Source organism: Amblyomma mixtum, chromosome 2 (genome assembly GCF_055824585.1).
Source record: "Amblyomma mixtum isolate Tamu chromosome 2, ASM5582458v1, whole genome shotgun sequence".
Classification (NCBI taxonomy): Eukaryota; Metazoa; Arthropoda; class Arachnida; order Ixodida; family Ixodidae; genus Amblyomma; species Amblyomma mixtum.
The window spans coordinates 192986597-193058685 of NC_143013.1; the positions used below are offsets into that span (position 1 = coordinate 192986597).

At 48.8% G+C, this 72089-nt stretch overlaps 1 protein-coding gene and 1 pseudogene across 1 annotated transcript; both read right to left on the reverse strand.

The window, feature by feature from the left end:
- Positions 1–6151: 6151 nt before the first annotated feature.
- Positions 6152–57106, reverse strand: LOC149361947 (fatty-acid amide hydrolase 2-B-like). The gene is made up of 4 exons (XM_089568190.1): positions 56904–57106; positions 12992–13205; positions 6875–7084; positions 6152–6189 (listed from the first exon to the last, which is right to left on the reverse strand). The coding sequence occupies exons 1-4, from the start codon at positions 57090–57092 to the stop codon at positions 6152–6154; spliced, it is 651 nt and encodes a 216-aa protein (XP_089424316.1). The 5' UTR covers positions 57093–57106.
- On the reverse strand, positions 23606–24747 carry LOC149361948 (uncharacterized; annotated as a pseudogene).
- Positions 57107–72089: the final 14983 nt, after the last annotated feature.

Genomic DNA, 72089 nt, shown 5'->3' on the forward strand with positions numbered 1-72089 from the left:
TTTAACTCTGAGGTTGCGGACCTCCGCCGTGAGCTCGAGACTCTCCGGGCTCAAAATGTTCAACTCCAGGCCAAAATTCATGCGCTAGAAACGGTTCGGTCCTCCCCGCCTATTGCCCAGGTAGCTCCGGAACCGATGCAACAAGTGCCGGTGGACCCGACACCATCTAGCTCTGACACGCGTTTCACCGTCCTCGAAAACGCCCTTGCCGCATTAGCGACTCAGATGTCAAATTTCGGCCAAATTCAGGAAAACCTGTTCAAGTCAGTCACGGCCACGGTTACGGCCACCGTCACGGCCAATATTAAGACGTGGCTGGAGTCAAACCCCAGGCTTCTACGCCGAATGGGGCCCCTCAAAGACGCAAACCGCCCATCAATATTTAACCGCCCTATCGATCTAACCGAACTCAAGGAAGAGCCGGAACCGATCCAGCCGCAGGTGACGGAACCTGTGCCGGCTCTCCAAGGCAGTCTCCCTTCAAATCAACATGGCTGCGTCCCCTCCCAACCAACACCCTAAAGGGCGCCGCCCCCCGCAAAGACAGCAAGTTTTTTCCCTTGTGCAATGGAATTGTCGGGATTTCAAAAACAGGAACAAACGCGCCAACTTAAGGGCGTGCATTGACAACCTTGAACACCCCGCCGCAGTCCTTGCGTTGCACGAGACCGGAGATGCGGTTAAGCTCACGGGCTATAACACTTTTCAACGAGACCCGTTCACCTGTATCCTAGTCCATAAGGGTTACACAGCGCAGGAGGTTGATCTCGACCTAAATCTGGAATATTCGTACGTGATGGTCTCTGTCCTCCCTCTGCGGCGAACAGATAGCCCCGCACACATACTTAATATCCACTGCCCCCCGAAACTCAAAAACATCACTTTTTCTAACATCTTTAGCGCAGCGCTAAGGATCGCGGGTCGCGACCCCCTCATGATACTGGGCGATTTTAACGCGCCCTGTCTCATGTGGGGTTATTGCAAGGAAGAGACGCGTGGTCGTAAGTTGGCGGAACTTATATCTACGCTGGGCATCACTCTTCTAACCGACCCGGTCCACCCAACACGTGTAGGGAATTCCGTCACTCGGGACACCTGCCCCGACCTTACCCTCGTGAAACACATCCAACACGCAGAGTGGATCAACACCGAGGACACCCTCGGTAGCGACCACTGCATATTGAACACTGTCATTTGCACTCGGCCCTTACGTCGCCCCCTTGCGCCAGCCAAACTTCCCGACTGGAATGCTTTCCGCCAGGCCCTCCCAGTAACTTCTCTCATGGAACAGGACTACTCCACTTGGGCACACGGACTCATGCAAACACTCCGTTCACAAGAAAAGCATATCCAGCTTACGGAGCGTGCACCTGACGTGCATAACCACCTAAGGCACCTCTGGGAAGCTCGCCGCAGCCTCACTAAGCGATGGCGGCGGCAGAAACACAACCGTAAACTCCGCGCTCGCATCTCTGACCTCACCCAGCAAGCTGCCGAGTATGCTGCCCAGCTCGTAGACACTAACTGGGTAGATCGATGCAACAGCGCAGCAAGGCAGATTCCAGCCGCAACACTTGGCGGCTCTTCAGGAGTCTCATAGACCCCACACAAACACGCTCGGAGACCCAGAAACACATCAATCGCGCGATACACAACTTTCAAAGAAGCACGAAGCAGCTAGCGAACACCTTGCGCTCACAATACCTCAATCAGGATCAAGACCCGCGCGGGCAGGATTATTCGTATGCAGGCTGCGATAATCCGGAACTGGATCAACTTTTCCAGCTTCACGACCTTCGCGCGGCTCTTGCCAAAATGCGCAGGGGGACGGCGCCCGGGAGGGATAAGGTCACATTCAAATTATTGGCGAACCTTCCTGATTGGGAGCACACGAAACCCTACTCGAATATATTAACGCCATTTGGACCGGGGACACTTCGTTGCCACCGGATTGGAAGACACCATTGGTAACCTTTATCCCAAAGGCGGGGAAACCGGTAAACACAGACAACCTCCGGCCCATCTCCCTCCCTTCATGCGTATCAAAACTGATGGAAACGATGGTCCGTGACCGCCTCTCAGAATATCTCGAGAGCAAGAGCTCGTTTGCCGACACCATGTTCGGTTTCCGACCCAGTAAGTCCGCACAAGACATGCTCTTACAGCTTCATCACGAGGTTCTCGAACTCATAGAACACCCACACAACGACAAAATAGTCCTAGCACTCGATCTCAAGGGTGCGTTTGACAATGTAAAACACGGCGTCATACTAAAGCACCTTAGCGAGACCAACTGTGGTCCTCGTACATTCAATTACAGCAAAGATTTCTTAACAGACCGCTTGGCCTATATACGTATACAAGAGACCGAGTACGGCCCGTTTGAGATGGGAACGCGGGGCACACCACAAGGTGCTGTGTTGTCCCCGCTTCTCTTTAACATTGCTATGATGTACCTCCCGGCACAGCTGGCGGCTGTCGGCGGTGTTCAGCATGCGCTGTACGCCGATGACATCACCATCTGGGCCACTACGGGAAACATAGGAGAGATGGAGGAGTGCCTGCAAGCAGCGGCGAGCATAGTTGACCATTATGCCACGTACTGCGGCCTCCAGTGCTCCCCGTCCAAGTCTGAATTTGTGCATATTCGATCTTCTCCGAAATGCAAAATCTCCGTCCAGCTTTCTCTCGCAAGCGGCCCCATCCGTGAAGCGAAGGAGCTACGAATACTCGGTCTCTTCATTAATCAACATCGTAAGGCAGACAGAACTCTTGCCAAACTCCGCAAAGTCGGCGACCAGGTGGGCCGAATGGTTCGCCGCGTTTCCAACAAGCGAGGAGGGTTGCGAAGTAAGGATGCGATGCGGCTCGCGCATGCCTTCGTAACTAGTCGAGTATTGTACTCGAGTCCTTACCTCCGCTTACGGAAACATGACGAAGATCACTTGGAGATTGTACTCAGCAAAATTTTCAAGAGAGCCCTCGACCTCCCGATATCCACTTCCAACGCGCGACTCCTCGCGTTGGGGGTGGTGAACACCTATCGAGAACTCCGCGAGGCGCATCACGTTAACCAATACACGCGTCTCGCCCAGACCGTGTCCGGTCGCCGCCTCTTGGACCGGTTACATATCAGACATGATCACCATACCATGGAACGGGTTCGAGTGCCAGAACTGTGGAGAAGCGCCCTCTACGTTCGACCCCTTCCGACTAAGATGAACAAGGAGGACCATAATGGCCGGCGCCAGGCGTGGGCGAATGCCCTGCACCGCCACTATGGCTCAAAAAAACACGTCTTCTACGTCGACATTGCAGGCCCCTACCGCTCCAGGGGGGAATGGTACACGGCTGCAGTCATACACGAAGGAAAACAGGTGGATGACCTCTCGTTCAGAGCGCCCAACTCAACGCATGCGGAGGAGGTGGCGATCGCCATCGCAGCCTTCCATCCCGACTCTAAATTCATCCTCACAGACTCTCGTGGAGCCTGTCGTAACTTTGAGCTCGGTTGGATCACTCCACTCGCTCAACAAATTTTACACCGCAGTACTCGCGACGGCGATCCAACTCATCGCTCAATCATATAGGTCCCCGGCCACCAAGGCGTGCCAGGTAACGAAGCCGCCCATGAGGCAGCCCGCGCACTCACTCACCGGGCACCAGGCGTCCCTTGGGAGGAGCTTAACCCAGATCACAGCCCTCTCCTTTCTTTTAAAGAAATTACTGAGCACTATCGTGCCGAACACCGGCGATACGCAGTTCCTATGAATGGACTGGGTAAAGCTGGCGAACGAATTCTCCTCAGGCTCTTTACAAACACCCTGCTGTGCCCGGCGGTTCTCAAGCACTTTAATCCTTCTTTTGACGGCCGCTGCTCATTCTGTGGGGAGGTGGCCGACACCTTCCACGTGGTTTGGGCATGCAGAAAAAATCCTTCTCTCCCCCCAATCACCCCTTCCCCTACCCGAGAGGACTGGGAGGCGGCCCTGCTCAGCTGCCAGGAACTATCGGCCCAACAGGCCCTGGTTTGGCGGACGTGTGTAGCGGTCTCGACCAACGGGATCCCGGAATGAGGGACTCCGCCTAGTATTGTAAGGGGTGAGACCCATTAGGGGCCTCTCCCCGAGCACCTCTCTGTAAATTACTAAATAAATGCTCTTCACCACCACCACCAGGGAGACGGTAGTAGAGAGCCAGAAGGAGAGGAACGGAGATGGACACGGGAGACGCTGACGAATTCCTGTCACCCCGCCGCCCAGAACTGGGCAGCTGCAGCAGGAAAACCATAGCCAGGTCCTGTCGACGGCATTCCAAAACACCGTAGGCTTGTGCAGCCTAACCAAGGAAGCCGTGGCAGCACGGACCCTCAATCCGTAGGCCGCCACTTCCAAGCTTGAAAGGGACGCAGTGGTCTTGCGTCGATGATCAAAGGGAAGTCACCGGCAGCGAGGACCCAATGTTCGACAGCTGCCATTTCCACGCTTGAATGACCAGACTTGTGCTGCGGTGTTTTCCTCTACAACTCGGTTTTCTGACATGTCAGCTCTCCGCTCCGCATGCCTGCCTAGCGCACACGCTCAACACGGGGCTGGCCCGCACGGCGCTCCGCTGACCGACACACCACTGCCGACACGCCGCGTTCCAAATACTCCCTCGAAAGTTTGGTGTGCACATCACACTATGGAATTTATTTTGACGGCAGAGAGGGCAGTATTTGAACTACACTCCTGTGGTATCCCATTTTCCTTAACGAAGCTACCCGAGAGAGTTGAACCAAGGCGTACTTGAAATGAACGATCAGATAAAAATTATTTCAAGCGGTTCAGCAGCCTGCCGCGGATGATTAGGCCTGCTTTGTCACATAGGATCCTGAACATCCGTGTAGTGTCTTAGGGTTTTTCCGGAAGACAAAGTTGTCGGTGTATAAATGCTTCTGTGACTATAATCACAAGGCTGACAAAATGGACAATTCTTGAACAGGCTTTTTCAAATCCAGGTTGTTGGACGTCTAGAAGTTCACGACATGCAAGAATGAAAATCAGCATAATGTGCACAACTCGTTCAAAAGATCGAGCGAGGCAGCTTGTAAGAACTGTTTCTGTAATTGCTTCGGATAAGTAGGAACCTTCGTTTCTTGATTTAGGGGACTCCTTATCAACATCCTTACTTTGTTTTTGCTCTTAAGTGAAATGTGCTAGCCGTGCGGGACGGGTGTGCTGGGGCCTACTTCCATTGCCTCGCTGGTGGAGTTAGAGGCACGCGAGGAAACTGCTCACGTATGAACTTCGGGCCTCCTCCGACGGAAAGATGTTTGATCATCCGCTGACTGAGGGGACGGCCAAAGCTTTTTGGACGATGGCAGGGCTGCATTCGCTGGCCCTGCCTCGGGCACGGATGGCCCTGCCTGAAGCTTTATACGTAGTGGCCGCATCCCGGTGTGGTGCACCACCCTCACGCATCGCAACGGCAGAGTTTATTGCGGTGAAATTGAAACCATTCTTCGCATGGAAGAGTCGTCGCGCTTCCTTAAAAGTAAGATTTTCTTTTGTCTTTATGATTATATTCTTTTTCGTTCTTTTATCATGGACATGACATTAGATAGGGGAGGGGGTAATGACCTTGCGCAGCGTAATGCTGCTGCTTCACACTTTTGAGAAGTTTCCTCTTTTTGTGCGCATTTTACGCAAGTTTCGCTGCCACGGCAGCTTCGCAGCCCATGACCGCACCTTTGACATTTGAAACACCTTCTTGAATTTGGAATGTAATGTCGAACCTTTGTTTTAGGGTACTATCCCGATGAGAAGAAAGGCGAATCAGCGCAGACTAGCGTCAGCCCGCTATTCAGACGGTCCGTGTCCAACTCCAATGGGCCTACAAGGTTATAACTATAAACGAATATGTCGTAACACAGGGTAGTTAGGCACACAAGGTTAACTCCAGCCGGAAGGAAACGAGGAAAAGACAAGAAGAGAAGAGGAGACAGGAGTGTTTTGCTAAAGAAGAAAGTGAGAGATGGAGGGGAGGACAGGAAAAAGTGAGTGCCCGCTTCCTACGGTCGGATCAGTCCTATGGTGACGTCTACAGGAAGCTTTGGTCCCTGTTCTCTGTTGTCTCCGCCGAGGGTTCTCAAAAGTCCAAACAATCGACATCAGTTCAGCCAGCATAATCTCCTTTTCGCTGAGGGATCTGAAAAGTCCAAACAATGGACATCAGTTCAGCCAGCATGATCTCCTTTTCGCTGGGCACGGAGCAGACACGTACGGTTAAGCATGGGTGCAGGGGTCCGTGGTGGTGCACTGCTCACCGACCGTTACCTGCGGGGATATCCCTGGCGATACTCGGGAAACCATGGTGGCGCAACTCATCACTACCTGCATGTTGCCGATGCCCCTGCTAGGGCTGGGGACAATGTTTCCGGGACAGCGAGCGTCAGGTGAAATTTCAACTGCATGTAATCTGGCGGCCCGGAGCCATGATGTAAATTATATAGGTCAGGACCGAACACGGAAATGCATTGTAAACCAGCGGCCGGATAAATTACTAGTGACTGGGCTTCAAGTGGGCCTGCCATCAGAGCGTCATGTATCAACCAAGCGGTGTAACTTCAGCGACAAAAACAAAAACATACATGAACTATCGCGTTATCCTAGAAACCGGATGTTCTCGCTCAGTGTTTCTTTTTTTGCCCGCCGGCCACCGTTCAACGCATGCTACCCACAAGAGCGTGGTAAGCATTTTTTTTAATGCGAGAAAAACAACGAATGCGCATTGACGGACGGGAAGGGGCGGCGACGTATTCCGATATTCAGCCCGACACGCAAGGAGCGTTATTTTGCGCGCGAAAACGCGCTGCGTGCAATACGCTCCATACCAGAGCTGCCTCCGGCCGTCCGCCGTGTGTCGAATGGGTTGTTGGTGCGTCCGTGCAGCTGGTTGAACGACTCGGTCCAGAGACACAGCTCGGGCGTGTTGGTCGTCGCCACCGGGATGGCTCCTGCTTCACGCACCAATCGCACGGTGTCGGCGTCGCAGTCAGCGCGCTCACCACGCCACGCAGGCAGTCCTGCGTCCGTCACCAGCCCTGCACAGAACACGGTCGATGGGAAGATCAGCTGGTCCTGTTCACAGTTTCTCTTTTTTTAACTTAGCGGCAACCAGATATTTTTAGATAATAAGGCACTCAAGCATGGGAAACACTGCATTTTCCCTTGTGGCGATTGCTGTGTGGAATTATAAGAGCGCAATAACTTGGCAAAGCCTGAAATCAAGCGATTTCTGGAGGCCTTACGAAAACAGACTTGCGGCGTCGACGCCCGGGGAAAAAGCGCTAACAATCATTCTTTAATAAAGAAAAGATCATTATTTTTGGTTGGCAAGAAATGCGCAAAACACTGTCAATGTTCCCGATGTGATTGCGGACAAAGAGGTAGTTACTGATTATTTGACATCGATACAAAATGAGCACAAAAACTGAAAACGGCCTCAACAAAAACGTTAAGCGATCCAATACCAATCGAGTATAATTTTGCGCCAGGAACTTGGCCCAGAAATTGTGCTGCTTCACCAGGCATGAGCAGAGCCCGGAGTTGAAGTTACCGGTTCAGAAAGGGCTCCGCCTTGTGCTTAAAGAAGCTGTGTAGGGCTTTTGATTAATTATGCAAGGGTGAAGTACACTTGTGGCACTCTAGCAGCAACACGCATAAAATAGAGCCATGGTGTTGGCAGCGAAAAAAAATGACAAGCGCGTAATTGCTTATTTCTGGCATCGATTGCAGTTGCATTTTGCTCAAGCGAAAGAAATCACAAATAATGCAGAATTTTTCTACTTTTGCTACTATGTCGGCGCTTGAATCATTCTGGTGGTTCAATAATTGACCACTACTACTGCTCTTTTCTAGACACGGAATGAAGGAAAGCTTATGCGCGGGCAGAATTTAATTTGCGCCACTTACACTGGGTAACCACAATTAAAGTAACATCGGACGTACATGCCTGGCCGTGCTGAACGACATAACAGAAGTTTAAAAAAAGGTGCTATGCCCACCAGTGGGTACCCGTACAGCAGCGATTGTAGTAGAACATTCTACCGCCTGACACAATGCCCATTTTTGTTCGTTCAGAGCGTTCACCTGGTGAAGTAAACAGCGCTGTTGGCGTTGGCTGTTTCAGCTATTGGCAAACACACTCCGCGGTATCTACCTTAACAAGCTCGGGAGGAGCTCGCTTTGGTGCTACCGCTCACGACTGGGCATTCGAAGTCGAATAGGAACCACTGGACAAGGATATTTATGTGGGATTTCTCGACGGGCAGCCGTCTCTACCAAAATAGTCTGATTGCCTGCCTTCGCCTCCAAAAAATACTTCTCTACGATGCGATAAACTACATATCAGAAGAGTATATTAGTTTAGACCTCATCGGACCGAAAACCACATCATCATTGCCCTAACTATGACCACTGCAGGGCAAAGGCCTCTCCCATGTCTCTCCAATTACACTGTCCTTTGCCAGTTGCGACCAACGTAACCCCGCAAACTTCTTATTTTCATCCGCCCACCTAACTTTCTGCCGCCCACTGCTATGCTTGCCTTCTCTTGGAATCCAATTAAGGACCAGCGGTTATCTTGACTTCCCATTACGTGCCCTGCCCAAGCACATATCTTCCTCTTGATTTTGACTAGGATCTCATTAAATCTTGTTTCTTCCCTCATCCACTCCAACCCCTTCCGCCAAACACATACTACGGAATAAAACGGTGCATTTCATTTTTCTCCTTTCAAAAGGGCCACTGTTCCTAGATTTCAGCCTCAAAATCGCGCTGGTTTAAAACGAAAACTCAATGCTGCGGCTCGAATGGCATTGTAATACTTCGGCACCACGGGCCGTAAAAATATTACGCGCGGCATTAAAACCACTTACGTGCTTTGAAGGCGATAGCAGAAATTTAATTCACACTTTTCTTTTTTTCTAATGACACACCGCTTCATTAGCATACAGTCATGAGGCAACGCACATAGTAGATTCACGGTATGTGTCAGAAAGAGAGAGACTTTAATGAATAATGGAGAGGTCTGCCTGGTTATGGGCCTGGCATGCTACACCAGAACGGTATGTGAGGTAGCGCAAAACGAGACAAGGCACAGAGAAAGAAGCACACAACAGAGCGTCTGTGTTGTGTGCGTCTTTCTCTCTCCCTTGTCCCGTTTTGTGCTGCCTCACGTAGCATGAATCACAGTTACCGACTCACCCAAGTCTCTACCCTTGTGAAGTAGATTCACGTTTATTCGCCAAAAGCAACGCGTTTTTGTTGCTATGGGTTGCGTGCACGCCTCCCAATCTGAAGTCCCTTGGTTGAATTCCCGCACTTTCGAAAGAAAATTTTTCTTCGGTGATGTCGTCATTGGGTGTTTTCTGGACCACTTTGCCTGGACGCCGACAACGACGCCGTGTTTAGTTGCGCGTGTGTGCAACCCTTCCATTACCCAAGACCATTGTTCAAAAATGCGATCGGACGAATCCGTCTTATCTTCATTTTATTGTTTTTGTGGAGGAAACACATTTTAATGCGAAAGCATTGCTAGTTCCATTATGAGAAGAGCCGGCGATCAGCGTGTGCTTGGCAATGGTATACAAAATCAGGGCGATGGCAAGAAAAATAGATTGACATCATCAAGCGGACGTATGACGCACACAGAAAGCCGCGCAGCGCCACTTGAAACAATCCTATACCAGCTCATATCGCGTCTATATATTGTGACTGCGCTACGCGCCTCTGGAGGGCCGCTACCTCCTCCTGGATCTTCCCTTTCTGGGACCCCGCAGGCGGCTTAGCAAGAGATTGCATGGCACCATGAATCGTCGAGGGTAGGTCGTCAATGCTCGTTAAGGATCCGAATGCCCATAGTCTGTCCGTCATCTTTATTCGCATGCCGACAAGCATTGTACTGGTAAAGAGGCCTAGCGTTTATCTGTTTGAATTAAAGATACCCACTTGGAGAGACACCCGGAGCTAACAGCATGTCCTTTCGTTCACACCTCCCTTCGTTCTAAGCGGCCCACTTTAGATCACGCTGTGGACAAGGTGGTGGTGGTGAAAACATTTATTAAAAAGGGACAGGAGGTATGTTTGGATCAGCCCTTAAGGGACTGATCCTTACAAACACTAGGTGGAGGTCCCTAGTATGGGACCCCAGTGGCGGTGGCCGCCGCCCGGGCGCGCCTGACTAAGGCTTGTTGAGCCTGTAAGTCGTGGCAGCCGAGCAGGGTCGCCTCTGAGTCTTCCCCAGTTGGGTTGGGGATGCGGGGAATAGCGGGATTGGAGGGGCAGGCCCACACCTTGTGATAGGTGTCCAATGACACCGCACTACAGTGCGGGCAGTTACCGCTAAATGAGGGGTCGAAATGTTTTAGTGCTGCCGGGCACAGCAATGCATTGGTGAAGAGGCGGAGAAGGAGCCGCTCAACCGCCTTCTTGAGGCCTTTACATGGGCTAGGGTAAAGGCGATGGCTGTCTTGATAGTAGGTTGTGATATCTCTGAACATGTAGACTGGATTAGAATCGGGTTGCTGATCAGGTAGGGAGGAAAAAACAGCCCGGTGAGAGAGCGCGCGGGCGGCTGCGTCTGCTGCCTCGTTTCCTGCCAACCCCTGATCAGCAGGGGCCCATATCAGGTAACGGTGTGCGGGGGATCTTATCCCGTATGCAATTTTGGTATATCGGATAGACTAGGAAGGGAGTGCAGCCTTGTTCGACGTTCCGACAGGCCCCTCACGAGTCGGTGATTATGTATTTTGAACAGGAATGTGAGGCCGCGAGAGCAATCGCGACCTCTTCTGCTTGTGTTGCACTGCGGGCTCTGAAAGTGAGGCCGTTAACTGTGTTGCTGTTGTGAACTACCGCGGCAGTGTACCATCGCCCGTGGAGAGGGCCGAATGCGTCCACGTAGTATACACCTGTTTTGTTGCCATAATGTCGGGCTAGAACTTCCGCTCGTGCCAGGCGCCGACCATTACGGTCTTCATGTGACATGTTTGCTGGAAGAGGCCGCACGTTTAGGGCACGTCTCCACAGTTCTGGGATGTGAAACCTGTCTTCCATTGGAGGGGTGTACTGGATATGGAGTCGAGCAAGAAGGCGGCTACCCGACTCCGTTAGCGACAAGCGCGTGTACTCGTTTGTAAGGTGCGCCTCCCGGCGCATCGGGAGGTCAACGGTACGTTTAACTATTTTCCGAAGGACAACCTCAAGGGCGTCCTCCGCTTGTTTCCGTAGGTGGAGATAAGGCGTCGAATAGAGAATTCGACTAGTTACGAAGGCGTTTGCCAGCCGCAAGGCATCCTTACTTCGTAACCCTCCGCGTTTGCTGGAAACCCGGCGGACCATGCGGCCCACCTGTTCCCCCACCTTACGGAGTTTCGCCAATGTAGTGTCTGGCCGCCTGTGTTTGTGGATGTAGAGTCCGAGCGCCTGCGCCTCATTGGAGAGGCCAGCTCTTTCAGGCTACCAGAACACAGCAGCAAGTGCGCACCCCGCATGATTGACAGGGGCGCCGGAAGAATCAGAATCAGAATCAGAATCATGTTTATTCAACATCATATCGATGTTGAAGGTGAAAAGACCCAAGCCGATGGGAGAACGGCAGACTGGGCGAGTTGGGAGGTCCGGCGGGAGGTTCGGGAATACCGCGTGGAATATCTGGCGTCGAAAACCGGGAATTAGCCATGGCGTTTTCTTTGCAAACAGTGTAGAGCAGCAGGTCAAAAAAACGGCAATTCCTTCATCACTGTTCGGTAGCCGATTCGAGGTGCCGTACTCTGCAGCTGCAACATACCAGGAAAGAGTTGAGTTACGCATCGCCATTCCCTGGCGTGTTTTATTACGTAGATTGAGTCGAAAATCGCTTAGCACAAAGGGTGTTCGCTCAGCATGGCACAGTGCATTCCAAGGGAAGACCTAGTATGGAGTGAAAAAGAATCAGCTGGATGGGAGAGATGAGCAAGTTTGCAATGAGAGGATGGCGAGAGCTGGTGCAGCACACGGTAAATTAGAGATCCGTGCAATGCGCTGTTGTCCTGCTGTGGACGCGTCGACGTAGGTAGGCTGATGACGAAGAGATTGCATGGAAAGGCTATGTAAATTTTTTGATTTCACAGGAATCGAAATCTTGCAGCAAGCACTTACCGTTTATCTTTGCCGTTCAGCTTTGGTGCCTAAAATACACGCCCTCTTTTGTAAGCGATTTCACTAAACCATGATAACTGGGGACGTTTTTCTAGCGTTTCATTTAGTTTTCGTTTAATGCGACCGTCTGCATTTGACCACTGCTTCTGGTGCCGCATGACGCGGAATGACGTGGCAAAAACACGTCCGTGATGCCACATACTTTCATAAAACCACAAGACGTCCATGCTGCACCGGCGAACCGCCGATGACAAAAATGAATGCGAGAGCACGTAAATGCGTATTACTTGCCTGGCGAGTTTTGTCGGGGTCACTTTTGTCTCGAGACAGAAATTGTGCGATGGCTTCGCGGTGAATCGGCGAAGCGTGATCACTCTGACATGGTCGGTCTTCGATGCGGCTGCAGAAAATGGTCAGCGGAAGCGTCGCGTCCAGGCCGGTAACATCTGTTACTTGATGTTTGATTTAACACCTTTCGCTGCTTCCCTCAGGATTGACGTCACGACGAAATAAAAGGAAAACTATATGAAAGGTTACAATACTTGGCCCCTGCTTTATTATTTGCGGGACGAGAAACTGAAAGGGCTTCGGCTAGTTTCAAAATAAACTGTTGGGAAGGCCAACCTCTCAATACTGATGGCGCGTTAGTGGTGCTCGGTTAGACGGACAAAAACACTACGGCATTTCTCACAGTGACTGCCGTAGTTTCTGTGGCGTGTTGTAGAGAAATGACGCATTTTCTTTTGTTTCATTTGCGTAGAGTATTTTCTTAGCTTCACCTCGTACGAGTGCGATGCACCAGGGCTCACCTTGCACCATGACCGAACACTTGGTGATGAACGGAACGCCCAGCAGCGGCTTGGTGCGCTCCAGTTGCTGCGGTGAACTGCGCTGTACCAGCTCGTCAGCGGCACGAGCTTCCTCGAGGGCTGCTTCAAAGCGCTCGTCCACGACAGCGTTCAACAGGGGCTCCACCTCCCGAACGCGCCTCCAGTAGGCGCGGATCACAGCTTCGCTGCTCACCTGCACCGGTAGAGTAGGGCAGCGTAGAGTAGGGTAGCATGAAGCACTAAGAGTTTCACCACGAGTGAGCTGTGCCCATGTAGCCTGGGACCTGCGTTCACCCTTTCTGGGGTGATTTTTTTCTATATGGACTGGGAAAGTACTTGATATTTTCCACAAGACATGGTTGCGAACGCTGAGGTGACAATTTCACATCTTCCGAACTAAACTTCCCGGTAATAGAACGCTGCGAACTATTCTTACCACCGCCGAATAACACAACTTTTGGCAAAGTTCTTTAACAAGAAGGTGCACAAAACATGGGAATAATCACTGCCCAGAGAAAGAATAAAATAACTCAAGGGAAATGAAGACTACTGACGTGGTTTGAATGCGAAAGCATTGTTTTTGTTTATTTCTTTTATATTTTTATTTATTTTGAAAATTTTGTCGCGCGAAATGGAAAAGCGGACACTTTTTTTCAAAGGTTCACAGGCAAGACATGAGATAGCAAAATTCTCTTGTCCTGAAAAAAAATTCTTCCAAGGAGCTTGCTACCACTAGACTCACCCTTGTTCAATCAGATGGAACGCTGTTTTGTAGCGTAGGGCTTGAGTGCACGAATCTCAATCTGAAACTCTTTGGTTGAATTCGGGTACCGTGGGAATAATTTTTTATTATTTTGTTGCCCCGTGGACACTATTTGAAAATTTTAGGACCACTGCTGCTGGTTTACGCCGACAGCGGGTTTCTTGCCTTGGAGCGATACAATGCTTTAGCATTAAAAACAAATGCTCATATAACAGAGCTCTACTTTAAAAATAGCGTGGCAGCCTATCAAAGCCGAGCCATAGAGAAATCTAATGAACTATGTTTATTCCCCGTTCCTCGGGAATGGACTGTTCATCCTCAAATGGCTGTACATATTCTACCGTGGGCCCGTTTGCTCCGCAGTACATGACGTTACTGCTGACAAGAGGTAAATCATCGGAGCATAGTGGTGGAGACCTAACACACCTGCCTATTCCAGGTGCCAACGAAAGCGTGAGAAATGCTAGATTCAGAGCCATGTGTTTAAGGAATGCATTTGTAGAGAAGTAATGCTTTTACGGTGTTTCAAAAAGGTGTTTCTAAAATTTCCTGCTCTTTTTATTTCTTTAGGGCAAGAAAAGCCGTGGTCTTACAGTGCTGACTGTATTCAATCCGAGCTCCGAAAAGAGTGTGGATCTGCACAAAAATTTTGTCGCGCGAAATGGAAAAGCGGACACTTTTTTTCAAAGGTTCACAGGCAAGACATGAGATAGCAAAATTCTCTTGTCCTGAAAAAAAATTCTTCCAAGGAGCTTGCTACCAACATCAATCAGGTAGGAAGTATTCTTTCTGCTACCCGTGGCAGGGCCAAGAAAACATCTGGGTCTGTAAAGCATTTTTTAGTGCGAAACACTACTTTACATGGTAGAACTGGTTCACCTATTTATGTTAAGCTTGACCTTGAGGACGTTCTTGGGCAAATTATTAATCAAAAAATAAATACTGCGCGACTGGGATTCGAACCCGCTGTGGCAAGAGTAGAGCAGCTTCGCTGGCTACTACACGACGGCACTATGCTATCACCGCAGCCGATCGCGGTCGTGTTAAACTTGAAACGTACTCTGACGATGTTCACTCCACAATTTCTTCTTCGTTAACTAATACTGCTGTCAAAATAACATTGGCGCTTTAAGCTATGCAAAGATATAGACAGAGAGAGATGCGCTGCATGCGCTGCCGTGGAAAACGTTGCGGCGATTTTTCTCGCACGAAATGGCGCAAGTGAATTTTTTTCTTGTTTTAAAAAAGTGACACGAATGTCAACTTGCTTCGGTGGTATATGGGTCTTCGCGTATCGTACTCCCGAAAGGCTGGTTAAGATACTCCTCAGAAATAAAGTACCTGGTCTGCTGTTTTGAAGAGGTACCCAAAGAGGTTAGAAGTAGTGAAGTGATACCGCTCTTAGAAAAGAGTATATTTTGAAGTAAATGTTCCGTTCTCGAAGGAGTTAGAACGCCAATAATAGAAGTATTATAGCCTATAAAGCCCTTTTCGATTGTTCGTGTCTGTTTATTTCAAGCAGTTTTTACAGAAAAGTTCTGGAGTAATTTGTTTTACTACAACGTGGCGTTTGTGTTTCCTAGAGGAATATATTTTATTTCATAACGAAGCCCATTTGAAATGCAGCACTCTTATGGAAGCCTCATTTAAGAGCTTTGGGTGTGAGAATAAATGCGTCAATAAAACCGCAGTGATTGATATTTACCAATAATTTTACTGCGTACAAATAATTCGAGCCAAATGTTGTGGAAAGCTTGCTTTCGATGTGTACAGAGAACCAAATCCTTTGCCGATGTAGAATGTACAACGTAGAATGTTGTAGAAAAAAATAAGAGGAGTGCCTTACCGCCGCTCCCTTTGAGTATTGAATTTGAAATCGCCAAAATAATTAAATAAAGATGCCTCCCTTGCAAGCAAGCAGGGCACCTTGAATAGCTTTGCTGCCAACATGCACGCATATCTTGCTATCTGTGGTTGAAAAGCAAGACCTGAAACGAAGCTCCCTGAATGAAATAACCACATAGAACAATTGCACCTCTAAGCTTGATGAATGACGTGCTTGAAGTGTTGTTTGTGTCAAATTCGCAAGAGCAATTTAGGACCTTTTCAATGAAACCATCATTGTTGCGGTTGAAACGTTTTTCACGCTAAAAGGTTACCTAGTAGTTCATAATAGCTAATCGGCCATTAGTACATATCTGCACCCTGTTCGTAATAAGGGCTGGTCGTAATAACATGACAAAAATTTGTGGAACCCAACAGGCATCCTGCGTTTTCACTCTGCTAATTGCCTGGAACGCTTTTCCATATTCATGGGTGTAAATGCATGGAGAATGCTTGACCCGCAGAAAAGTGTCCGTACGTGAAGTCTCATATATTATTGTAAACAGCAACGACTATTCTCCCATACACTTCCTTTAGCAGCAAGCAACAAAGAATTTCTCACGTACTGTGGCCGCATAAATTTGCGGGATTTGCGACGTGTGGCGGAGCGAAGCAACACTGCATTGCTACGCCATCTGCCGACACAGAGCGTGGTGTCGACCTCACGGCACGCCGGTCGCGGCAGCATCGTAGGTTAGCCTTGCTTACTTACTTAGTGACCACTGTGTAAGTTGGCTCTGCTGAAAGAAGATGAAGCCTTTCGTCACGGCGCACCCAAATTCATTGCGCTGTTCATAATGAACACTGAAGAGGGAGTGGGTTCAGTGCATGTGCATCAATGGCATCCAAGGAAAGTTTTAATAGTTCATGCCCGTATACGGTAATAATCCAGTCCTTGTATCCCGGCACGTTCACGTGAAGATAGAGCGAAAGAACGCGCGTCCATCGGTGTCGAGAAAGTTAGTGCGTCACAGGCACACCGCCATGCTGTTGTGCGAAGCTGCAGCGGCCAACACTTGTATGATTCACAACCAAACAACGGCCAGTACGTCGTTGTTTCCGCACGTATTGCTGGCTTGAATGAGACGCTCAATGCCGCATGTTGCTTCCCAGGTTCGATCCCTCTCCCCCTCCCCCAATTTTTCCGGGGGGGGGGGGGGGGCTTAGACTCCCCTGGAGACTGAGCGGTGGGGTAAGGGGGCAGAATAAATTCTCCGTGAGCAATAGGAGCTTGCCGGTAAAATAAATCTCAGTGACATGACAGAGGACATTATTCAGAGGCCTGCTGTGCGAAGAAACATATTCTGGATTTTGTGGTAGCCTTTGTATAATGCGAAGGACAGTGAAGTTCATCCTAGTAAAATATTCCAGCTTTCTTCAATATACCCCTGTCCATGAGCTCAAATTAGTCCCTCCCATAAAATCAGCCCTCAGTTCCTTGCGTTGCCGCTTCGACATTTCAACTTCTGCTATTTCACTCCTGTTTGTGTCTTCGTTTATATTTTTCAAAGATGCAAGAAGAGCTGTGATTCTTTCTTTAAAATTTGAATTGTTAGCTAGTTGAAAGAATTTTTATATGGTCCATTGTTTCTTAGACACGAAATGTTTAAAATATGCTTATATTGCAACAGTAATTTTGTCGTCCAATGTTGTGTCCTTGCAGGGATAATCTTTGTGTGTCCGGACTAAGCTGATCTTTTTAGAAGACTGGATTTGTCACTCGTCGGGCAAGACCATTGCTCGCGGACCCGTTCTTTACAAGGCGAGACCTTTAGTTTAGAGCGTCTACGCCTGTCTACATCTTCTATTAAGATCATCTGAAGATACCATGTCACAAGTAATAAATATGCTTTAGAAGAACGTCAGTTTGGGCTAGATGGTGCATTATTATTTCATACACTATTTCATATTTATTATTTCATACAATATTTCATACACCACACCACAGGTGTGGTGTATGAAATAGCACTGACCTGCGGAAAAGCCTACGTGGGCCAAACGGGGCGGTGCATTAATGACCGCGCGGCTGAGCACGCTCGATCGCTAACAAATCTAGGAGGTGCACATCTTTCGCAGCACTGCGCTGAGTGCTTAGTGTGTAAGCGTGCGGCAGAACATGGGCCGGGGCAAAAAAGATGCCAGCATGCAAGAAGTATGAGCCACGGCTTCGGAAGATAAAGATGGGCAGGAGTGGAGATACGAAGGCGCGGGAGCTTTTGGAAGCATTCCACATTAGGAAGAGGGGATTAGATTGCGTGAGTGATACCCCGGTCCGCCTTTTCAAGACTGAGATAGCATATCTTGAATGGTTTTGTTGATGCCTGTTGTACCGATGTTTCTATTGCGCATGCCTTGAATTTTCTATATATTTGCTGTCTTTGCAGTAAATAAAATCAGATGAAGTTAGCGAAAGTCCCGTGTCAGTATTTCTTGTGTATGTACGTCTTTTGCAGCGCTATTTCCATTTCTGTCTCAAATAAATATGCCATGCCTGAGCGATCACGATATCTTGAATTTCACATTCGATTTATCGCATGCAGCATTATCAAAATGCTCCTAGACCATTAGCAACAAAAAACACCAATTTTAAGCCCTTAATAACTGCGTTCCTTTTTAGATATCTTCTTACTAGGCTGTCTCGAGCGCTCAGTAGAACCAAACTGGTGCATGCGCCGAAATAAAATGTCTTAACTGATTTATCATCGTATCCCTTTTCGGCGGGTGTACTTGAACAACCATGATCAATGCTATAAGTGACATTAAAAACGATTTTCTAACAAAAAAGAAACGCGTTCTTCGAACGGCTAAGTATGGATTAAAACTTGCCATTGGACAATACACAAGAGAGCTGCTTCAGCATATTAACGAGCACTGAAGTCTACTAAATCCACCCCCCTTAATATAACCCTCCTGAACATTCCGAAGACTAATACAAAACGCTTCTTTACCATAATAAAACATGAAAACACCAATAAAATGTCGTTATTTTATCGAACGGTGAACCTTCTCCCGACCACCTCTGTGTTACCGTACTAAATGATACTTTCGTTAAGTTGTTTCCTTCTTCATCTCGTGTTATCCAACGTCCCGATCTTCAAGTGTGCGATCATTTCGTGGCGGATCCTACCATGTTCGACTTGCAGGGCATCATACCGATTATTCATTTCAAACTAGCAACTTCCAGCGGAGTTGATGATATAAATGGCAGATTTATATGGAGCGCTAAAAAGTATAGTTCTATCATCATGGAATCCATGTATTCTCATAATCTTATCATAATGGTGCACTACTTTAGTCTGGAAGACTGCTGTGGTCATACCAGTACATAAACCGGAGAACACCACCTATGTAACCATTGACTAATACCTTTTAGATCAACAGAATGCAGAATAATGGTACGTGTACTTACACATCCTGTTAATTTTCTCGAGGATAATGATTTCTCCTCTTATGCAGTGCATTGCTTCTGAAACTTTTTGTCTTGTGACATTGAACTGCTTTCCTTCACTTATCACTAGCACTTCTATTTAGGCTCCGTTTTTTCTTCTGAGAGCTTATTTTTCGCTGTGCTAAAGCATTCGATAGAGTTAATAACTCACTGCTATTATAGAAACTAAGTGTGCTGAACACTAACCCTGGAGTTTTTAACAGAAACAGTTTATCTTTTTCTTCTCGTGTTGAATTCGTCAGCATTAATGACTCTGATTCCTCTACTGTGCCACTTGGTTCTGGGATTCCTCAAGGGTCAATGCTCGGCCCCTTACCTTTTTCGTCTTCTATATTTCTGTTAATGGCTGTTCCCCTCTTCAATGCACTCTGTATCCTCAGAGTAAAATAAATAGATAAATATTTCTTGCCAAGGAGCATGGCCGGAGAAGCTTGCCGAAGGCAATGAAAAATAGAGAAGGTTCTAACTAAGCCTCAGCCCCCGCCCCCCCCCCCTTGTTTTGGATGTTAGACCCTTATAAACTCAATTGTCGCACACTTTTGTGTTAAGTTTGAAAGTGGAGAGCAGCCATTTGTACACTTCTTCGGACTAATTTGTTTTCAGTGTGTGATATCGTGTTCCCGTTGTTTTCGATCACCTTCGCCGCTTGACATGCTCTTCCACATTCCTTGGTTAGTAGGCGAAGCATTACAAGCAGCAGAATAGGTTTCTACATTGTGAGGTGATCCAGGCTGAGAGACGGCCCGCTTAGGCGGTGACATGTTAGCGTTATATTTAGATTGACTGTGCAATAATTTAGTTCCTCTGTTCTATAAACATGATTGAATGTGTAAGAAGGGGATCATTTCAGCTTGTTGCCTCTCGTCCTCTTATAAGCATATCTCCTTTCTCAGCACTTCAAGAAGTGTGTAACTGAGCTGGCGAACAATGCGCCATTCTTACACTGGTAGGCATTCTCTCTACGGTGCAGGAGGATGTGGATGAAGACCTTCTCTACGACCTGCTGCCGCTTGTGGGATATCGCAATGACGCAATCCAGCTGGCTGCTGACAGTTGCCTGTAACACTACGGCGATGCCCTCTTATCTCAGCTCTGGTGAAGCTTCTGAAGATGCCTCTGATTTGGTTTGGTTTATGGGGATTTAATGAAAAAAAAATATTCAGGCTATGAGGGACGCAGCAGTGGTGTGCTCCGGATAATTTCGGCCACCTAGAGTTTTTTAATGTGCACAGACGTCGCACAGTACACAGACCTCTAGCATTTCGCCTCCATAAAAACGCGACCGCTGCGGCCGCGATAGAACACGTCTTTCGGGACAGCAGCCAAGCGACATCAGCACTGAGCCACCGCGGCGGCTCTTAGATTCCTCTGACTACGATGAAAGATTATATGGATGCACAGCGAGGTCATAATACACAGCCGCTATCTGGATATTGCACGGGCACTCATCCTACCCGCTAGCAATCGTAAGGCACACCAGGGCGAAGTCCGCTTATCTGAACGTTCCGAAGGTGTCTGAGTACTAGGGAGTAAGATAGGGCTGTACAGTGGGCATACAATATGCCGCCGCTATTCAGATATGGTACTGACACTAAAGCTGGCAGCTAACAAAGATATGCAGCACCGCTCCGATATCGTCTCGTCTCACCCCTCGTCCTCGATACGCTTCTGACAACGGCTATGAATAGGAGTGCATGATACTAAAATTTACTCCCTTGCCAATCTCTCTGCCTATCAGATCGTGCACTGTTGACTTGCTGTGGAAAGGTTCGTTTACCTGTTCTTTGTGAAGAAATGACCGCTTTCTCAGCGTCCAGATAAGAAATCTGCATATCTGTTTGAGTGCGCAGGATGTCGGTTACTCTTAGCTGGGCAGGGTCACAACTGTTTTAATGTTTGCAGGAGTTGAAAGCGTTGCAGGCTGAAAAGTCGAATGACTTTTGGCGCAGATGCAGCTTTATGAAATATAAGTGTTCATATAATACTATACGAACGCACCATTCTGCGGCCCTCCGGCTAAAAATAAAGACACTGCAAGTAAGTTCATAGATTTTGTTTGTAATCAAAATCTGATAATTTTCCATTTTCTAATGTCTAAATGGTGAAAATCAAGCACTCCACATAGGCAACCGGTTTTTCAGGATGCGTTTAAGGCCAAGGATGCTCAGGTGCTTAGAGGCCAGGAACTTAGGAGAACCGGGTGTCAAACACTCCGATTCCAGGAACAACGCGCCGAATGCGGAACGAGAACAGAACATGGGAAGTGCGCGGTCCTGCTTTATCCCCGTGGTGCCGACGAACCTTCACAGAAATATTAGCAGAGTTCGGCATTCGAGCGGCCCGTGTTCCTTCAAAAAAGTAAACTCCCTAGTACGGGAGGGGGGGACCCGTTAAAGTAAGCATGCTTGCCTGGCGTCGTGTAGAAAATTTTGTGCATCAACTATGTCGCAGGATGTGCAGGCGAAAAAATAGATTTCAAAAGTCGCGTGAAGCAACACCAATGGGATGGACGCAAAAAAGAAAATTGCCAGAGTGAATGCCAGAGTAGCCAGAAAAGTGAATGCCAGAGTAGCCAAGATTTGAGAATTAGCGGGATAAATGTGGCGATCTCATCACAGGTTAATGCAAAAACCGCTGGTGACAGTGACGCTATATTTATTGTATTTTGCCTTTTCCAGTGGGTAAAATTTTAATTTTCAATAAAAGGAACCTCTTTTTAATTGGAAGGTGATCGCCTGTCCTTAGAGACATGCTTTATTTGTTTTCAGGGTACATGGAAACTATCGTCAGTTGACACGGCAAACCTGATTCCCACTACGGTTGAGTAATTTTATGCCTCGTTTTTCCTTCCTGATAGTGATATAGCCTTGTGATGAAAATTAATATGATTGGCCACTGCCTTGCAATATCGCAAAGTATGGTCTTTTACTTTTAGTGGAGCAAAAAGAGAAACATACTAATATCAGGTCACCGAAAAGGTTTTGCAAGCAGAATCTATACCAGAACTTTTGTACAAGTTTCTCCTTTAGAGCAACCGGGCATAGAGTGAAATACACTATATTGTATTGGGCAAAGCTAGGCTGGGGCATAATGTGGAATTTAAGACGGGCACACAATAAAGTGATATAAACACAGCGACTGAGATTAACAAAGTGCCTCTCACTTTCTTCTTGCAAGGTGAAGGAGAAATTAGGACTAAATAGCAAGAGGTTCCATAGCGCACAAGAGGAAAGAGACACAACAGGAGCGCTAGTAATAAGTTAGTGCTTGTGTTATGTCCCTTCCTTGGTGTGCGTTTGTTGATTACTAACTAGTCCGAACCCTAACTGTTCCGACTAAATAGCATAACAGAATAACCAGTACAGCGGTACAATTACAAAGCGACACTGGGAAATTGTAGCAGCCCTTGTCGCAGCAGAGAAACTTGTAGCACCCCAGATATAGGATTCAGCAAGCTCCAAGGCATTTGGTGCTAAGTTACTCGTAGGGATACTCCTCATAGCTGATGCCTTACAAAGCCTGGCTCATATACGAGGTCACTGATTTTTCGCGTTAAAATCTTCAACCTTCGGCCTTTATTTGCTCTGCGCAAAGCACCCATGTCCTGAGCGCGTACACTGGATTCGCGGCCATGCTCACTATCCACATCAATTTCAAGCGGGTGGTATGACACACCTTGACACATCAGACGACCCGCCGCCTTCCCCTCTTGCCCAAGATCCATTCCAGTCCCATGTTTCCGATTCACAAGTTCTGCGGCAGCGAACACGCGCTCGAATTCCTCCCTGTTTACACCCTCACCGCGTAGTCTTACTCGGCAGGAGGAAGTATCCGTGCACTGGATTCGGACTAAAGCGGCTCTGATCCCATCTGTCCGTACTCAGTAGCATGAAAAATATCTACCAGCAACCGAACGGTGCCCACACTTTGCCGCCGCCCCGGACATTAGTGATGGGCAGCATTTTTTGTGCAGGTGCCTAGCAACTGCTCCGGTTGGAAAAGAGCTCCTCAAGGAGGTGGGCCTGCGGTGGAACCGCTAAAGACGTCTTAAGGGGACAGGGTAGGTCCTATTCTTGCCATGCATTTTAGGCTATGTTCGTGACCCTTTTTCTCATGATCTGCTGGGGTTAGAACATTAACATTGGTGGCATTGTAATCAGCAATGTTAGGTAGTGTTACTGAACTAGGAAAATTTCTTTTTAAAGGTTAGTTTTTTGTTATCTTTTTCTTACTGGACAAACCAAATTTTAGAGCCTTAATCTGCAGTAAATAGTCTGTAAATAAAAATCTTCTGCAATAATATTTATAATCCTAGTTCAGTAGACTATCTGTAATGCTTGCTCAATGTCTGGAAAATTTTATCTCCCTTGCGCCTCTAGTTTCTTAAAAACAGGGTCAAATGCAGCAAAACTTGGTGTTTTGAGATAATTGGCTTTGAAGTGGAATAAAGAGCTTTATTGCAATATAGGACTATAGAAACAAATTCTCACGCATTTTTTCAATAGCCACCAGCCTTGTAGTCCCCTCCATCATCAATACTTCTTTTCTGCGCTAGCTGCCTTGTTTTCCGGGCCTCCTTAGTGACCAGTCGTGAAGCCCTCTCTGCAAAGTACAGTCACCGCCGGTCAGCTTCGCGCAACCATTGGACAGTAAACCGTCCTGGAGAAACTCCGAATGACCTCAGAATCTCGGCTCGAGCAATGCTGCCATCATTGAAAGTTAGCACAGCATCCATTTTCGCTATTTTCAGCGTCTTAAGACCAAGAAAGACATTTTTCGGAGCACGCTCCCATACAACGTTGTTGAACGCCTCATTCGCGTTCTATGTTTTTCCATGGAGACATTTCCGGAGAAGCTGAGGCTTTGAGAGCTGCTGAAACACCGGCTTCACTGCTTCAAGGACCGCTGCCGGGAGGGAATCCTTGTGGATGTAAGGTTCTCCATTCATCTCGCTCTTTTTGAATCGGCACCACGTGTCAGGACCCATTGGACACAGGCCATGGGAAGGATGAGCATCACTGGAGGCCATATCAAGATAGGTGGCCCATACGGCCTTCCGCATGTCGTCCAAGCTCCCAACATGTCTCCTAATGGCCAAGCCATAATATGTCTGAAGTTTGTTGATCACTGTATCAGTCAAGCGTCCTCGGCCAGAGATAACTTTTCCGTCGGGCAGCTTGTTTCCTTTGTTTTCTTTTTTGAGTCTTCGCAACCGGGTGCCCATCCTTTTTTGAACGTGGCGCCAATGCACTCTAGCTTTGAAACTTCAACATAGTCTCCATATGGCTTTGCTGCTTGCACAGCAAGGAAGCCTTTGTTGTCCCCGTCTCCTAAATACTTAGTGTACCGAAAACCGTGTAGTTGCTTGCTCCTTTGAAATATACGCAAAGCTCCTACGGTCTCCATCCCTCCACTTGAACCTTCATAGTTCCGTTGGCAATGATGCTTGTTTAGGTCGGCACGAGAGGTGGCTTTCGATATGCACATTGCGCAATGTTTCGTCATTACTTCCACATCAATGACCTTGCCAGAGTCAACACTGGTTGCGGACACTATGCCATTATTTAAGGTGTGCCCTCGCTTCTGCCAGCTTCCGTCAAGACCAACAGCGATATCAGTATCTCCGTCATTGAGGTCCATTGCCTAATTAACTCTTGTAGTCAGGCCAGATAAATAAAAAATGGCTTAGGCTTAGCTAAGGTTAAGCCTAGTCAGATGCGAAGCACATTGATGGCTAGGCTTGGTAATACATGGCTTTGCTTGGTTGACGTTCATCCCGCTCTTCATCGGTCTCTGTGGCATGCTGAAGCTTTCGCTTCTCGTTCAAATCAGCCCTGCTTCTAGGCGGCATCCCAACACCTGGCCGCCTCGTAAGTGCCCGGAGAGTTGTTGTGACTGAGAGAAGGATGAAAAGGAAATTGCACGGGCCTGCTACTGGCTTGAGCCAAGCCACCACCGCTGCCACGTGCAGATAGAGGTGAGGTAATAGATCAGAGCAAAGAGAATGCGAGGCAAGCTCAGCTTTAGACCGCTGCTGTAGCGTCACGTGGTCGGCTTCAGCGCCTCTGATGGGGAGCCTCCATCGCCGCGGCCGACCGCGCGAGCCGGCAGCCCACCTCTCCTCTGCTGTGACGTCATGTTGTCACGTGGTCAGCCGCCGCGCCGCTGATGTGGAGCCTCCACCGCCGCGGCCGACCGCGCGAGCCGGCAGCCCATCTCTCATCTGCTGTGACGTCATGTTGTCACGTGGTCCCGCTAAAGGTCAATGGTAGCTCCATCGCCGCGCTCAACGGGCTGTAGTGTAGCTCTAGTAATATGCTTCGCATAATAAAGCCGAGTACCAAATTCGTCGAGTTCGGGAATCGAACCCCGGTCTCCGGAGTGCGAGACGAGCACGCTACCACGCCGCCATGCCAGCTCGATTGTCTCGAATGAACAAAGGGACGTCTAGTAAATAGGGTGTCTTCGTTCACTCCCATCTTCCTTCCTTCCCGTTACGGCGAGGTTCTGGTGTCCACCGAGATATGCGAGACAGATACATTTCCTTTCCTCAAAAACCAATTTACGGACGAGCAAGGCGTAGGGCCGAACGGGCGATGGCGTTCTGTGGACTCCCTGGCAGCGTTGCAAGACGCTGTTGCGTTCCACTCTTAGAGGCGACACTTTGATCTTAGCCAGAAGGCCGAGAAGCAATGCCGCCGCGGTGGCTCAGTGGTTATGGTGCTCGGCTGCTGGCTCGAAAGTCGCGGGTTCGATCCTGGCCGCGGCGGCTGAATTTCGATGGGCGCGAAATTCTTGAGTCCCGTGTACTGTGCGATGTCAGTGCACGTTATAGAACCTTAGGTGGTCGAAATTTCCGGAGCCCGTCACTACGGCGTCCCTCGTAGCCTGAGTCGCTTTGGGACGGTGAACCTCCATAAGATGAGACAATTTTAGGCTGGTGTCCACCGAGATATAGGTAGGTAGGAAAGACTTTTATTGCTCTAGAAAGGTGCTAGTAGCAGACGAAAAAGAAGAGGTCCATCTTCCTTCTTCTCACAGGGTCGGTGCCCCTATTCCAGGGCACCGCTGAGCTTCGCTGCTCATCGGGCGTGCTGGATCAGACCTTGTTGGCAACCCAGTTCGCCGCTGGAGAGCCGGCTCTTCCACTGTTCTGCACTCGGATCTTTGCGAAAGTTGTCGTTTTTACTGCATTCCCACGTGATGTGGTACAACGATGGTTTGCTGCCACACCACGGGCAAGTGTCCCGATATTGCGTCGGGTAAATCTTGCTAAGGATATGCAGGTTTGGGAATGTTCCTGTCTGCAATCTTCGCCAATACACTGCCTCTAGTTGATTTAGATCAGGATGAGGCGGCGGATAGCGGATCCGTACCCCCTTATAGTAGTTGAGAATGTCTGAGTACGTAGGGCTGACTCGGTCGGGTAGATCGTCCGATGTGGAGGAAGCTCGGCTCGTATACCCTCGAGCTACCTCGTCGGCGCGTTCGTTCCCCGCTATGTCGGTGTGTCCTGGCACCCAGTAAATGCTATGTGTGACTTTTGGTGGGGTCGCGCTCTGGAGGAGCCGGAGCGCGGCGCGACCTATGCGGCCGTTCATGTAGTTACGGCACGCTTCTCTCGAATCTGTAAGGATGGTAAGGGACATGTTGCTTCGATAACCGGCTACCGCCGCTAGAGCTACAGCCAGCTCCTCCCCTTCGGTTACCGTGCAATCCCTCACTGTGGCGCTAGCTAATTCCTTTAAGTTCGAATGAATAACTACCGCCACTGTGCTGTTATGTGAGCTTCCTGTATACGGAGCCGCGTCCGTGTATACCGTTGTGGATTTTGTAGCTAGATTTTGTTGTACATACCTCGCCCGGGCTGCCCTACGGGCCGCATGCAAGTTGGGGTCCATGTTCCGGGGAAGGGAGCGAACCTTTAGCGTCTGGCGAATTGCGTCCGGTATGCTCGCAGTACGATTCTCGAATTCCGCCGTTCGGCCTAGCCCCAGTCGCCTAAGGAGCGAGCGCCCCGTAGGAGTCTGCTGGAGCCTAGCTAACTGTGTGACCAGTTGGGCTTCTTTGATCTCTTCGAAGGTGTTGTGAATTCCAAGAGCCAGTAGTTTTTCGTTGGAGGTGTTCATTGGTAGATGCAGGGCTGTCTTGTAAGCTTTGCGGAGTATGTTATCTGCACTATCCACTTCTCCTTTGTTGAGGTTGAAGTACGGGAGGGCGTAACCCACGCGACTGACCACCAGGCTCTGAACCAGGCGCAGGGTATCCCCCTCTCGCATGCCGCTCCGCTTCTGCGACACGCGCGTGATCATTCTGGCGACCTGAGTGGTCGATTGCTTGAGAAGGCCGAGCGTATGGCCGCATCGCTGGTTGCTCTGCAGCCACATTCCCAAGACTCGTATTCTGTCTCGTTCGGGAATTAGCTGTCCTTCGAGGGAGACATTGAGGGACCCTTCCTTGTGTTTCCCTTTGTGGACTCGCAGGAGTTCTGATTTTTCGGTGGAGCAGGCGAGGCCTCGGGCACTGACATATTCTTCCACGCAGGTAGCCGCTGCTTGCAGTCGTTCTTCTTTCTGGCCGAGCGACCCAGTGGTAACCCAGACCGTGACGTCGTCAGCGTATATTGCGTGCTGTATGCCTTCGATCTTCTCGAGTTGTCTCGCGAGGCCGATCATGGCCACGTTGAAAAGTAGGGGCGAGATGACGGACCCTTGAGGTGTGCCTTTATATCAGACAGTTACTGCGTAATTTCCTTTCCTGCGAAACAATTTTCATTTTCTTCCTTACGGCCCCTCTCCTTCTTTCACTGCACTTCCTCACTTCCTGTACGATGCGGTTCAGGTGTCCACTAAGATGACAGAGAATTACAGCGCCTTTTTCTTTCCTCAAGAAGCATTGCGTTCAAAGGGCAACGCATCGCGCCGAACGGGTGGTGGCGTTCCGTGGACTGCCTGCACTACAACATGCTGTCGCGTTCGACTCCTAAAGACAAAGATTAAGGGTCATTAATTGGCAGTTAATTAATGCAGCAACAGAATGTGAAGTGAACAATCGCATAGCAGAATGCAGCACTCAGGCTTTTGCCTTTCACCACTTTAGCCGCTAAAGTTCCTCGTAATTTTTGAGGAAAGGAAATGCATCTGTCTCGCATATCTCGGTGGACACCTGAACCTCGCCGTAACGGGAAGGGAGGAAGATGGGAGTGAACGAAGACACCGTATTTACTAGACGCGCCTTTCTTCATTCCAAATCATCGAGCTGGCATGGCGGAGTGGTAGCGTGCTCGTCTCGCACTCCGGAGACCGGGGTTCGATTCCAGAACTCAACGAATTTCGTACTCGGTTCTATTTATTTATCTGGCCTGACTAGAAGGGTTAATTAGGCTAATTGGGTAATGAAGCAGTTAGCTAAACTCATTCCCACTTACTTGGAGCATCACTATACGACCCATTTAATTGGTTGCATGGTTACTAGCCAAAGTACAATTGGCCCCTTTTGAAATTTTCGCATTGTGATGTCACGACCATTTCGACCAATTGAAAAGCTTGAAATTTCTGTCGACAACTTCCGCTTACAACGATGAGGCATTAAAGGCTTCCGCCTTAATACCGCATATAATACAGCATATGCTTATGCTGTATTAAACTTCCTTATTTCGGCTACGTTGAGGTTATTGATTAAATTTGATAACTATGTCAGTTCTGTTCCCTCTGTAAGGTTAGAGGCTTTCATGCTTACAGTCTTAATGAGATCTTTCGTCCCCTGAGAGACCTTGCCAGTATCCTGTCTGATTATCCTACTGCCGCAACTACTGCGCCTCCGTAATGATACCTTTGAGAATATCGTTCATTGCTTGAATACTAAGGCCATATTCGTGATTTAAAGTCAAGTATCTGTTCTGCAGCCAGATCCTGATTTCCTCAGCTGTCGCTCTTGCTGCTAACTAGTTGATGGGCTTCCGCCTCACTAGTTCCTTGCATTCTCTCTTCACATCTAGGCTCCTACGAGACCTTACCATCCTGTGGTGGCTACAGCAATCCTTTCCTAGGACCTCCAAATCCTGCATGATGTCAGACTCGGTGGAGAGTACGGAGTCTGTTTGATTTTAAGGCGAAAGCCTTTAATGTCTCATCGCTGTAAGCAGAAGTTGTCGGCAGAAATGTCAGGCTTTTCAATTGGTCGAAACTGTCGTGACGTCACAGTACGCAAATTTCAAACGGGGCCAATTGTACTTTGGCTAGTAACCATGCAACCAATTGAAGGGATCATGTGGTGATGCTCCAAGTAAGTGGGACTGAGCTTAGTTAATTGCTTAATTACCCAATTATCCTAATTAACCTTTCTAGTCAGGCCATCTAAATAAATGAAACCGAGTAGGAAATTGGTCTAGCTCGGGAATCGAGCCCCGCTCTTCGGAGTGCGAGACGAGCATGCTATCCACTCCGCCATGCCAGCTCGACGGTTTGGAATGAACAAAAGCGCATCTAGTGAATACGGTGTCTTCGCTCACTCCGATCCTCCTCCCTTCCTTTCCGGCGAGGTTTAGGTGTCCACCGAGATATGAGAGACAGATACATTTCCTTTCCTCAAAAACCAATTCACCGACCAGCGACCAGCGAGGCGTAGAACCGAATGGGCAATGGCGTTCTATGGACTCTGGCAGCGTTGCAAAACGCTGTTGCGTTCCACTTAGAGGCGAAGCTTAACATCTCAACCACACATCCGTGACCCCACTTTAGGTAAAAAAAAATGGCTGAGGCTTAGCTAAGGTTAAGCCTAGTCAGATGCGAATCATATTGATGGCTAGGCTTGGTAATACATGGCTTTCCTTGGTTGAATACTTGGTCATTTTAATACAACCACTAGAAGCCTTCGTCATGGGGGAAGACAACGGCATGGCTACAGCGGAACGCCGACTAACCCCGAGACGCGCGTTGGGTGAGCGCCTGTATTGCCACGGAAGCCGCGTCCGCCTGCCCGGTGGAGCGAGTGTTTCACCTACACCGAGTGTGAACGCGCGTTCGAAATGCGCGGGAGTGTGACGTCACCATACCACGTGATTCACACAGCGTGCAACCGCAGCGACGGCACAAGTTGGAGCCCCGTCTCTCATCTGTCGTGACGTCATTGCGTCACGTGGTGTGACGTCACCATACCACGTGGTCTGCACGGCGTGCAACCGCAGCGACGGCACACGTTGGAGCCCTGTCTCTCATCTGTCGTGACGTCATTGTGTCACGTGGTGTGACGTCATCATACCACGTGGTCTGCACGGCGTGCAACCGCAGCGACGGCACGAGTTGGAGCCCCGTCTCTCATCTGTCGTGACGTCATTGTGTCACGTGGTGTGCACGGCGTGTAACCGCAACGAAGGGCTTGGGTTACCTATTTTAATATGCTTCGCATAAAAGTGCGCCCCTGAATTTTGACGGTCGTCCACCAAGATATGTGAGACCGTTATTGCGTAATTTCCTTTCCTCAAATACATTTTTCATTTTCCTCATTGCGGCCCATCTTTGTCTTCTTTCACTCCAACTTCCTCCCTTCCTCTACGGTGCGGTTCAGGTGTCCACCGAGATGAGAGACAATTACTGCGCCATTTCCTTTCCTCAAAAAGCGTTGCGTTCAAAAAAACGCATCGCGCCGAACGGGTGGCGGCGTTCCGTGGACTCCCTGGCCGCGCTACAACACGCTGTCGCGTTCCACTTCTAAAGGCGAAACTTAAGCGTAATTAATTAGCAGTTAATTAGTATTCAAGCATTAACCACTAACTAACCTTTAATTGGTGATTTGTCATCACTTAGTAATTAGTACTCAATTACATGTGACCCCATCAGTGCCACAGAAGCAGTCAAAGTGGTGCGGAAAACGCTTTCGCCTCTGCGCACTTTGACAGTCAAAGTGCCCCCTGAATTTTAGTGTCTCTACTAGGGCTCTTCCACGTCCACTTCCTGTCCTGTCGTTTGCGAGAGAAGGTATTCATGATCCCAGTTGAAATCCTGTATCATCGTCTACGCCAGCTGAGATCCTGTCTCGACTGCGCCAGTTGAGTTTCCCCTTCAGGTAGTGACGTGGGGAAACGCTTGAGGATGATGAATAGATGGTTCAGAGTCGCAAACAGTCACCTTACTCGATGGCTGGACAAGAAGGTTAAACTATTTATTTACTCAAAATAAACAAGAAGAAACAAGCAAGGAGAAAACTATTTACATGACCGAAACGTTATTACACGAAATCAGCCCCACTTCACCGGCAGCGTTCCGTTTTAAGCATGAAATGCTTTTAGCTCCCGTTGTCGGCAGTGTGGTGACGTCACGCCGAGACCGAGAGCCATCATCCGGGCACTGAAATCCACTCATCCGGGCACTGAATTCCAGTCATCCGGGCACTGAAATCCACTCATCCGGGCACTGAATTCCAGTCACCCGGGCACTGAATTCCAGTCATCCGGGCACTGAAATCCACTCATCCGGGCACTGAATTCCAGTCATCCGGGCTCTAAACCGAGAACATCCGGGCACCGTACGAGACTTAACGAGATTTAACGAGACTCTCTAAGCCCTCCTACGCGACCGGCATGCAAGCGCCGGTTGGTCTCCAAACGAGACAAAAAATAACTGCTGCCAGTGCCTTCTCAATGTTTATCAAGATATCAGTGGAGCTATGGGTTTGATAATGCACGGAATTATAATTTCCGATTTCTAATAACGCGTGCAAAAAGCACATAAATGCCATGTTACACTTTGTTGTCATACGTGATCCGGAAGAGAAGCGCTGCGTTCAAAGGGCAAGGCATCGCGCCGAACGGGTGGTCGCGTTCCTCCCTTCCTTTACGGTGCGGTTCGGGTGTCCACCGAGATGACATTAGGCCCATAAACATTTCATGCTTACTCTACTCTCGTTTACGGGAGAGGCATAGATTTTTTAAACCTGCTGTCTCCGCCCTTGGCGGGTACAGAAACCAATCAAATACTGGGGAAAGGATGCCAGCCAATCAAACACCGAAGGCTCCTTATAGAATAAAAACGGAAAGCTGTCGCTGAGGGGTCCAGCGTCAAGCGGCAACAAACACGAGAACGAGCGTTCTGGCGACGGCGCCGCCAGCAACACCAGAGCAGCCACCGACGCGAGTCGCGCCGTGCGTCCGCGGTGCGTCCATCGTGCGTCCGCGGTTCCATGCACTGTGCTGGAGGCTGGGTGGCACCGCAGAAAGTTCAGCGAACTTAACACCTCCCACCCAAGAATGTCACACAGACACTCGTTGTCAGTGGGACATTAACGTTCAACCACAGAGTCCGAGAATAAAACCACATGCACACACGCTCCTGTATGCCGGCCGTCTAGCCAGTCCATCAACACGCACACATGCGTACACATAGCGGTTATCTCAATCCGCACACATAGAAGGTTAGAACACCAGTCAGCACATTCCAGAACTTGCCATGTCTGTTCTCTGCATGGTATCTGCCAGGCTGGCCCGTAAACACTCAATTCCCACTGTGCCTGCCGCAGAGAGCTAAATGGTCAGAGCACTACCGCACAACCAACGTCGTGACTCGAAAGGGTTCCCTATTCTTCAGCCGCGCCCTGCGAGGTCGCAGACCAACAGTAGCTTCAGCCGCCGAGACTCGACAAAACCCGGAGGGCTTAAGTGCGCGTTCACAAATTCGGGCCCCAGACGGCTCGCAACAAAGATTCGTTCCGCACCCCGGCCGCGCGTCTCCAAGATCCGCGTCTCCTGAAAAGGATTTGACGGCTACGCGTCTCCACGCTTCTCGTAACGATATATCATCTCGCTGCTCCATCATAAAATGTTGAGCCATGGATGTAGTTTCTGGCATTGCTCGTTCGTGCCCTATAGGAAAAGCTGAGGCAACTATCGGCTCCGCATTATCTTCCTCCTCGAACTCGAGTGTAGCCTCTGTTTTGTCCTCATCCACTCCGTATGTAGAGCTCAACTCTTATTCGAAAACAGCTCCCTCTTCTGGCACGGCACACACGGTTGGGCTCTGCTGACTAACCGCTGCAGCTTTCACAGCCATTGGCACACACGTCAGATCACCTTCTGCTACCTGGAGAGACACAGCTTCCCACTTTGTTTTATCGGAGCCCTCACCACTGGAAAGTGACTGAATCGTTTCTCCTTTAAGCGCTTTTTCAGTCGCTGAATCCACACAGGCTTCAGGACTCCGATCTTCAGTATGCAAGTCGCCGCATGCCTGATCTTCCGTGTTGTCTGGTTTACTGATCTTATTAACTGTCGTCTCCAATTGGGAACTTAACTTGTCAGGCACTAGCATCTCCGTATGAGCTACTATTTTGCACATATCTCTACCCACCACGGGAATATCTCGTTCTTGCTTTGAGTTCGGGCACTCAATCATTTAATGACCAAATTCCATGCATTGAAATCATTGAACTTCAGCAAATAACACCTCGCTGTCAGCATTGGCTCCCTGTCTTAATTTCATCTGCATTTGTGCAAGCTTGATCTTTTCCGGCTCTATTTGGAGCTTTAACTTTTCGATTTCACACAATTGAACCTTATGCTCCTTTTCTACAAGCAACGGCAACGCTTGTGTCATATTTCCTAGTGCCTGTTCTGTCGCTGGCACTTGCTCTGCTGACGCAAGTTGCCTGTTAGGCTCTATACCATTCCATGCGGCGTCCATCACTGTATCAGTCATTGCATCTACCTATAGCTTACAATCACTATGCAGACATAGCAACTTCGGAGAAAGAAGAAAGGTGTCCTACCTCTCTCGATGCTCCGTCGAACGCACTGCTGTCACACTCGGCGTGATGACGGTGGACTCCCGGGAAGGTAGACGCACACGGGTGCGTCCCACAGCAGTTCACTGCCTTGGAACTCGCTTCGCTTGGTCGCCTGGTTCTTGCTCTGAACCTTTCGATGTGGACGCCTGGTTCCTTTAAGCAGCTTGCTGTCTCGAACCTTCGAAGACTTGTCTTCGCCCAGCTCCTTCAGCTTCTCGCTGACTTGAGCTTCCAGCGTCCTCTCGAACTCGCGCGGCCTGCGTTCTTGAAGCGTCTCGACGTCTGTTCCTCGACGCAGCTTCGCGTTTCCTCCTTTACGACGAGCTATTCTGTAGCTTGTCCAACGACTTGTTCTTCTCACCTTCCGTCCAATCCCTCGAGTAGAAAGACGTTGCGATCCTGTGTCGACTGCGCCAGTTGAAATCCTGTATCATCGTCTACGCCAACTGAGATCCTGTCTCGACTGCGCGTTGAGACAGGATCTGGTGGTGATGTGGGGAAACGCTTGAGGATGATGAATAGATGGTTCAGAGTCGCAAACAGTCACGTTACTCGATGGCTGGACAAGAAGGTTAAACTATTTATTTACTCAAAATAAACAAGAAGAAACAAGCAAGGAGAAAACTATTTACAACATGACCGAAACGTTATTACACGAAATCAGGAGAGTCGGCGTTCCTGGCCTGGTGTGCAGACGCGTGTGCGTATGGGCTCCGGCCATTTCTGCTATTTTGACCGACTTTTGACCTTCCGCCGAATCTTATTGTGTCTCCCGAAGTTCACGAAGGTGCTCGGCACCTGCCCAGCCCAATTTCGGGACCGGCACTCCGTTTTTGTGACCTGCATGGACACTTGTTTCCACCGAGCCCAGCGCCAGCCTCGCTAAGCCTACCGCCGCTGGCGATAGGCTCTGCTTCGCAGCCGGGCCCAGTGCTTCGCCAAGCATGGACGTCGTCACCGTGGAGGGGGAGGATCTAGCCCCTCAAGATTATATACCCACGGACTGGACCTACGTAGCCCGCTGCTACGAACGCGGCTCCGCCGCCGCTTCATCGAAACGCACTCCCAAACCACCGCTGACGGAGACGCCTTCCGCGTCCGCCCAGCATACCGCGTCCCAGCAGCTACCTCCCTCCACGTCACCTAAGCTACCTCGAGGTGCACCGTCACTGCCACGTCTCCCTCTTGAAGACTTTAAAGTCATCATTCGCCCTCGCGGGGGCCTCAATCTGCGTTCCTGGGGCGAGAACGCTCTTCGCAGAGCAATCACCTCAAGCCTTCGTTTGACTTACTCCGATACCGCAGAGGACCGCCTTCGGGTGAATTTCGTTCACAACACCCTCACCTTTAGCACCCCGAACCGGGACCGCGCCATCACTTACACGAAGCTACAGGAAATCATCCTGGGCCCGACAAGCTACCCAGTTGCCACCTATTTGGCCCCACCAGGCGCATACGTCCGAGGTATCATTCACCGCCAGTACGTGGATGAGACCCAGGAGGAAATCATGGAGTACTTGATACCCCAGAATCCAGAACACTGCATTCTCTACGCCCGCCGTTTAGGCAAGACCCAATCTATTGTCATCACTTTCGCAGGGACAAAGGTCCCCCGCCAAGTCTCCTAAGCAGGAAGTGCTGTGCGCTGCTACATCTTCAAGAACAAAGTGGAAGCCTGCCTTAACTGTCGCAAAACGGGACACCGAGAGGACGTTTGCCCGTCTCCCAAGCTCTCCAAGTGTCCTCACTGCGGAGTTTGCGGCCCTGACGAGACCCATGAATGCACCCCCACTTGTATAGTTTGTTCTGGTCCTCACCAGACTGGTTCCTCCAAGTGTAAACGCCGCTACAAAGTGCCTGCTGCCGTACTGAAACGCTAGCTACAAGCTGACTCAGACAGTGCCTCCACCTCCCATCGTTCCCGATCCCGGACCCGTCGCCAAGGGTCTGGAAACACCTCGGCCAAAATGGATTCTAACCGCTCCTCCTCCTCTTACCGGCGCTCCAGCCGGAATCGCTCCCAGTCCTTCCCACCCCTGGACTCCAAGTCGTCTCAATTCAAGTTTATTTGCATCTATACATGTACAGATGACGGGAGTGCAGACAAAAAACCAAATGGATTTGGCTTGACGGGGTCTGTACCCCCTACAGAAATTTCACTATGCACAATAAAGAGAACACAAAAATACAATAATGGATAAACGAAAAAAAGTATTAGTGAACATTCTATAACATTCTATGCTATAACAGAAATACATACGGCAAAAAAAAATCAATGATAGAATGCTGAAAGGATTTAAAAAGCAGAAAGCATAAAATTATACAAATAAAATAGCTTTGAAATTCACAAACATAAATAATAAGTTACTAACAAGCAAAGAAAATTGGTTAGACATTCATGGCGTCAGTGTATACTACAGCAAAGCAAACAAAACAAAAAAACGAATCCACAATGAGCCCATAAAAGAAGAGCTACGTTGTTATTAAGTTTCTAATGACTTTAACAAAGATGGCAGTGTGTGGCGTAACATTTGTTGACCGTAGTTAGTGCGCGTTTTAGGAACGTACCATGTTTCTCTGTGACGTGTGTTGTAAATGTTAGAACTCATTGTCAATAGAGATAAATGCTCGAAGAATTTGGTGTTCTGTTTTTTCGCAGTAGTGAGACGCTTGAGTAAAATACTACGATATATGGAGGTGACCGGCTGTAAGTTAAGGGCACTGAAAAGAGGCTGCGTATGAGTGTCATATGAGGAATTAGCGATAGCGCGCACTGCTTTCTTCTGCAAAAGATAAAGCTTTGTGATGTTAGACATTGTGGTGTTTCCCCACACTAAATGGCAGTAATTCAGATGGGACAGGAAGAGACAGTTGTAAAGCAGCTTTTTCACGTTCAAGGGAAGAAAAAATCGAAGTTTCGTTAGTATCCCCACAACACGAGCGATTTTGTTAGCAACTGAGTCTGTACAAAGATTCCAAAGTAAGTTCTCTTGAAATACGACCCCGAGGCACTTAATGGATGGCACAATGTTGATAACCGAGGAACCCATTTGCAAATGGCCGTCAATGTGGACATTTTTGTTTTTAGGTTGAAAAAGTACAGCCTTTGTCTTGCTTTTATTAATAGACAGTGAATTCAATGAACTCCATCGATTGAGTTCGCTTAAAGCAGCGTTCGCAAGAGCCAACAGGTCCCTTGCACAACCAGATGTAAAAAACAGACTAGTGTCGTCAGCGTATATGATGAATTGGGCAGTGGTGTCAATATTTATTATGTCGTTAATGTAAATATTAAATAACAAAGGTCCAAGAATGCTTCCTTGAGGTACACCAGAATGAATGGGTAAGTTATCTGAAAGACAGTTATTTATTGAAACCCTCTGACACCTGAACTGCAGATAGCTTTTGATTAAGCTAAGGAATGGGCCCCTGAAACCATAAATTTCAAGTTTTGTTAGCAGTGTGGTGTGATTAATTGTGTCAAAGGCCTTTGAAAAATCGATGAAAATGCCTAGTGTCACAAAATTTTGCTCAAATGCTTGTAATATTAGTTCATTTTGTGTTAGTAGAACTAACTCTGTCGAACGACCCTTTCGGAAACCGAACTGACAGTCAAATTCAAATTTATTTAGCATCAACAATGATGTTACAGAACTCGTGATGCAACGGGGTGCTAGCAAAAATCCTGTAACGGCTTGACAAAGGCTAGCACCCCGTTCACAAAGCAATACAGCAGGGGACAAAAAAGTGATAGCGATATAAAGAAAAGCAATATATATATGGCGACGGCTTTACATAATCATAAAAACATGTTAAGTGATAGGGCTAACATTGCGGGTTCATAATTGTAAGTGTTAATGTCTTGGAGGTGACTTGGAGGTGTTATCAGAAGAGTTAAGAGCATGTGGTAGTGTGTACATCAGCATTTGGCGGCCATAGTTAGTACGGGTGTGAGGAATCTTCCATGTCTGACTGCTTCGTGTGCTATATGCTTTCGCAAACGGAGACAGGGTCGCAAGGTTTTCAAGGAAAGGGTCATTATTTAGATGAAAGGCATGATGACGTTTTAACAGAAGTGCATTGAACAGGTTTGGTAATGGTTGTAATCTAAGGTCATCAAAAAGAGGTTTTGTGTGGGCGTCATTGGGTTCATTTGAAATAATTCTTACAGCTTTTTTCTGCAGTCGATAGATTTTGGACAAGTTTGTGTACGTTGTGGTGCCCCATATCAAGTAGCAATACGATAATGTGGATGTGAAAAGGGAGTTATACAAAAGTAATTTAATGTGCTTAGGAAGAAAGTTGCGAAAACGTGCAAGAATACCAACTATTCGGGATAGTTTGGAGTGAACGAGGTCAGTATGTGCGTTCCACTGCATATTCTCATGAAAAAGGACACCTAAGGTTTTTATTATTGTGATATTGTGTTTTTCGCAGAAAGCGGTCATTCTGAGTGTTATTAATTTTTCTAGGCATTTTGAAAATACAGGTAAAATGAATATTGGTCTGTAGTTAGATATGTTGTTTCTATCACCGGCTTTGAAGAGCACTGTAACCCTTGCGAGTTGCATGCGCTTAGGAAATATACTGTTTACAAAGCACAAATTATACACATGCTCAAGAACTGGACATATCAGATCTAAAACGTGTTTTACGGGGCGTATTTGCAGGTCATCAATATCGCAGCTTTTACTGTTTCGCAGAGCGGAGAACGTGAGACAAATTTCTTCGGCGCTAGTTGGATGCAGAAAAGCACTATCGCAAGTTTTGGAATTGACGTACTCTGCGGAGCGAGGATCGTGCAAACTATTCACTAGGGACACAAAATAATTATTAAAAGCGTTTGCTAAATGCGCGCCTGATGAAAGTTCCCCATTAATGATCAATTCTCGTACGCCCTCTGGATGCTGACGTCCAATGTTAAGCACTGCGCTAAGGTTTCTCCACGTGATGTCCGTCCGCTTTACAGCTTCAGGATCAAACAACCTATGAAGGTAATCTTTCTTAGCTTGTCTGAGGGTTGCAGTTAACTTATTCCGAAATTTCTTAAATTCGGATAGATGGCACGTGTCTCTTGTGTCCAAAAAACGTTTGAATAGAGCATCTTTTTGCTTGATTAGTTTCAGAAGTGCACTGGTTATCCAAGGTTTTCTAGCTTTTCTAGGCATCAGTGTTTTAGGGTGAAAAGATTCCGAGTAAGCCTTTTTGAAAAGACACAGAAATGACTCGTACGCGGCATCTGCGTCAGACTGATTGTACACGTCGAGCCAATTTATTTTTGATATTCTTGTATGGAAATCCTCGAGTGTAGCTGGATTAATATCTTGGATAGTGATCGGGGGACACTGCTTTGGCTCTTTACTCGAGACATACGATTCCAAGAGAAGAAATACTGGCAAATGATCGCTAATATGAGCGCTGATTACTCCGGAGTTAATAGTTCGAGATTCAGTGTTTATAATGAAAACATCAAGCAAACTTTCACAGTCCTTGCTAATGCGAGTTGGAGCAGTAATTGTGTTGAAACATGCATTAGCTTCTAAAAGTCGAGTGAAATCAGTACTCAGCTGCGTTTCGTTCAACATGTTAATATTTATATCGCCGCCCAAGACGAGTTCATACCTGTTTTCATTTATCCAGGATAAGAAGTTTTCCATAAATGTGAAAAAGTTTGCAACGTTCCCGCCTGGAGGGCGATACAAAACAGAAAATATGCTTTTGTTGTGAACGACAGTCAAGATTTCAAAGTCCGCTGTAACCGCCGTAAACTCGTCGATTTTTTCACACTGAAAATTCTCCCTGGCCATGAAAAGTACGCCTCCACCGTTCCTGACTGAGCGATTTAAGTAGTGTCTTGTGTAACCTGGGATCTGTATAACTTCGTGGTCGTGTCGGTACCATGTTTCACAAAGCATAATAACATCAAATGAAAAGCCAAAACATGAAAACAAGGCACACAGCTCATCAGACTTATTGTGCGCTGATTGAGTGTTCAACAGGAAGAAAGATGTGCATGGCTTTTCATGATAAATTTTAGTCACATCCGCAGGGTTCACCGATTTGCCAGCCATTGACGGGAATGGCTGTTGGCAAATTGCTCGGAATCCTAGTTCCTCACTTCATCTTATCGATGTCCGCAACGCAAGATATGCGCAGCACATTCGACGTGTCTGTCTTGCGCGCGAAAATTTTGCCGCCCTTTGTCCACGCGTACTTCCATTCTTTTGATTTTTGACAACTTGTCCAAGAAGTTTCTTCAAGGCGGGGCAAAGGTGCTCATTAATAAATACCGGGGGAGAACTTGAACCATCAGCACTCTGGTAACCAAAATCAGAGGTATAAATTCGATTTTTCCTGGCCTTTTCAATCACCGCTTCCCGTTTCGCACGAGAGCGGAACTGCACGACAATGTTAGGGCATCCTTTGTCTTTCCTTGGCACACGATGACACATTTCTACATCGGAATCAGAAATGGGTTCGCTTATGACGTCTCCTAGTTTGCTCAAGATTGAAGGTACGTTCTCGTCGTCGCTGACCGGAACGCCTTTAATCTCAATGTTCCGGTTCCTCGAGTACTGTTCTTGGTTTGTCACCCGGTCTTCAAGATCAGATAGTTGTTGTTTCAGTCCTGTGCATTCCTGTGATAGTTGGGCATTTTCTTTCTTTAGCGCTGAGTTTTGCTTTTCTAGTTTTGCGCAGCGCTCAGCCATAGCATCAAACGGTTCACTAAAGAAATCAACGGATTTTTTCACTTCTTTGTATTCCTTTCGAAGCTCTTTCTCTAGTGCACTGCGCATATCTCGCATTTCCTGTTTAAAATCTTTCAACAGCTTTGTCACTTCAGTAGGCATTTCAAATTAGCAGTTCAGCAAACACGTACAAGAGCTTGGCAGCAGCGGCAGAAAGAAAAAGAAAGAAAAAAAATAAAAATTCGTTACAAATGATTGCACAAACCTGTGTGTAAGATGCGCAGATTTAGTGAACCGGTCGGTACAGCCGCTGCTGCCAAATGACGATCAGCTGAGAGGTGCAGTCCTTTTGTAGTCGGTGCCTCTTTACGGCAGCCAATCCTGGTCCACGGCTCGCTGACGTCACACTGGAGGCCACGACAGTTTATAGATGAGCGGCGATACGTGCGATAGTCGGAGATGCGGCACGTGCAACGGTGATCCGCCGAAGATGCAGACCAAAGCCACCGGGAAAGCGGGTGGTGTCCTGTGTGTAAGATGCGCAGATTTAGTGAACCGGTCGGTACAGCCGCTGCTGCCAAATGACGATCAGCTGCGAGGTGCAGTCCTTTTGTAGTCGGTGCCTCTTTACGGCAGCCAATCCTGGTCCACGGCTCGCTGACGTCACACTGGAGGCCACGACAGTTTATACATGAGCGGCGATACGTGCGATAGTCGGAGATGCGGCACGTGCAACGGTGATCCGCCGAAGATGCAGACCAAAGCCACCGGGAAAGCGGGTGGTGTCCTGTGTGTAAGATGCGCAGATTTAGTGAACCGGTCGGTACAGCCGCTGCTGCTCCTCACCGAGAGCCATCCACGAAAAACCAGGTGAGCTGGGCAGCTGCGGCTTCTCACTCTCAGCAATCTCAGTCTCGTGATTCAGAGCTGCAAGCCCTGCGCGACGAGGTAACAGCCCTTAAAGCTAGCAATCATAGACTCCAACAATAAAACGCTTCTTTAAAGCGTCCACCCTTTGCACCGGATCCACCACCTCAAACAAATGCCACTCTACCACTTCAACCTGTTCCTACCATCTCACCTCAGGAGCCCCCATCTACTCCCCCGCAAACCAAAGATACTACCTCTAGTCCTCCCTCTAAGAGGAAAGCTACCTCCCGCTCAGAACGCTATGTTAATTTTGCCGACCTTGAGGATTTTGAGGCTCGCCTAGAGGAAAACTTAGAGGCTAAAATTGATGCTAAGCTCGAAGCGAAATTTGCTGAGTTCTCCCAACAAATCCAACAGCAAATGCTCCAGTTCCAACAACAAATGCAGCAGCAAATCCAACAACTTAACACCCTCATGCAACAGATCTAAACACGCGTCACAGGCCTTGAAGCTAGGGGAGACGCAACGGTCGCCCTCCACACGACGCGCGTTAAACCATACGGTCGCTTGCCGCACGCTCCCACCACCCTACCCATTTTAGCTTTACCCACACTTCACCATGGCGCCCCGCCACCTACTTAATGTGTGGCAATGGAACTGCAGGGGGTTTCGCCGCAAGCGAGGCAACCTGCAGCAGTATGTCCAAAGTTCCGACATCCCCCCTGATATCATCGCCCTTCAGGAAACTCATGGCCTAGTGAAACTACCTGGCTATAAACCATACTCCCCCTTAGATGTCACCACTCCCGACACCGCTATTTTGGTTCAACGCAACCTGACGGTCGTCCAACACTCCTTAGACGACGTTGGGGTAGACTGCGTCTTGCTCGAACTCCTCCCTCGTAAAAGGGGCGACCAAAGCCTCTTAATTCTTAACCTTTATAGCCCTCCAAGAGACAGAAGACGCAACTTCACCACCCTTCTTTCCCTGGTCAACAGGCTTGCGCACCATTCTGGTCGCCTCATTGTAGGAGATTTCAATGCCCACCACCCCGCTTGGGGTTACCGCACCGCCAACCGAAAGGGTAACACACTGTGGTTGCGAGCACAGGAACTGGGCTTCACCCTTGTTACTGACCCTCACACTCCCACCCGCGTAGGAAACAGCGTTTCTGTTGACACTTCACCTGATCTGACATTCTGCAAAAACGTACGGTTCGATCAGTGGCTGAACGCTGGGAATACCCTCGACAGCGACCACTATCTCCTCGCGACCACCCTCAGCATATCCCCGTTCCGCCGGAGAGGTCGCCCGACCCTAATCACGGATTGGGACAAGTTTCGTTCCCTACGCGCTCAGAACGCCCCTACCCGGATTAATAACCTGGACGAGTGGATCTCCAAACTGCAGGCAGATGTCTCTGCTACTGCTCAAGAATCACCTATCACGGCTGATCAATCCAATACAGACAGCCGTCTCCTCCACCTATGGCAGGCCCGCGAAAGCCTTCAAAACCGTTGGAAAAAACAGCGCCACAATAGAACGCTTCGGCATAGAGTAGCTCAGATAGACAAACAGATTGACGCGCACACTATCGCACTGGCTACCCAGCAATGGGGTCAAGTTTGTGAGAACATGCGTGGACAGCTTGGGCTAACTCGCACCTGGCACCTTCTCCGTTACCTTTTCGACCCAGACGGTTGCAAAACATCCAAACGAGACACCATTTCCCGCATAGTCCATCAACACCCCGGCTCAGACCAGGATCTTCTCGATGAACTTCGTGTACGCTATCTCAATACTACTTCCCCGGACCCTCTCCCCCCCTACATGGGCGGTGCCAACCCTGCCCTCGATCAGGAGATTTCGGAAGCTGAGGTAAGATTCGCTCTCACTCAGCTCCGTCCTAACTCTGCCCCGGGACCGGACGGCATTTCCAACAAAACTCTCCGTAATTTAGATGACCCGTCCATTGAGGCCCTCACTGCCTTTATGAATGATTGCTGGAGAGAGGGTAAAATCCCCGCAGCATGGAAACATGCACGCGTGACTTTCATACCGAAGCCAGGCAAACAACTAGCTCTCGATAACCTCCGCCCCATCTCCCTCACTTCCTGTGCTGGGAAACTGATGGAGCACGTCATTCTCAACCGTCTCAATAATTACGTTGAAGATAACCATCTCCTACCTCGCACCATGTTTGGCTTCCGCTCAAATCTCTCTACGCAAGACATTATGATCCAGCTCTCACGAGAGATACTGTGCCCCTCTACCAGAGCGGGCACAAAGGCTATTCTAGGGCTTGATTTAACTAAAGCATTTGACAGCGTCTCGCACAGAGCTATTCTCACTAACCTCTCCCTGTTAAATCCTGGTCACCGTACCTACGAGTATATACGTACTTTCCTCTCTGGTCGTACAGCTGAACTTAGCTTTGGCTCTCTCCTCTCAGACCCTATAAACCTCGGTAGCAATGGCACCCCCCAGGGATCCGTTCTCTCCCCATTTCTTTTCAATGTCGCCTTGCTCACGCTACCTTCTAAATTAGACGCTATCCCCCGGCTATCCCATACCTTATACGCAGACGACATTACCCTCTGGGTTTCAACAGGCAACGAGGCTGAGGTCGAATCCGCACTTCAACAACCGGTCGATGCCATTGAGCGCCATGTAGCCGCAGCCGACCTCTCGTGCTCCGCTCAGAAATCCGAGCTGCTGCTCATCCGAGGTCAACCCGGCCTCCACGGCCATCCTCCCATCTGCATTACTGCTAGTGGTCAGCCCATACGCGAAGTATCCACCATTAGGGTATTGGGGCTCCTCATCCAGAGCAATCGGAAAAACACCGACACTCTAGCTAAACTTACAATCTCTGTATCGCAGACCATTCGTCTAATTCGTCGCATTGCTAATAAACATAGAGGCATGCGAGAGGCTGACCTCCGACGTCTCGTTCAGGCGTTTGTTATCAGTAGCCTCACATATACCCTCCCTTACCTCTACCTTAGCTGCCAGGAACAGGACCGCGTTGACTGTCTTATTCGACAGGCTTACAAGGCGGCTCTTCATCTCCCCCACCGGACCCCCACGTATAAACTACTGGCATTAGGGGTCTACAACACTGTGACGGAGCTCTCGGAAGCTCATCTCACTTCTCAGTACGAGCGTCTCACTCACACCTCCACGGGACGTCACATACTCGACAAGCTTGGAATATGCTTCGAAACAACCGCACCCGACAGGGTCCAGCTTCCACATCATATCCACAGTAACCTTATCGTTACCCCTCTTCCTAAAAATATGCACCCAGAGTATCATGTCGCTCGCCGCAAGCACAGGGCTAAGTCTCTGCACAAAAAATATTTAACAGATCAGACAGCAGTCTATATCGACGCCGCTGAATATCCCGACCGCGAAGCTTTTTCGCTCGCGGTTGTAAACTACTGTGGACGGCCGCTAGTTGCGTGCTCCATTCCCGTCAGATTGCCTGAAGAGGCCGAGGAGGCGGCCATAGCCTTGGCGATGGTCTCCACCTCTGCAGAAACCATCTTCAGAGACTCTGAATCGGCGATTCGTAGTTTCGCCAAAGGCCGGGTCTCCCCTGTCACCCTCTCTCTCCTCCACTCCACCAAACTTCAACTCCGCCCGATCCAATTGATCTGGGTCCCTGCGCACTCAACGCATCCAGGCAACGAGGCGGCCCACAATTATGCCCGAGGATTCGTCGACCGGGTTGTGGTGTCGCCCGTCCTGCGGACGGCGGGAGATCGTATGGTCACATTTCATGACATAACCATGCACTACCGCTTAGGTAGACTTCTATATCCCCCCGCACATAGTTCTCTCACCAAACCCCAAGAAGTTGCGTGGAGGCAACTCCAAACGAACACCTTCCCCAACCCCGCGATATATGCCCGCATATACCCTGGGGTCTACTCCCCTTCCTGCCAAATGTGTGGCCAACATGCCACTCTCTCCCACATACTCTGGGCTTGCCCTCGGGACTACCCCCCTAGAGGCTTGCAGCTCTCGAATCCAGACCAGTGGGAGGCCGCATTGCTCAGCTCCGACTCGGACACACAGATCCGGGTTGTGACAAGAGCCCTAGAAGTCGCCGAATGCCACGGGCTCATGGCCACTTGATGGGGCTATAACCCCACACCGTCAGATACATCTGTCGACGAAAATAAAGTTTATCCTCCTCCTCCTACACGAAATCAGCCCCACTTCACCGGGAGCGTTCCGTTTTTAAACCTGCTGTCTCCGCCCTTGGCGGGTACAGAAACCAATCAAATACTGGGGAAAGGATGCCAGCCAATCAAACACCGAAGGCTCCTTATACAATAAAAATGGAGGAGGAGGAGGATAAACTTTATTTTCGTCGACAAATGTATCTGACGCTGTGGGGTTACAGCCTCATCAAGTGGCCATGAGCCCGTGGCGTTCGGCGACTTCTAGGGCTCTTGTCGCAACCCGGATCTGTGTGTCCGAGTCGGGACTGAGCAATGCGGCCTCCCACTGGTCTGGATTCGAGAGCTGCAAGCCTCGAGGAGGGGAATGCCGAGGGCAAGCCCAGAGTATGTGGGTTAGAGTGGCATGTTGGCCACACAGTTGACAGGAAGGGGAGTAGACCCCAGGGTATATGCGGGCATATATCGTGGGGTTGGGGAAAGTCTTCGTTTGGAGTTGCCTCCACGCAACTGCTTGGGGTTTGGTGAGAGAACTATGTGCGGGGGGATATAGAAGTCTACCTAAGCGGTAGTGCATGGTTATGTCATAAAATGTAACCATACGACCTCTCGCCGTCCGCAGGACGGGCGACACCACATCCCGGTCGACGAATCCTCGGGCATAATTGTGGGCCGCCTCGTTCCCTGGATGCGATGAGTGCGCAGGGACGCAGACCAATTGGATCGGGCGGAGTTGAAGTTTGGTCGAGTGGAGGAGAGAGAGGGTGACAGGGGAGACCCGGCCTTTGGCGAAATTACGAATCGCGGATTTAGAGTCGCTGAAGATGGTTTCTGCAGAGGTGGAGACCATCGCCAAGGCTATGGCCGCCTCCTCGGCCTCTTCAGGCGATCTGACGATAATGGAGCACGCAACTAGCGGCCGTCCACAGTAGATTACAACCGCAAGCGAAAAAGCTTCGCGGTCGGGGTATTCGGCGGCGTCGACATAGACTGCTGTCCGATCGGTTAAATACTTTTTGTGCAGATACTTAGCCCTGTGCTTGCGGCGAGCGACATGATACTCTGGGTGCATATTTTTAGGAAGAGGGGTAACGATAAGGTTACTGTGGATATGGTGTGGAAGCTGGACCCTCTCGGGTGCGGTTGTTTCGAAGCGTATTCCAAGCTTGTCGAGTATGTGACGTCCCGTGGAGGTGTGAGTGAGACGCTCGTACTGAGAAGTGAGATGAGCTTCCGAGAGCTCCGTCACAATGTTGTAGACCCCTAATGGGAGTAGTTTATACGTGGGGGTCCGGTGGGGGAGATGAAGAGCCGCCTTGTATGCCTGTCGAACAAGGCAGTCAACGCGGTCCTGTTCCTGGCAGCTAAGATAGAGGTAAGGGAGGGTATATGTGAGGCGACTGATAACAAACGCCTGAAAAAGACGTCGGAGGTCGGCCTCTCGCATGCCTCTATGTTTATTAGCAATGCGACGAATTAGACGAATGGTCTGCGTTACAGAGACTAAGTTTAGCTAGAGTGTCGCTGGTTTTCCGATTGCTCTGGATGAGGAGCCCCAATACCCTAATGTTGCATACTTCGCGTATGGGCTGACCACTAGCAGTAATGCAGATGGGAGGATGGCCGTGGAGGCCGGGTTGACCTCGGATGAGCAGCAGCTCGGACCTCTGAGGGGAGCACGAGAGGTCGGCTGCGGCTACATGGCGCTCAATGACATCGACCGCTTGTTGAAGTGCGGATTCGACCTCAGCATCGTTGCCTGTTGAAACCCAGAGGGTAATGTCGTCTGCGTATAAGGTATGGGATAGCCGGGGGATAGCGTCTAATTTAGAAGGTAGCGTGAGCAAGGCGACATTGAAAAGAAATGGGGAGAGAACGGATCCCTGGAGGCTACCATTGCTACCGAGGTTTATAGGGTCTGAGAGGAGAGAGCCAAAGCTAAGTTCAGCTGTACGACCAGAGAGGAAAGTACGTATATACTCGTAGGTACGGTGACCAGGATTTAATAGGGAGAGGTTAGTGAGAATAGCTCCGTGCGAGACGCTGTCAAATGCTTTAGTTAAATCAAGCCCTAGAATAGCCTTTGTGCCCGCTCTGGTAGAGGGGCACAGTATCTCTCGTGAGAGCTGGAGCATAATGTCTTGCGTAGAGAGATTTGAGCGGAAGCCAATCATGGTGTGAGGTAGGAGATGGTTATCTTCAACGAAATTATTGAGATGGTTGAGAATGACGTGCTCCATCAGTTTCCCAGCACAGGAAGTGAGGGAGATGGGGCGGAGGTTTTCGAGAGCTAGTTGTTTGCCTGGCTTCGGTACGAAAGTCACGCGTGCATGTTTCCATGCTGCCGGGATTTTACCCTCTCTCCAACAATCATTCATAAAGGCAGTGAGGACCTCAATGGACGGGTCATCTAAATTACGGAGAGTTTTGTTGGAAATGCCGTCCGGTCCCGGGGCAGAGTTAGGACGGAGCTGAGTGAGAGCGAATCTTATCTCAGCTTCCGAAATCTCCTGATCGAGGGCAGGGTTAGCACCGCCCATGTAGAAGGGGAGAGGGTCCGCGGAAGTAGTACTGAGATAGCGTACACGAAGTTCATCGAGAAGATCCTGGTCTGAGCTGGGGTGTTGATGAACAATGGGGGAAATGCTGTCTCTTTGAGATGTTTTGCAACCGTCTGGGTCTAAAAGGCAACGGAGAAGGTGCCAGGTGCGAGTTAGCCCGAGCTGTCCACGCATGTTGTCACAAACTTGACCCTATTGCTGGGTAGTCAGTGCGATAGTGTGCGCCTCAATCTGTTAGTCTATCTGAGCTACTCTACGCCGAAGCGTTCTATTGTGGCGCTGTTTTTTCCAACGGTTTTTGCAGGCTTTCGCGGGCCTGCCATAGGTGGAGGAGACGACTGTCTGTATTGGATTGATCAGCCGTGCTAGGTGATTCTTGAGTAGTAGCAGAGACGTCTGCCTGAAGTTTGGAGATCCACTGGTCCAGGTTATTAATCCGGGTAGGGGCGTTGTGAGCACGTAGGGAACGAAACTTGTCCCAATCCGTGATAGGGTCGGGCGACCTCTCCGGCGGAACGGGGACATGCTGAGGGTGGTCGCGAGGAGATAGTGGTCGCTATCGAGGGTATTCCCAGTGTTCAGCCACTGATCGAACCGTACGTTTTTTCAGAATGTCAGATCAGGTGAAGTGTCGACAGAAACGCTGATTCCTACGCGGGTGGGAGTGTGAGGGTCAGTAACAAGGGTGAAGCCCAGTACCTGTGCTCGCAACCACAGAGTGTTACCCTTTCGGTTGGCGGTGCGGTAACCCCAAGCGGGATGGTGGGCATTGAAATCTCCTACAATGAGGAGACCGGAATGGTGCGCGAGCCTGTTGACCCGGGAAAGAAGGGTGGTGAAGCGCGTCTTCTGTCTTTTGGAGGGCCATAAAGGTTAAGAATGAAGAGGCTTTGGTCGCCCCTTTTACGAGGGAGGAGTTCGAGCAAGACGCAGTCCACCCCAGCGTCGTCTAAGGAGTGTTGCACGGCCGTCAGGTTGCGTTGAACTAAAATAGCGTTGTCGGAAGTGGTGGCATCTAGGGGGTAGTATGGTTTATAGCCAGGTAGTTTCACTGGGCCATGAGTTTCCTGAAGGGCGATGATATCAGGGGGGATGTCGGAATTTTAGACATACTGCTGTAGGTTGCCTGGCTTGCGGCGAAACCCCCTGCAGTTCCATTGCCACACATTAAGTAGGTGGCGGGGCGCCATGGTGAAGTGTGGGTGAAGCTAAGATGGGTTGGGTGTTGGGAGCATGCGGCAAGCGACCGTATGGTTTACCGCGCGTCGTGTGGAGGGCGGCCGTTGCGTCTCCCCTAGATTCAAGGCCTGTGACGCGTGTTTGGATCTGTTGCATGAGGGTGTTAAGTTGCTGTTGGATTTTCTGCTGCACTTGTTGTTGGAACTGGATCATTTGCTGTTGGATTTGATAGGAGAAATCAGCAAATTTCGCTTAGAGCTTAGCATCAATTTTAGCCTCTAATTTTTCCTCTAGGCGAGCCTCAAATTCCTCGAGGTCGGCAAAATTAACGTAGCGTTCTGAGCGGGAGGTAGCTTTCCGCTTAGAGGGAGGTCTAAAGGTAGTATCTTTGGTTTGCGGGAGAGTAGATGGGGGCGCCTGAGGTGAGATGGTAGGAACAGGTTGAAGTGGTAGAGTGGCATTTGTTTGAGGTGGTGGATCCGGTGCAAAGGGTGGACGCTTTAAAGAAGCGTTTTCTTGTTGGAGTCTATGATTGCTAGCTTTAAGGGCTGTTATCTCGTCGCGCAGGGCTTGCAGCTCTGAATCACGAGACTGAGATTGCTGAGAGTGAGAAGCCGCAGCTGCCCAGCTCTCCTGGGTTTTCGTGGAGGGCTCTCGGTGAGGAGACGACTTGGAGGCCAGGGGTGGGAAGGACTGGAAGCGATTCCGGCTGGAGCGCCGGTAAGAGGAGGAGGAGCGGTTAGAATCCATTTTGGCCGAGGTGTTTCCAGACCTTTGGCGACGGGTCCGGGATCGGGAACGATGGGAGGTGGAGGCACTGTCTGAGTCAGCTTGTAGCTGGCGTTTCAGTACGGCAGCAGGCACTTTGTAGCGGCTTTTAGACTTGGAGGAACCAGTCTGGTGAGGACCAGAACAAACTATACAAGTGGGGGTGCATTCATGGGTTTCGTCAGGGTCGCAAACTCCGCAGTGAGGACACTTGGAGAGCTTGGGAGACGGGCAAACGTCTTCTCGGTGTCCCGTTTTGCGACAGTTAAGGCAGACTTCCACTTTGTTCTTGAAGATGTAGCAGCGCACAGCACTTCCTGCGTAGGAGACTTGGCGGGGGACCTTTGTACCTGCGAAAGTGATTACAATAGATTGGGTCTTGGCCAAACGGCGGGCGTAGAGAATGCAGTGTTCTGGATTCTCGGGTATCAAGTACTCCATGATTTCCTCATGGGTCTCATCCACGTATTGGTGGTGAATGATACCTCGGACGTATGCGCCTGGTGGGGCCAAATAGGTGGCAACTGGGTAGCTTGTCGGACCCAGGATGATTTCCTGTAGCTTCGTGTAAGTGATGGCGCGGTCCCGGTTCGGGGTGCTAAAGGTGAGGGTGTTGTGAACGAAATTCACCCGAAGGTGGTCCTCTGCGGTATCGGAGTAAGTCAAACGAAGGTTTGAGGTGATTGCTCTGCGAAGAGCGTTCTCGCCCCAGGCACGCAGATTGAGGTCCCCGCGAGGGCGAATGATGACTTTAAAGTCTTCAATAGGGAGACGTGGCAGTGACGGTGCACCTCGAGGTAGCTTACGTGACGTGGAGGGAGGTAGCTGCTGGGACGCGGTATGCTGGGCGGACGCGGAAGGCGTCTCCGTCAGCGGTGGCTTGGGAGCGCGTTTCGATGAAGAAGCGGTGGAGCCGCGTTCGTAGCAGCGGGCTACGTAGGTCCAGTCCGTGGGTATATAATCTTGAGGGGCTAGATCCTCCCCCTCCACGGTGACGACGTCCATGCTTGGCGAAGCACTGGGCCCGGCTGCGAAGCAGAGCCTATCGCCAGCGGTGGTAGGCTTAGCGAGGCTGGCGCTGGGCTCGGTGGAAACAAGTGTCCATGCAGGTCACAAAAACGGAGTGCTGGTCCCGAAATTGGGCTGGGCAGGTGCCGAGCACCTTCGTGAACTTCGGGAGACACAATAAAAGTCGGCGGAAGGTCAAAAGTCTGTCAAAATAGGAGAAATGGCCGGAGCCCATACGCACACGCGTCTGCACACCAGGCCAGGAACGCCGGCTCCTCAATAAAAATGGAAAGCTGTCGCTGAGGGGTCCAGCGTCAAGCGGCAACAAACACGAGAACGAGCGTTCTGGCGACGGCGCCGCCAGCAACACCAGAGCAGCCACCGACGCGCGTCGCGCCGTGCGTCCGCGGTGCGTCCGTCGTGCGTCCGCGGTTCCATGCACTGTGCTGGAGGCTGGGTGGCACCGCAGAAAGTTCAGCGAACTTAACACTCCCTAAATTATTTTTCTCAGCGAACTGTAGTAATAACTCCTCTCTGCTATTCCTAGAATATCTTGCATAGTCACCCGCAGCCTGTCTGATGTCAAGCTAGCTTTTTGCCTAGCTTGGCACTGAGGTAGGTCATCAGTGCAGTGTACATTGGTTTTACTTCACTCATTGACGATTCTGCGCCTTTATAGAAGCTTCCGAAGATCTGGTGATTCTGGGTGAGTATAAGCCTTTAACACCTTTAGATTGTTTCTCTTATTAAGCTTAGGTACGTACAATAACTGCCCGCCTTTCGTCGAGGTATGGGGACACGTTTCCGGAAAAAAATTAATAGCAACTAAAAACAGAAAATTGTTCTCTGTCCTAATTTGGATCCCGGTTTTATGTTTCTGAAAATGTCAAAACAAATGAAAAGAAATTTCTTTTCAAAAAAACTTCTGTATATACATCCGACACCAGCAGTCACGCTCATTTAGTTCATCGCCAGTCAGACTGTTTGCTGTTATACGCATGAAGACAGGAGCAGTGCAAGAAACTAAAATAATTAAGATATCATCGGCTTTCATTGTCTAATAGGAATATCACAAAAAATAACATTTTTCTTATATGCATCTTTTCAGAGAAAGCGTGAAAGCAAAATAAAGTGACCGCTTTAATTTATTGTGGTTTATTGGACAGCTAGATATATAATAAATAGGTGTACAAAGCTTCAATAATCAATCTCTTACAGTTATGAAATCAGGATTTCTCGCATAGGAAGGAATGGGGAAAAAGGAGTTTCGAGAAAAACAAGAAAGAAGAGTTGGAATGACAGCAAATGCTATAAATCAATGTCCAAGATAGTTAAACTCTACCAATAATCGTAGCACAGCTCCTTCTTAGTCTTGCGTTTTCTTTATTTTGCTCGTGCGGCAGTTCACGTTCTTAGGCAGTTTTTTTACGGCATCGTTAGATCGAAAATTTGCAGGGGATACTTAAGAGCCCAATTAAGAACATGTCACGATACCCTAATGTTTTGATTAATGACCATATATGCAGAATTGGTCATTCAAAACTTTATACCCATAGATCCCTCGGAGTTTTACACCACTGCTCGCGCAGTGGTGGAGCGGCTAAGCGATGCTCCATTGCCCTGAGATGGCAGATGCCGTGGGCCTTGTGCGCCCCAGGTTGCCCTTCTTGAGCGACAAATTAATTTAGCTGCCACTTGCCACTGCGGTCAGTTTGCTCACGGTCCGGCGGGGAAGTTGTGCTGACGCCTCAGGGTTACACCACCAAGGTGTCTCGTCTGGCTGCTTCTCCGGGGATTTTCGCTCAGAATGCCGAGGAAGATTACTTCGGATTTTCTGCGGAACGGGAGCCTTAACGCTATGGGGTTAAAAATAAAATTGCTAGATACGCTGGTTGGTCACCTGCCAGGCAAGCTTTGTGTCCGTGCGAACCAGGTTTTATCCAAATGTGTTTTAAAACGGCTAGCGTACATCTCCGGAACATAAGAGTAGCGCAGGTTCAGCTTAAGTTAAGAACAACGCAGCGAGCTATGGAAAGGAAAATGATAGGTTTAACGTTAAGAGATCGGAAGAGGGCGGAGTGGGTGAGGGAACAAACGCGGGTTAATGACATCTTAGTTGAAATCAAGAAGAAGAAATGGGCTTGGGCAGGGCATGTAGTGCGAAGGCAAGATAACCGCTGGTCCTTAAGGGTAACGGAGTGGATTCCAAGAGAAAGCAAACGTAGCAGGGTCGGCAGAAAGTTAGGTGGGCGGATGAGATTAAGAAGTTTGCGGGGATACAGTGGCGGCAACTGACAAAGGACAGGGTTAATTGGAGAGACATGGGAGAGGCCTTTGCCCTGCAGTGGGTGTAGTCAGGCTGATGATGATGATGATGATGATCGCAAAACCAGGACGACGGACAAAAGTGGCGCGAACACACACCAACCACGCAGGCGCTAACTTGTCACTGACGAAGAAAGCCAAAACCACCATAGTGAAGGGAACCTGAGCGAAAGTAGCGCATGCGCTGACCTAAGAGAAAAAATAAATCGAAAAAACATGTGATAAAATTGAGAGATCACGGATGTTTTGAACCCAGGAAGGCCACCTCTCGTTTAGACAACAAAATGGACGGTGCACTAACACAGTTATCTTGTAAAACAGCAATCTGTGCAGCTTCCACAGTTTCGCGAGTTAGCTTAGAGTCTACTCTTAGCAACGACTGAGCATTTGTCCCAAAAAAGCACGCACTTGCAATCTTTGCAATGCAGAGCTAGATCACTGCCGGTATATGTCTTCATGTTGTCATTATGCTCCCGAAGCCTACCAGATTGTCCAATATACTGCTTGCCACACGAGAGAAGAATATTGTACACAATGCCCTCAGTACATTTAAAAAATCATTTCTTGTGGCGGATGGTACAATGCTGCTTTTCGGAGCGATGCGCGGAGGGCAGGGATCTTTTTGCATCACACACTGAGTTTCTCTGGAGCTGAAAACACCCCGCGAACGTTTGCCTTTTTTGTACATCTCTGCCTAATAGTTCAAATGACGCACGCCATGATCGAAGCCAAATGTATTCCAATCATCTTGCGTGGCTTTTGTGGGCGTTTTACTCAGTAAATAGATATAAAATAGGCATAGATGGTATGTTATGTGAATTGTAAGGCTAAACACAAATATTAACAAGACAAATAACTGATAATGAAAGGTAACGTTTTTATTTAGCTGGAAAACTTTCAGTTTTGGTTTCGCGAGATAAGCAGAGGGCTATCACTTAGCCGGCATCTTTGTAACGGTGCTAACTAGAAACAAAACTTTTTAGTAGAATGTTCAGGAATGATTCGCAATTTCAATGAAGTAAAACCTGGAAATTGAATTTTATCAAAAATCTGGCCTTTTTAAAGCGGACTCATAGTTTAACACTATAAAGTTTTTATATGTTGCCAGCTATATATATCCTGATTGAAAAGGAGTCCCGCAACTACTTCTCAACGGTCCGCTGACCTACGATAGCACAGAAGAGCTAACAGTTTAGCCCAATATCTGCCTCATCTGCCTGCCTAAAATGACTAATCACTACGACATGACATTTTATACTACCTAGTTCTTTGAAAATACTCCTAGAACAGCCGCATTGGAGGAGGTTTTGGACTTAAACGCAGTGAGGTTCATTTTGAAATGGCGGCGTGTCCGGAGCCTGAGATCTTAGCACCCTTCGCTGTGGGACAGGTCTGACCACCGCTTTGGTCAGTTGCTGCGCAGTAAATGGAGGCTAAGGCAGAGGGTTAATTGGAGTATTCATATAGGAGACTGTGGTCTAGTACTGCACCAGGGGGGTCAAATACTGTTCTGGTGAGTGAGTGTGTGGTCGGTTCTGGTCACTGCGATCAGGATGCATACATGGAATGGTTATGCAATTCCATCGAAGCGCGAGTTTCATTCTGTCCGGTGGAGAGCTTCGTGGCACCATAATTCAAACGCGGGTCGTCTTGAATGCGAGGCGAATGTTCGGCCTCTACGGCTTCACTGCACTTCCCCGCAGGAGTATCGCCTGCAGTGCCACCAGGAACCCATTGGTTTTCTGATGGGAGCAAGCTTTCACCCAGCCAGGTGCACGGCATCTTCCAAACCCGCCATGTGGGGTAAAGCCCGTTTTTTATCTGGACGAGAGGCCCGCAGGGATGTACATTCAAGTATATCCTCATAGGTTGAAGAGCAGAAAGCACATATGTGCGTTTAGCAGCGGCCATCTAAGGTGAAACCCTTGGAAGGTCTTTACGATATTCAAATCTACAAGGTCCATCCCATAAGGACTGTCAGTTTTCGTTTTTGCTTTTCAGTGTATTGTTTCTTAACAAGTCTGTTGAAGTGCAGTAATAAGGAAAAAAGTGAGGTGGCAATCTCGTACAGCGTCTTCCTTGGATTTAGAGGGGCTGGTATGACTCCCCTGGGCCGTCCGGCTTTAAAGCAATAGCGTTAATGGCCCCGCTATGCAGAAAATTCGCTATCAGCGTTGTCAGCATCGGCGTTCTGATAGACAGATGGTGTGGCCCAGGCAGCCACTACCGCAAAAACAATGTAGGTGGGAAATCTAGGTCACGTTACTCAGTGTGGTCATCACAAACTACTCATCAGGTTACGAGCCAACCAACCACCCTGTCAAGTGGCTGGTGGCGAGAGGCTGCTCTTCCCGAGCAACGTGGATCGCAAAAGACCCCCACTAGCAGCACCTGCCATCTCTGGGCAGTGGTGCATCCCTCAACCACCGCAATATTGCGGAAGGAGTGCTATGAGGACTCCCCGAGACCTATGAGTGTAAAGATGAGAATGACCACTTCTGCATACGTGGACATTTACTCATTAACGCGATCACGCCATACCCTCCTTAAGGGGGAGCAAAAGTCTCCCCTTCATTTTTCTAATGGGTTCAGGATTACCCGGTATGGTTCCCAGCACATCGGGGGAATAATGCTTGGAAGGGGACCATTGGTCAATCTCACGCCGCCCCCGCCCCGTGTCTTCTTGCGGTCAGCAGGGTCAGCAGGGTAGTGCCAAGGTCAGCAGGGTAGTGCCGTTAACGGGTTACGGGGGCCAAAGTGGCGCGAATTTCCCCACCCTGGAGCCATAAAAGCTCAAAAAACCAGCGTCGACTCTATCGCCATGGTCCTCTTTCCCCAGACATGGCCGAGATCAAAGATTGTGCGTGTCTCTGCGTGCGTCAGTCCAGCCCGCACGCGCCTGGGTGCTCGGTGTCGAATGAACCAAAACATTTGCTCCTCCTAACATATGGTCCTACGGGGCTTAAGGAAAAGCAACGGCAAGGCAGATCACCTAACCTGGTGCTCCGCGAATGACAACTTAATATATTAAATGAAGGAAGAAGCTTGAGTCTACTAGTTCCGTGCAATATGCAATATGCTCTTCACTCCTCTGTGAGCAAGAAAGAATATTTTTCGGAGAACCGTATTTCGCCTTACATGTTTAGTCGGTGATTGGGGCAATCCGTCTAATAAATCATGTCTGCTAAGTATCTGCTAGCAACTGCACCCTATTCAGAGGCTTTAGGACTTTCTTCGGTCATGCTTTTACACCAACAGCAGTATACGGTACGTGTATTCGACGAAATCATGTCATCTTCCAGTGGTCCACTCTATCCTTCTTGTGTTCCTTGTCCTGTGGTGCACGGACGGTCGCTCGTGACGTACGGCTACGTACACCACTACACCACACCCGCACCCTACACCCGAAACAAGTGCCAGCCACACTCACCCGCCCGTGTCTTATGGCGTCCGCTAGGACCACGGCCGGGGCGAGCAGCAAGGGGTCGGTCGTGGGAGGGAGTCGCTGGCGGCGGCGTCCTATGTTGGCCACGAACAGGAGAAACTCGAAAAAGCGGTCCAGCAGGCGCACCAGGAGTTCTCCTGCAAGTGAACGCACTCTCCCCAGAATGGCGGCCATCTCAACTCGCTGTGGGTGAGAGCGGTGGAAGTTGCTGACGCGGAACGGAAGCCTGCCAGAATGTCCTGTTTCAGGCCTGCATCAGGTTGCACGAACTGAAAACCTGAACGGGTACTCGAGTAGAAGACTGCGCCGAAGACTATGTTAAACCGCAGAACTCCCCTCGTCCAAAACAGCAGTTGGCACCACCCAGTGAAGTGCTCGATCGAAAGGCGGTACTGAGCGCGAGATAGAATCGGAGCGAGCGGGTTGCCAAGGCCGCTGTCTCGGCCTGGTATTGCGCAGCGATGTTCGTGGCGTGGCGAGAGAAGCATGCGCTAGCGTTTAGCAGCCCAGTTGTCAGCGCTTTTGCAGCACGCAGCTGCGCTTGTTCCAAGGTAGATGTACTATGGTAGCGCAGGCTGCATAGAAGCCCATGCGTTCAAAACATGGAGGAAAGAAGGAAAAGAGGAGAGGCTGCTACGTCACATTTTTTGAAGCCGGAAGCGAGGGCTCCGCCATGACACTTGGCCGTTTTCTCAGCCAATGGCATGCGAGTGCCGCGAAGATCAACGCGAGCGGCGCGAGCAGACGATTTCGCGCCGCGCCAGGCTGTCGGCAGCTGTCAGACACGGCGGAAAGTGAGACTTCTGCTCCCATTGACAACAAAGACGCTGCGATGCCCAGCTGCTGCGTTCCTGGATGTTGGTCGCGGACGCCAGGAGAAGAACCGGGCGTCACTTTCCACACGTAAGTATACTGCATTTTGTTTTCGTATTTAATTGACTGCGTAATGAGTAAAATGCATGCTCGCAGAACATAACGCACGACACGGCGTGAACGTGGTATTCGTACCGCCCCGGCCTTATTGGTGGCTATTTGTCGGAGTGCAGTGAATAATTGTTTTCAAACAGGTTTCCGGAAGATCCAGAGCGAAGGAGGCAGTGGACTGAGGCCGTTAGACCAGGCCAAAGCGACTGGGAACCAGCAAAATGGACCTGCGTATGTTCAAAACATTTTCTGGCCGAACACTTCGATCGGATGTCGCCGCTCGTAGTTCGTATACGTGAGGATGCCGTCCCCCTTCAGGTGAGGAACCACCTCGATACATTCTCAAGAGATTGGAATCAAATGCTCTTATTGACAAGGTGTATAGCTTGACTGCATGTATGCTTTCAATATGACGTTGTAGGTGTTCATGCAAGAAATAGAATGATTTGCGAATAAATGGCTTTAGCTAGACGTTATGATCGAGTAGCGCGGCTACAGCATTCCCGCACTGATAAAAAGTAATTGAGTCATTACTGCTAAACTGGCTGCGGTTTATATATGGCTCTGATGAAATTCTGCTTACTGTACATGATTATTTATTTATTAGCTTACGCACTCCCTCAAGAGTTATCTGTCATGCATTTTGCATTCATATCATACATGAGGTGTGTTGTTGCCATTTATTACCCAATCTTAGTTTTATCATATAGTTGTTCTTTTAAGAAATGTGTTGTTTCCCATGGGTTCTTCCTCGCATTGTATATGTTCTTCTCGTTGTGTGCTACATTTGTATGCCCATCCTGTTTGGGCCAAAACATTGGCCTGCAGTATATGTAAATAAATAAAAAATATAAGTTTTGCAACCTGCAACAAATTCATGTACTTAAATGATGAAAACACTTTTCCACATGCACTTGGTACATATGCATACAGACGAAAACCTTATCATTCTAACAGCCGCAATTTGTACACTATATTAATCATTCTTTAGCTGTCATCACGCCTTAGTTGTGCACAGCTCAAATGCCCGTCTTATCTGCAGACTATGTTGGTTGGCTCGTGGTTTTGACAAGTATAAAACAGCATGTGCACACAAGTACCACATAGCACACAACAAACAGAACAGAAAACTATGCTATTTCTATACTTTTCCAGGCTAGGCAGATAAGAGTCTAATACAACAATGCAACAATAGAAATAGTGTCAGCAGGGTACTCTCTTTCTTTGCATATATTACAGAAAGGAATACATGAAGCAGAAGGGAGGGAAATGATTCACTTTTTCCACCAGCTGGGACAACTGTTACCAATTTTTCAAGTCACTTCCACACAGTGCTCCAATTAGTTTGCATTTACATTGCTTAAATTTTATGAACTTTGTGATTCAAAAACAACTACCGAGAAATGAAAGCTTTCACACATTTGGGCAAGAATGGTCCACAAATATTTTTCTGTCTCAAAGCCCTCATTTACTGCCTTCCTATATGTTTTTACTCTCTCTGATCGAATAGTTCATGGTTGCAAAGTGATGTAATTCAGTTGTGCATTTCTTCTTCTTTCTAGTATATTTGTTGAGTCATTTTAATGTGTGTTCTCCTTCCATACACGAGTGTTATCACTTTTGTTAAAAGATTTTGCTTGCTTCACGTAGCAAGCTATGTTTTTTAATAAGTGTTATGCTGTATCAAACCTTTTTAAGGCTCATAACTTGATTTTCCAATAAACTACAAATTTTGGACTTCACTAATGCGTTTAATCAGCTAAATACAAGAAACTGCAAATCGGCGAGGTGGTCGCAGGTCGACTCGGCATCTCGGTAAACGGTAAGTTGCGAGGTACAGTCTTTGTAAAAAGTTTAGAGCCCAGGGGGTTCACTTCCAAACTTTATAATGGGACTCCAGGAGCATTCATGGATGTCCTACCTATTGCAGGAGGCAGTAGCAGAAATCTTCTTATGTCCAGGAAATTTGGAGCGCTAGATATCCATTAAGAACGACAGAGTGCCTAAAAAGAAAACCCCCCTGCGCTCCAAACTTTTGACAAAGGCTGTACACTCAATCTTACAATGGCATGGCCTTACACTTCACCACCCTTAAGCGCAAATGTTTTAAACCTAACACTGCGCATCCTAAACCCGGCTAAGTGTCCTTACGCTCGCACAACAGCACTCGATCGAGACAGCCGCGCGGATCGGTCGATCCACAGGGTTCATATCAGAGAAAACTTGCACGCAGTTGACATATCGCTCGCACAGCGGACAGTAAACAGATATGGTACGCTTCAGACTGCTTCGCGTATCGCTTTGCTGACGGATACCATTGGATGCGGCGCGGCTTTCTTGGCACTGCACGCTTCGGTGAGCACAGCGCGGCCCACGCATATCGGTCGCCAACAATTGTGACCGTCACGCATAGGGGAATGTAGACGCAACGGGTATACTTACAAGGACACGGTCTGGACGAGTTTGTATTTATTCGTGGTTAAAACAGCGCTGGAAAAATACACAAAAATGGAGGAACACGCAGAACACGTATACATACACAAAACAAACGCCGACTCGCAAATGGCTTTTTCTTCCCTCGCTGCTGTAACCATATAAACCAGCGTGTCACCGTCGTCTATCGCTTTATGAGCCGTAGGCACTGTCAATTTCTCCCTGGAACAAGACTAGCAGCGTTGAGGGACGGGAAGCCGAAAAAGAATAGCGAAGCTGCAGCGCCAAGCCTTTTCAGAGAAAGCTGTCGCTGGCTTCCAAAACAACCGCTTTCGTCAAGACGGCATCCTGAATGAACTAAGCGCGCAACAATGAAGACCGGCACCGACTACAGGCCTCTGGAACTTTGTGCCTTCCGCGGACCACAACGATTGAATAAAAATGCGAATTTCCAACTCTACTCCACCGGCTCTGCCGACATGGGTGATGCGTGAAGCAGACGACGGCGCTGCGCCGTCGGCCAAGAAATCCCAGTAGGCCTTCCAAAACCACGTGACTTCCTGCACGTTTTTTGTCACGCGGCTCGGATAGCGAGGGCCTCTCCTATGGTTTCCTTCCTCCATGGTTCAAAACATGGCGGCTCATGGTGCGCAGCCAGCGCCGTCTTCGAAATGCGTGGACAACTAAAAAGTGACGTCATAATTAAAACAAAAACGCGACGTTGAAGTCACGTGTTTTAGTGACGTCATATTCGTGACGTCAGCATCACGTGCTGCTTGGCGGGAAAAATGAACTGCTGAACGCCGCGACGCTTCAGCGCGACACCCGACACGAGAACGAAGAAGACACGACGATTGCCGACCACCAACGCTATATTTAGGTAGTCAGTCTCGTTGTCCCTTTTTCCTTCGTCCTCGCCTCGGGTGTCGTGCTGAATGTCGCAGGTGTAGCGCTGAAGCAATGAAATGTGACGCCGCCAGACAGGTTATCGCTCGCACATCGTGCAACCGCACACCTCTTTTTTGCGTACGGGGGCCCCATGGCCACAGACGCCCTTTTGGGGAAAAACCGACAGAACCGCACCCAACCGAACGAAACTACTCAGAAGCGTGTAGTTGAACTGTACACGAACGATGCACACCAAGAACTCGAGCAACAAGCAACGAGGAAAAAGTAGGGCTAGCAGAATTGAGTTTCAAACAAAAGCAAGCAGAATGGTCAAAAGATATGACAAGGGTATGACATCAGAGCACCGTCAACCTTGGCATCGTCCCGCTGCCATTGCCGCTGCTCTGAGCGAACGCTGTCATAAAATTTTTACAAAACAAGCGCTATACTTTCTAACAAAATGCACACAACTAAAACATTTTAAAAAGGAATCACTGCAATTGTTTTTGAATGCTTTTGAAACACAAAATATGTCCTAATTATTTTCCTCTTCTAGTCGTGTTTGTCCACTCATTTCATTTTGGCACTTTAGTTCCACCACTAATTTGATGTCGCTAGCACTTGGTTCTGGACCGCATTCAAGCTCAGGCTTCGCGACCTATTTCAATTGACCTTGTTTGTTCTATATACGCCCCCACTTGCAGCAACGATCATTCGCGGGAGCCTGTGTAAAAAAAAAATCGACGGCGATAAGAGCGAGAAACCACGCCAGTGCTTCGAATTTCAATTGTTCGCCCAGCAGGTGAGTTGAAGTGAAGGGACCGGGCATTTAAGTTTTCTATCGAGAGAAGGCGGTGGGTAAGGAGACCGGAACAGTGTTCGAAGCTACCAACAGCGACTGTGTTATTAACGTGACATCGTTAGGGGTACAGTCCAGCAGAAAGAGCGGCTCGTCTCGTCGGCGGGGACTTGGAGTGGAAGTAACGTTACACATAGACTTGTGGGATGAAATTTAATGAAATCATGACAATGTTATGCGAGTTAATGGGCGTCGCATGTCTCAAACAATGTAACTTTTTAGAGAAAACCGCTTACCTTCGAATAAAGAGTGCAAGAAAAATTTCAAACGTTTTCCAACCGCTGCAGCGGCTTTGTGGCTATGGCGCTCGGCTGCTGACCCGAAAGACGTGGGTTCGGTCCAGGCCGCGGTGGTCGAATTTCGATGTAGGCAAAATTCTAGAGGCCCGTGTATTCTGCGATGTCAGTGCGCGTTAAAAAACCCCAGGTGGTCGAAATTTCCCGAGTCCTTCACTACGGCGTCTCTCGGACCCTGAGTCGCTTTGCGAAGTTAAACTGCCATAAACCATAGCCACAAACCAAACCAAAGTTTTCCAGTGTCGGCGGCCACCGGAAAATCCCCGCTATCTGCCTATTAGACAAAGCTTAGTCCAGCAGCACAAACTGTGGGCGCGGCCTCGGCCTCGCATGATTTCTCCTCCGCTTCTTCTTCCAGCTGCCGCAGCGTCGGGCTGTCGACGCTCGCGCGTTCAGGTCAAAAAAATTCAGGGGGGCGCTTTGTTGACTTAAAGTGCGGTGAGTCGGAAGCCTTAAGCACCGTGGTGCTGCTTGTGTCACTGATGTGTGGTTAAGATGTTAAGCTTCGCCTCTGAGTGGAACGCGACAGCGTCTTGCAACGCTGCCAGCGAGTCCACAGAACGCCATCGCCCGTTTGGCTCTGCGCCTTGCTCGTCCGTAAATTGGTTTTTGAGCAAAGGAAATGCATCTGTCTCGCTTATCTCGGTGGACACCTGAACCTCACCGTAACGAGAAGGGAAAAAGATGGGAGTGAACGAAGACACCGTATTTACTAGACGCGCCTTTGTTCATTCCAAACCATCGAGCTGGCATGGCGGAGTGGTAGCGTGCTCGTCTCGCACTTCGGAAGCCCTGATTCGATTCCCCAACTTGATAAATTTCCTGCTCGGTTTTATTTTTTTATCTGGCCTTACTAGAAAGGTTAATTAGGCTACTCGGTCAATTCAGCAATTCACTAACCTCAGTCCCACTTACTTGGAGCGTCACTATATCATCCCTTTAATTGGTTGCATGGTTACAAGCCCAAGTACAATTGGGCCAATTGTACTTGAAATTCGCGCACTGTGACGTCATGACCATTTCGACCAATTTAAAAGCGTGACATTTCTGTCGACAACTCCTGCTTACAACGATGAGGCATTAAAGGCTTCCGCCTTAAAATTGGAAGGGTGTGCATATGCAGTTATAAAAATAGATCTGCACTGCTTACGCTCCCGGCAGTGAACAAAGTCGGCGTCGCCGCAACACACCGTAGCCGATATGTTTTGCTTTCACGTGCCACAAGTTTTCTGCGAGGATGATGATGATGAAAACTTTATTTATAACAAGGGAGTTTTGGACACGTCGGTCCTTGGGCCCCCGCACGGCCCCACTGCACTCAAACGTTCATGTCCCGGAGGCTCATGACGCTGGCAGCCCGGCCGGTGGCGATGGCTTGCTTGGCCGGGTCCTCGGAGCGCAGTAGGGTCTCCCAAGCCTCCCATGAGGTAAGGTGCTCCAGGCCCCGCGGGGGAGGATCCGCCGGGCAGAGGAAAAGAATATGGTCGAGGGTGGCTTTGGGGTGGTGGCAGAGGGTACAGGAAGGGTTCGTGTGGACTGGGTGATATCGCGAGCGTATATAAGGGGAGGGCAAAGTGCGTGTTTGGAGCCGCCTCCAAAGTGTCTGATGGTAATTGTCGAGGGAAGGATGAGGTGGGGGGTAGAGCCGACGCTCGGCTTTGTAGGCCTGCGTCATTTCACTGAATGAGTGCATGCGCTCCCGCGAGAACCCCAGGTCGGAGGCCGCCGGTGCCCGGTTGAGAGAAGCTCGGGCTAAAGCGTTGGCGGCCTCGTTTCCGGGATTCCCGGAGTGGGCAGGCACCCATATCAGCTCCACATGGCGGGGCGGGTGCGCGGCGAGGGAGTCCAGTATGCGAAATGCAGGGACGTGAACTCTCCCGCGAGCAAAATTTAGTATGGCAGTTTTGGAATCTGACAGTATATATCGCGCCTCCGTGCGGGTGATGGCCAGGGCAATGGCGGCCTCTTCGGCCTCCTCCGAAGTGGCAGTAGGGGTTATGTGAAGTGTGGCAATGGGTTGGAGGGAGGGGTTCGTGATGGCGACAACCGCGTCCTCGCCCGTGCATGCGGCATCCACCCAAACGGCATACGGTTCCGTGCCATAGTATTTGTGGAGTGCCCGTGCGCGAGCTCTGCGGCGGGGTTCGTGGTAGGTGGGATGCATGTTTTTGGGGGGAGGTTTAATAAATAAATCGCGGTGAATGAGGCGGGGTACCTGGAGCTGTGTGGGATCGGTAACTGGTAGGCGTATACCGAGGGTGTGTAGGATGTGTCTCCCGGTGGTGGTTCTCGCGAGACGTATGTATTCTGCGAGGATAGCGTCCGCGGGTCGCGGCAAGCGAGCATTTGCCCCGCGCCGCTGACAAAAAGTTGAGTTCCTGTCAAGTGAGTTCCTGTCAACCTTTAAGATGAGCTCTTGTTGAGGTTTTGCTAAACATTGGGGGCACTTTTTCCACTGTCGCGTAATAATTATTTTTTGATGAGTTTTTACACGTGAACTGCTTGGAGCTCTATTCTTTGGAAAGTAATGCGAAAATTGTATTGATACAGCGGCGAACCTGAAGCCGAACTTGGGGAGAAACTTACCCGAACTATCCCGATGTCACAAAAAAAAAAAATTGGCGGTGGCTTAGCTCTGGTTAAGCCTGGATCTACAATCGAAAAGCTGCAGTTATGCTTTGTTTGACGTCATGGCTGTCGCATTTCGCGCACAATGCACTGCGAGCCCCACGATAACGGTGGCGGCGTTCGGCCGTCCACACACTGCCTGTGCGGAGGCGGAGGAGGAGACGGAAATCGGCGCGGTTAAAATTCTGAAGTGGTGCAAGGCGAAAGCGTTTCGTAGCGCACTGTTTTTTTCACATTCCATTTTTTTCCATTTAAGTCTTGTTTTTGTGTTTTTAAATTTTGAGTTTTTCATATTTTTTGTTTCATTTCATTTTTTATTTATGTTTATTTTCTTATTTTTTGTTTTTGTTATTTATTTTCCTCTTCTAATTTTCTTTTTTTCTTCCTTTTGATTTTTTATTGTTTCAGTTTCTTCCGTTTTTTGATTGTTTTATTCCTTTAATTTCATTTCTGAGAGCCATGCATTCACTAGAGGAGCCTTTATTCATGCTCAAAGCTTGAGCATTCGTGGCGGAGAAGAGTAGCTCGCGCAGCGGTAGCAGCGGCGCACATGCGCAATAGCACGCGGCTACGGCGAAAGGTCCGGCGGCGAAGGCTGCAGCCACGTGCGATGCGTGTGGCGTCACTCGGCTTCGCACATACGCAGAACTGGCAAATCTGTGCAGCAGCTCTCGCGAAGCTCGGCTTTGACCCTCCTAGTGAAGGTTTTCGCTTCAAAAAAGGTTTCTGATTCTATATCCCGGAGTGGGATTTCGAGGCTGTGCCAGAAAACAGACAAACATGTTTCCTGGCTGATGGCGTAATCCACACAGTAATCAGGAGCAGGGCTCCGAATTCGTGAACGAGCAAGATAACCGTCGCGGTCGAATCAGAATTCAGGACCTAAATCTAAACCGCCCACTGAAAACTATGGGGAGACTAAGCTCCACCGGCACAGCTCTAATGGGTCTTTTCAGCGGTTCATCTTGCCCACGCGGACACGGACAGTTTCCTCCTTCAGAATTGCAATCTCTATGTGAAAGAACGCACTACGTACATTCAGCGTGTTCAAAATTATGGTTCATTGGTTTAAAAAAATTACCGTGAGCAGTACCCCAAAGTCATTATTGGAAATAGGTTATGTGGCTAGCAAACTATCATAGAAATTGTCATCGTAACCTAAGTAATTAACTAAAATTTATTAAATAACTCGATTAGCAAGAGTTATCGTGCATTTTTATATTGAAAACTTGTTGGTGGTATTAAAAGCCTATTTTATGTTTGTACAATTTTAGTAACGCGTTTGCGTCTTGAGATATGCATACCTCAAATTTCAGCCCAAACTGAGAACTACCATTGAAGCGCATGCTACATCGCGGAACTCACCACAAGCGTCCTTCCTAGTGTGTCACAACTTTTGCATACGGCACTTCGCCTTCTCAAGAATGCGCATTTGTTGGCGACGGTGATAGCTTTCGTTCTCGGCCAGCGGAACCAAACATCACTGTACTGGCGGCCTGGGGCGAGCTCTGTTTATTTAGGCGATTGCTTCTTGAGTGCGTAATAAGACATGGTGCCGCTGTTGGCTTCGCATGCGGCCAAGTGCCGCGATACAACACTCCTGAACAAGAGCGAAAATTTATAAACTTCACCTGTAGCTGCACATTCTTGTCGGTCGAAGCACTATACGGAGCAGCTGCGGCACATCAGGGAGTACCTTCAGGCCGAGCGCCGTAATGTTGCATGCGTAATTAGAAGGATAGGGATGCAAATTTAGACGTCCATATATCAGGACACAGGCGTGTGACCAGAAAGGTACCAAGCAGAACAGTCTTTGAATCCGCCTGCCTCTGAGCCTTCAATAAAACATGCAGTCTAACAGTAGTAGATAATTGTTAATAAATTTTAGGTAGTTACTTCAGGTAACGTCGACAATTTTTCTCACGATTTGTGTCCTCCATCCCGCATCGCCCATTTGCGATATAAGTTCTGTATACTTGTCTTGATAACTTCTTAAAAGTTATTAAAATTGGATTTTGAACACTTTGCATTAAGGCGAGTTCATATAGCCGTACGGACGTGCCTGCGTTTCCTAACGGGAGCGTGTCTGCCTCGCAAATAAAGGGTCACAGATTCGATTGAGAGTAATTTTCCAAATTTTATTTTAAGATCATCTAATTTAGTTTATATACTTGTGTGTCCTAATCATGCTTGCGTCAAGTTCCGACCTCGTAACCACCACTTTTCTGTTCTAATCACATTTAAAATTCTCCGTTCCACGTGGGACGCAGCCACCTTTACGGCCTCTCCAGATTTTTGGCTCACGCCGCCTACGGCGGCCACGCCGGATTTTCTGCACAGCGGGAATTTTACATTGTCTCATAACGCGTTCTTTGAATTTCGAGGAGCATGCTAACTTCCTCCGGATCGCCGAGTGGAATACGCCATTAGTTTCCGTAGGCCACTTGGCCATCGCCGCAGCTTCCCTCGTTGAGTGTTGCTTATGTTAGAACCTCGCGCTACTTGTAATAATTTGATTAATTCTCTTTTTTATTCATTTATATTTGTGCAGACAAATACAAGTCAGATTTTTATGTGTGTAGCTGATGCAATCCCGCAGGAGTGCCCATGTATACCATACAGAGGTGTTATCTTCGGGCCGGTGTAGAGAGCACGCAATTTTCCAAATCATTTCATGGCACAAGATACGGGTGGAAGGTATGGACATTTCAAATAACTTGCGTTCCAGTCGGTGGTGTTTAAGTGAGTAGCTAGGGATACAAGGCAGAAACGTCCTTAATCACACCTGGTAATACGCTCCCTTTATATGGCCTCAAATGTGCCTTTCTTCAAAGCAGTAAATACACGTTTTCGCTGGTGCAGTGCTTCGTTCTACAATTGGCGTGTCGTGCGTATTAGGTTGATTTTTTGTGTGTACCCTGTCGTTCCTGTTGCTGCATTATAGCGATTATGCCTCCTGGAAGACATTTGTCACCGCGCTACGAAAAAGCAAGCGCGAAATTCGGCTGTCTATATCGAAACTGAAAACCTGCGTGCAACAATTTCTTCGTCAAATGAGTGAAGTGCTGCACTAGAGCAGCGGCTGTGGAAGGCAACGTTAAAGATCCTGAAAACCATGGCGTGCGTAGTTTCAGTGCGTGCGCAGGCTCATGGAACGCTTACAGACCGGTCCGTATTACAGACCGGTCCGTAGGTTTTATCACTTTCCTAGGTTAAAATATGTACCTCACCAAAAAGTCCTAGGTAATAAAAATTACCCTGTTTTTATGTGGTAACCGAGTGCGTACAGACGGCTCACAGTTTACTACTAGAGAATTGTGGTTTCTTTCTTTATTTAGCGCGCATAAGCCTTCCAAGCCACATTGAGCACCCTGCCTCAGCGACGCAGGGAATAAAATTTTTATGTTATTCTCTGGCGTGCACCGTTGAACAGTTGGCGGCTTTGCTTTTAGGTCAGTGCGCTCAGCGCGCCTGCCCCACATATGGCCTGTGTGTTCGGCTTTAGTGCACGTCACCGGATGTCATAAAAACTGCGGGAAACTGTTGCCCTATGTATTACTGAAGAGTGGCGCGCGAAATAACAGCCAAGTATTATTTATATCGAAGAGTCAGGGCATTACTTGAATATCTCGTGCAAAAAAAAAAACATAACCTTGCACGGATTCATCGAACTCTCGTTTAGAGAAGCATTGGATATATCGAAAGGCGCTGCACGCCCCAGAAAGTCCCGCTTCTTCAAATAGCGCCCTTGACACTTCACCGGGACGAGACGGGTGGGCTCGGTGGCCTTGTGCACCTGGCGACAGCGCCAGCTCTGGTAAACCACCAGATGGATGCGGCCTGTGCTTGACAGTACACTTTTGTCTCATCTACTAATTTTCCACGCCTCATCGCTCAGATGCGATGAAGCCACCCTTGCTAATCAACACCTAGCGCCCACCCTCGCCTGCCGTGCTTTGCCCACTTCGCTGGTGAAATCGATGGGAAAAGCAACTGCACTTATTTTTTCGGTTCGGTTTTGTTTTATCGCGCATAATCAATCACTAAGGGCACTGTGCGACAAACAGAGGGTGTGTTTGTGCTTGTGTAAAGGCTAATACATTCGTTTAGAAAGTAGCAGCTACTTTAGAATGTCTTCTTTGTTAGAAACAGCAAAGACACGGGTATATTGAAGAACCGCATTTACTCCTGGCAGCAGGCAATAATAGGGTGGGATGTATTCGTTATAAAATCGTTTTGAAAAGATTAAAGCGGAAGCCTTCAATGCCTCATCGTTGTAAGCAGGAGCTGTCGACAGAAATGTCACGCTCTTCAATTGGTCGAAACGGTCATGACGTCACAGTGCGCGAATTTCAAACGGGGCTAATTGTACTTTGGCTACTAACCATGCAACCAATTAAAGGGATCGTATAGTGATGCTCCAAGTAAGTTTGACTGAGTTTAGTTAATTGCTTACTTAACCAATTAGTCTAATTAACCTTTCTAGTCAGACCAGATAAATAAATAAAACCGAGTAAGAAATTGGCCCACCTTGGGAATCGAACCCCGGTCTCCGGAGTGCGAGTCGGGCACGCAACCACTCCGCCATGCCAGCTTTTTTTATTTATTGCCTGACTTCACACACACAAATACACAAATACACACATACAAATACACAAATACAAATACAGTACACAAATACACCTACAGAGCGCAATGAGCAATAATTAACAACACTATCCGCCCGGGGGTGCGTGGCTTCGTCATATTAAAACTCCTTAAGCGTCACCAAAGGCTCGACTCTTTCGAGCCACTCGGGAGCTTCAGGAGCAAGTTTCTGAACTTCAATATACTTATGCATGCACTCCCGAAAATAGATCCGTGCTGGCCGTGCATCAGGATCGCAATGATATCCTGCCATTCTGGAGCGCCAAATACAATGGAGGCCCATTAGCATAATGAGGTCGAATGGTGTCCCATCCTCACTCTCTACAGGCAAGTACCGGATACCATGGGCGTCGAGCGGAAATTCCTTTTTTAAAGTCCGTTGCAAGATGTCCCAAAAGTATACCCCCTCCCAACAGTGCAAAAAAACGTGGTCTATTGTTTCTGGTTGTTTACAAATTAAACAATGTGATCCCCAAGGTAGAAATAACTGCTTCCTTTCCAAGAATTCCTTTACTGGTAGTGTTCCGGTATGTAATTTAAAGAAAAAAGTTTTTGCACTTGGCGGCACCTGCATCGCCTTCACACGCTTAAGTACGTCGCGTCCCTGGCCTCCATTGTATAAGGCCCTGTACATAGGTTGTGGAAGAACTACATCGCACAAATCTTTATACAACTTTTTCCTGCTAACAGAAGATAAATATTCATACGAAAATCGAACCGACAGGAATCGAACACTCGCGACAACCTCTCTAAAGTAACCAAAAATACGTCCCGAGAAACTTTCGGTTGTGACAACAAAGTCCGGCAGTGCATTTCCGAGCCTTAATTGGCACACAGTGCGCAAAAACGGATCGCTTACATCGCGCACAAAACAAAATCTGCTTACAATCTGCCGCAGAAATAAGTGTCCCAGACTCAGGCCGCCATCATTCACCCGCCTAAACAAATTGGTCCGGCTGCAGCGTTCCCAGTCTGCAGCCCACACAAAAACGGCAAAGATCCGGTGCAGTCTCTGTACGTTCATCCTTGCACAATGCAACACTTGCATCACATACCACAGCCTAGACATAAAAAACAGATTGCACACTGTGGCCCTTGCGAAAATTGAAAGGTGTCGCCCTTTCCACCTTTCCACCTTTTCACGCGTGGCTTGCGTCTGTGCTTTCCAGTACGAATCGCTATCGCGATAACCGTCCAGTGGGACGCCTAAGTACTTTACTGGGGTCGTCACCCAGGACACGTTTGCAAAATTACCGGGCTTCGTTGGCCATTCACCGTGCCAAAGCCCCAGGGACTTTGACCAATTCACTTTACTACCGGTGATCGTGGTGAATTCTTTTACGCATGCCACGGCCTCGGTTATACCTTCCCGGTTCACTGTGAACACCGCGACATCATCCGCATAAGCCAGCAGCTTAACTTCTGCTGCCTGTAGCTGGAATCCTCGAATTTTTTCACTTTCTATGATATTCAAACACAACGCTTCAATGTAAATGCAGAATAGAAGAGGGCTGAGGGGACAACCCTGGCGCACCGAACGCTGCAGGCTAATGGGGGCCCCCAAACTCTTATTTACAATTAATCTTGTCGTGCAGCTCCGGTACGCCAAGGCCACTCCCTCGCAAATAATGGACCCTAAATTCACATGGTCGAGTATGCAGAACAGGATATCGTGCGAAACACAATCGAATGCCTTCTCAAGATCTAGCTGAAGGATGGCTACACAGCTATTTGTGTAATCACAACATTCCAGCACACACCTCGCTTTATGAATATTGGAAACAATAGAGCGTCCCTTGATCCCACACGTCTGGTGGGGACCGACTATATCCTGAATTGCTGACTGTAGTCTACAGGCTAAAATCTTCATGAAAACTTTATAATCCACGTTTGTGAGGGCGATAGGACGATATGCTGTGACCTGCTTTAACTTTTCTGCGTCATCAGATTTAGGGATTAGCACTGTATGTGATTTACCATAAGACGGGGGCAATTCATTTTCTTTGTAGGCTTCGTTAAAAACTGCTGTCAGTACTGGCACTATTTCGTGTTTATATGCTTTGTAAAAAGCGGCGCTTAACCCATCAGGTCCAGGAGATTTTCCCAGGTTCAAATTTTCTATCGCTTGCTCGACCTCTGACGCAGTTATCGACAGCTCCAGCCTTTCTTTCTGTTCGTCATCTAATCGCGGCAAAGCGCCAAGAAACTTTTCCTTGAATGCGCTCACATCCACTTCTTGCTTTGCAAACAGCGCCTGATAATATTCAAGAAATGCCTGCTGGATATGCCCGCTTTCTCCAGATAACGCCCCGCCCCATTCAATCTGTTCAATGTGGTTTCGTTGAGCATGCGTTTTTTCCATTCCTAGCGCTCGTTTTGAAGGTGTCTCCCCATCAGCTATATCTTGCGCCCTAGCCCGCACCAGTGCGCCACGATAGCGTTCTTCTTCAAAGAGTTCAATCTTATTTTTTATTTTCCTAATGTCATCCATCCATT

Excerpts from the sequence above, each read along its gene's own strand:
- LOC149361947 (XM_089568190.1), bottom strand. The coding sequence starts at position 57,092 with ATGGCCGCCATTCTGGGGAGAGTGCGTTCACTTGCAGGAGAACTCCTG. Across the intron at positions 13,206-56,903 it reads ACGCCATAAGACACGGGCGG|GTGAGCAGCGAAGCTGTGAT; the intron begins GTGAGTGTGGCT and ends CTACCGGTGCAG. Across the intron at positions 6,190-6,874 it reads GACGGCCGGAGGCAGCTCTG|ATCCCTCAGCGAAAAGGAGA; the intron begins GTATGGAGCGTA and ends TGGACTTTTCAG.